At 40.2% G+C, this 72,089-nt stretch overlaps 2 protein-coding genes and 1 pseudogene across 2 annotated transcripts in view; 2 read left to right on the top strand and 1 right to left on the bottom strand.

The window, feature by feature from the left end:
* The first annotated feature begins 228 nt into the window (after positions 1 to 228).
* Positions 229 to 24,193, top strand: LOC139744658 (lactase/phlorizin hydrolase-like). The gene is made up of 8 exons (XM_071655085.1): positions 229 to 524; positions 15,190 to 15,664; positions 16,007 to 16,577; positions 17,086 to 17,280; positions 20,857 to 21,082; positions 21,975 to 22,449; positions 22,993 to 23,557; positions 23,874 to 24,193. Exons 1-8 carry the CDS (start codon positions 229 to 231, stop codon positions 24,191 to 24,193), a joined length of 3,123 nt encoding a protein of 1,040 aa, XP_071511186.1.
* A 21,716-nt stretch (positions 24,194 to 45,909) lies between these two features.
* Positions 45,910 to 64,321, top strand: LOC139744659 (cytosolic beta-glucosidase-like; annotated as a pseudogene).
* Positions 64,322 to 68,167: 3,846 nt separating this feature from the next.
* Positions 68,168 to 72,089, bottom strand: part of LOC139744669 (cytosolic beta-glucosidase-like) — a 6,293-nt gene continuing 2,371 nt past the window's right edge. Inside the window, exons 2-4 of the mRNA XM_071655094.1 lie at positions 71,057 to 71,531; positions 69,905 to 70,472; positions 68,168 to 69,274 (exon numbers count right to left, since the gene is read on the bottom strand). Coding sequence (XP_071511195.1) covers positions 69,075 to 69,274; positions 69,905 to 70,472; positions 71,057 to 71,531 — 1,243 coding nt within the window. The 3' untranslated portion in view covers positions 68,168 to 69,074. The remainder of the gene's footprint in view (positions 69,275 to 69,904; positions 70,473 to 71,056; positions 71,532 to 72,089) is intronic.

Raw genomic sequence — 72,089 nt, forward strand, 5'->3', positions numbered from 1 at the left:
TAAGTTTGAGGATTAACGCAGCTTAACTCGATCGCAACCTTTATCATGTCAACCTGAGTGATATTTGCTCTCAGAATTATCAGTCTCTTCCACACCCAAAAATAAGGTACTCTAATGCATGTATCGTCAAAGAAGACGCCCCGAGCAAAGTGCCGCAAATCTAAACAGACTCTACGAGAATGTTTTAACTATCGTCAACATCAGAAAGGGATGTTTGCATGTATCAGCATGAGGACTTCGGCATTGCTATTGGCTCCTGTTCTCCTGGTCGTCATTGGCACAACGACGGCAGCCGAACCGGAGTTCGTCTACCCAGACGTCTTCAACGACACGGAGCGAGACGCATTCCTGTACGGCACCTTCCCCGATGACTTCTTGTGGAGCACGTCGACGGCCGCCTACCAGATCGAAGGCGGCTGGGACGCCGACGGGAAGGGGCCGAGTATCTGGGACACCTTCACACACGAACCGGGAAACATCGCCAACAACGGCACGGGTGATGTTACCTGCGACAGTTACCACAAGTAGGCCCATGAATTGATTTGAATTAGTTTGATTGTCATCTTCAATCAAAACAAAGTAAATTTATCTAAATTTTATTGAACGCAGTATAATATGACATCATTTTCTAAACACAGGGCGTAATTTAGATGTTGGCCTGTTGATTTATATCATCAATGCGTAAATGGAAATTGATGTAGAACTGCCCTTTCTATTATTCGTATGTTTTGTGTGTGTGTGTGTGTGTGTGTGTGTGTGTGTGTGTGTGTGTGTGTGTGTTTGTGCGTGTGTATGTTCATCTGTCCTGTTCCATGTTTTTTTTTTTGACAACCACGTAAATTTCTGTTGCTTGCTTTGCTGTGTAGTTTGCTTAGCTATTTAGGTGATACGCTATCAGCGTATCACCTATTGTGATTGTCAAAATCTCTCTTTATTAGGTGATACGCTATCAGCGTATCACCTATTGTGATTGTCAAAATCTCTCTTTATTTCTTTTTATTCTTCTTTCTTTCTGGACAATTTTGTGTCATCAATATCTCAAGAATGACATTACGGAATAACATGACATTTTCAGGGAACATGTCTCATGACAATATCTAGCCACAATAAGGTTTTCATGACAGTAACATATCTATGACGTCGTCTAGGCGCCATTTTGTGATTTTTGGACCATGTTACATGATCGATCATAACTTCATAACTAAAGGTCATTTCTGTATCATTTTTTGTGGACATAAAGTTCAGGTCACGTTCTATCTTACTTCTTTTGATGCTAATTACCTAGGACATCATTAAGTGCGCGTAAGCGCGCGTCAAAATTTTAAAAGGCTCAAAACAACTTTCCAATGGGAAATCTCGAAGTTTCAGACAATTTTATGCGTTTCAAACAATTTTGCGCGTGCGCGTCCGTCCGCGCATTTTCGCGCGCACAGCGCGTCAGCAACATGAAAATACACTTTTTTTGACAGATTTGGATTCCTGATACTTTGAGCAACAATATCCATTGATTTCTAATCGATTCCTACAAATAACAAAGCAATGCACTTGCGTCAAAGTTCAAATTTCGCGTGCGCGTCTATGTGCAAATATAGTGAAAAAACATGTCTTTGTTTATTTCGCCATAGCTCTTTAAAACGTCAGGTGACCCTATGTTTTTATTGCATATTACAAAAGCATATAAATTGGACATGACGTTTCAAGTATCATTATTTCCATAATTACATTATGACGTCATCATATCGTCATCTGAAATCAAAAAAGTGGAATTAATTTTTTTGAGGTACTGTTTCTGACATTCATTTGCTCGTATCTCTGTTGTTTAAGCTCAATATTATCCCAAATTCAGATATGTTGTACTTTGAACATTTGCCTTTCAAGTCCATGTCATGGTTTTGAAATTTGATGACGTCATCATGCTTTAAATTGTGTTTAAAGGTAAAGACGCAAAATCGGACAAGTTTACGTGTTATGTCTATGGGAGGTGATTTTTTTAGAAACCATGCATTGACTTGACAACGTTTAAGCACCTTTATCTCAGCTGATTTTGCTTCATTTCCTCTGAAACTTATTTATGTTGTAGCTGTGACAATAAGCTGCAGTAATCATGCATTTTATTCTTTGAAATCTTTTCATGAGGTTGACAATTTTGCAATTTAAAACTGAAAATGAGAATGGAATGCGGACCAAACGATTCCTGATTCATCTTTCACGTACATAAGCTTACGTTCCTCTAATTTTCTCGTCGAGACGTATGGCCGAGTGGTTAGAGGCGTCGTCTTAGAAACGTGAGGTTGCACACGTACGGGTTCGATCCTCACAAGAGCACGAAAGAAAATTATTTTTTTTTTTAACTTTTTTTCTTCAATGGAGTACTACACCTTCGTCCATGTAGAAATCACGTTTGCAAGTAAACACACCTATACGCACACACTCACACAGTATACCTTTGTTTTGCGTTGGAGACTGCATTACTTCAACTGCTGCAAAATTATAGTTTTGCAGGTTGGGCTTTTCAAACTGATATAGTATACTGTAGCAAAATGAAATTTGTTCATATCAATTCAGTAACACAATGTAGTCGTGGTTACTTTGTGCTGATTTATACATGTAACAAGCTATACATTGTAAAAAAGGTATTCAGTCTTCTGTATTGATGATTATTTGTCAATTAGTGGTTTTTGTGGAGTTTCAGATAGTGATAAAAAGTATGGATGATAAGTGCAGCGATAATTCCTATAGTTAGTTCAAAGCTGTATTACAGATGTTTGATACATACATTTAGCATTGTGTGTGTGTATATACGTGTGTATACAGGTTGGCCATATGACACATTCTAGACAATTACTCTTAATTGATTAGCAAACGTGATCAGCTATGGAACTGAACATGGTACTAATGTATGATGTTAATGATTCTAATTAAACTGTGACGAGTTTAAAGGGATAGCGTAACTGTGTGTAAAAATAAGGCAATTATAAGGATATTTTAGGGCAATTTGATAACCATGCCTATAATAATTTCATACAGGTACTAATGCCTGCCTCATATTCATGTGGTAGATCGTCATGTCAATAGCAAACTGACAACGTACGATGAATGTGTTATATACTGAACAACTGTCTATCAAGTCCATAACGTTCCCCATATTTTCCCGTCGAGACGTGTCGCCGAGTGGTTAAAGGCGACGTCTCAGAGACTTGAGGTTGCGGGTTCGAACCCCACAAGATCACGAAACAAAATACTTAGCTACTTTACTGTTTTTTTTCTTCAATTTTGTATTACATATTCGTCCATGTAGAAATCACATTCGTATATAAACGCACCTATACACACACACAGACACACACACACGCCATATCCCTCTTTTTTGTGTGTTGGAGACCACATTGCTTCGACTGCAGCAAAATTTTGCAGGTTGACTTTGTCAAACCGATCATAGTATGTAATGACGACGACTGAGGTGTTGTACTTTGAACAATTTTCTTTCAAGACCATGTCATTGTTTTGTAATTTGATGACGTCATTACACTGAAAATTGTGATTAAAGGCAAGGTATCAAAACCAGCCGATTATAGGTTTTATGTCTGCGGGACGTATTTTTCCCAAGTTGCCAGAAATGGCATAGCGACCTCAGTCGTTACAAGGCCGCTTTTCCGTCTAGCAATGCAATAGATGTTCACACGGCCACGTTAGTTGAGTGGGCATTGACTTTCCCCCCGTTATATCAATACATTGTTGTTGTTTTTTTGTCTTACCATTTCCGTGGATGACCCGTGGCCGAGTGGTTACAGAAACGGTTTCGCATGCACGCTCAATATAACTTCAAGGTGCCTATATCACATTCTTTTCTTTGTCGATCACAGATGACTGTCATCTGATGACCACAAGCGTATCACCTAACTCGTCCTCAATGTGACGAGTTTTCATGTCTCGTTAGGTGATACGCTATCAGCGTATCACCTATTGTGATTGTCAAAATCTCTCTTTATTAGGTGATACGCTGTCAGCGTATCACCTATTGTGATTGTCAAAATCTCTCTTTATTAGGTGATACGCTTTTAGCGTATCACCTATTGTGTTTGTCAAAATCTTCCTTTCTTTCTTTTTATTCTTCTTTCTTTCTGGCACATTTTGTGTCGTGAATATCTCAACATTGACATGACGGAATAACATGACATTTTCAGTCAACATGTCTCATGTCAATATCTAGCCACAATAAGGTTTTCATGACAGTAACGTATCTATGACGTCATCTAGGCGCCATTTTGTGATTTTCGGACATGTTACATGATCGATCATAACTTCATAACTAAAGGACATTTCTGTATCATATTCGGTGGACATAAAGTTAAGGTCACGCTCTATCTTACTTTTTAATGCTAATTACCTAGGACATCATTACGCGCGCGTTAGCGCGCGTCAAAGTTTTTAAATGCTTAAAACGACTTCCCAATGGGAAATCTCGAAGTTTCAGACAATTTTAAGCGTTCCGCGCGTTCGCGTCCGTCCGCGCATTTCCGCGCGCAGTGCGCGTAAGCAACATGAAAATGCACATTTCTTGACAGATTTGGATTCCTGATACATTAAGTAACAATATCCATTGATTTCCGATCAATTTTGACTTATAACAAAGGAATGCGCTGGCATCAAAGTTGAAATTTCTTGTGCGCGTCTATGTGGAAATATAGCGAAAAACATGTCTTTGTTTATTTCGCCATAGCTCTTTAAAACGTCAGGTGACCCTATGTTTTTATTGCATACTACAAAAGCATATGAATTGAAAATAACGTTTCAAGTATCAATATTTCCCTAAATACATTATGACGTCATCATATCTTCATCTGAAATCAAAAAAGTGGAATTAATTTTTTTGAGGTACTGTTTCTGACATTCAGTTGCTCGTATCTCTGTTGTTTAAGCTCGATATTATCCCAAATTCAGATATGTCGTACTTTGAACATTTGCCTTTCAAGTCCAAGTTATGGTTTTGAAATTTGATGACGTCATCATACCTTAAATTGTGATTAAAGGTAAAGATGCAAAATCGGACAAGTTTACGTGTAATGTCTATGGGAGGTGATTTTTTTTTTAAACCATGCATTGACTTGACAACGTTTAAGCACATTTATCTCAGCTGATTTTGCTTCATTTCCTCTGAAACTTAAGTATGTTGTAGCTGAGACAATAAGCTTCAGTAATCATGCATTTTATATTTTGAAATCTCATCATCAGGTTGACAATTTTGCAGTTTAAAACTGAAAATGAGAATGGAATGTGGACAAAACGATTCCCGATTCAGCTTTCACATACATAAGTTTACGTTCCTCATATTTTCTCGCCAAGACGTATGGCCGAGTGGTTAAAGGCGACGTCTCAGAGACGTGAAGTTGCGGGTTCGAACCCCACAAGATCACGAAACAAAATACTTAGCTATTTTACTTTTTTTTTCAATTTTGTATTACATATTCGTCCATGTAGAAATCACGTTCGTATATAAACGCACCTATACACACACACAGACACACAGACACACACCATATCCCTCTTTTTTGTGTTGGAGACCACATTGCTTCGACTGCAGCAAAATTTTGCAGGCTGACTTTGTCAAACCGATCATAGTATGTAATGACGACGACGGAGGTGTTGTACTTTGAACAATTGTCTTTCAAGACCATGTCATTGTTTTGTACTTTGATGACGTCATCACATTGAAAATTGTGATTAAAGGCAAGGTATCAAAACCAGCCGATTATAGGCTTTATGTCTACGGCGCGTATTTTTCCCAAGTTGCCAGAAATGGCATAGCGACATCAGTCGTTACAAGGCCGCATTTCTGTCTAGCAATGCAATACATGTTCACGCGGCCACGATTGAGTGGGCATTGACTTTTTCCCCCTGTAATATCTATACATTTCTTTTTTCCCTTACCATTTCCGAGGATGTCCCGTGGCCGAGTGGTTAGAGAAACGGTTTTGCATGCACGCTCAATATAACTTCAAGGTGCCTATATCACATTCTTTTCTTTGTCGATCACAGATGACCGACACCTGATGACCCCAAGCGTATCACCTAACTCGTCAGCGTGACGAGTTTCATATCTCGTTTCTTTTTATTCTTCTTTCTTTCTGGACAATTTTGTGTCATCAATATCTCAAGAATGACATTACGGAATAACATGACATTTTCAGGGAACATGTCTCATGACAATATCTAGCCACAATAAGGTTTTCATGACAGTAACATATCTATGACGTCATCTAGGCGCCATTTTGTGATTTTCGGACCATGTTACATGATCGATCATAACTTCATAACTAAAGGTCATTTCTGTATCATTTTCGGTGGACATAAAGTTCAGGTCACGTTCTATCTTTCTTTCTCTGATCCTAATTACCTAGGACGTCATCTAGGACGCGTAAGCGCGCGTCAAACTTTTAAAAGGCTCAAAACAACTTTCCAATGGGAAATCTCGAAGTTTCAGACAAATTTAAGCGTTTCAAACGATTTTGCGCGTGCGCGTCCGTCCGCGCGTTTTCGCGTGCACAGCGCGTCAGTAACATGAAAATGCACTTTTTTTGACTGATTTGGATTCCTGATACTTTGAGTAACAATATCCATTGATTTCTGATCGTTTCTGACAAATAACAAAGCATTGCACTTGCGTCAAAGTTCAAATTTCGCCTGCGCGTCTATGTGCAAATATAGTGAAAAAACATGTCTTTGTTTATTTCGCCATAGCTCTTTAAAACGTCTGGTTACCCTATGTTTTTATTGCATATTACAAAAGCATATAAATTGGACATAACGTTTCAAGTATCATTATTTCCATAAAACATTATGACGTCATCACATCGTCATCTGAAATCAAAAAAGTGGAATTAATTTTTTTAAGGTACTGTTTCTGAGATTCATTTGCTCGTATCTCTGTTGTTTAAGCTAAATATTATCCCAAATTCAGATATGTTGTACTTTGAACATTTGCCTTTCAAGTCCATGTCATAGTTTTGAAATTTGATGACGTCATCATGCTTTAAATTGTGTTTAAAGGTAAAGATGCAAAATCGTACAAGTTTACGTGTTATGTCTATGGGAGGTGATTTTTTTAGAAACCATGCATTGACTTGACAACGTTTAAGCACCTTTATCTCAGCTGATTTTGCTTCATTTCCTTTGAAACTTAAGTATGTTGTAGATGTGACAATAAGCTGCAGTAATCATGCATTTTATTCTTTGAAATCTCCTCATGAGGTTGACAATTTTGCAATTTAAAACTGAAAATGAGAATGGAATGCGGACCAAACGATTCCTGATTCATCTTTCACGTACATAAGTTTACGTTCCTCTAATTTTCTCGTCGAGACGTATGGCCGAGTGGTTAGAGGCGTCGTCTTAGAAACGTGAGGTTGCACACGTACGGGTTCGATCCTCACAAGAGCACGAAAGAATATAATTTTTATTTTTACTTTTTTTCTTCAATGGAGTACCACACCTTCGTCCATGTAGAAATCACGTTTGCATGTAAACACACCTATACGCACACACTCACACAGTATACCTTTGTTTTGCGTTGGAGACTGCATTACTTCGACTGCTGCAAAACTTTGCAGGCTGGGCTTTCAAACTGATATAGTATATTGTAATAAAATGAAATTTGTTCATATCAATTCAGTAACACAATGTAGTCGTGGTTACTTTGTGCTGATTTATACATGTAACAAGCTATACATTGTAAAAAAGGTATTCAGTCTTCTGTATTGATGATTATTTGTCAATTAGTGGTTTTTGTGGAGTTTCAGATAGTGATAAAAAGTATGGATGATAAGTGCAGCGATACTTCCTACAGTTAGTTCAAAGTTGTGTTACAGATGTTTGATACATACATTTAGCATTGTGTGTGTATATATACGTGTGTATACAGGTTGGCCATATGACACATTCTAGACAATTAATCTTAATTGATTAGCAAACGTTATCAGCTATGGAATTGAATATGGTACTAATGTATGATGTTAATGATTCTAATTAAACTGTGACGAGTTTAAAGGGATAGCATAACTGTGTGTAAAAATAAGGCAACTATAAGGAAATTTTAGGGCAATTTGATAACCATGCCTATAATAATTTCATACAGGTACTAATGCCTGCCTCATATTCGTGTGATAGATTGTCATGTCAATAGCAAACTGACAACGTACGATGAATGTGTTATACATTGAACAACTGTCTTTCAAGTCCATAACGTTCCTCATATTTTCCCGTCGAGACGTGTGGCCGAGTAGTTAAAGGCGACGTCTCAGAGACGTGAGGTTGCGGGTTCGAACCCCACAAGATCACGAAACAAAATACTTAGCTACTTTACTGTTTTTTTTCTTCAATTTTGTATTACATATTCGTCCATGTAGAAATCACGTTCGTATATAAACGCACCTATACACACACACAGACACACACACACGCCATATCCCTCTTTTTTTGTGTGTTGGAGACCACATTGCTTCGACTGCAGCAAATTTTGCAGGTTGACTTTGTCAAACCGATCATAGTATGTAATGACGACGACTGAGGTGTTGTACTTTGAACAATTGTCTTTCAAGACGATGTCATTGTTTTGTAATTTGATGACGTCATTACACTGAAAATTGTGATTAAAGGCAAGGTATCAAAACCAGCCGATTATAGGTTTTATGTCTGCGGGACGTATTTTTCCCAAGTTGCCAGAAATGGCATAGCGACCTCAGTCGTTACAAGGCCGCTTTTCCGTCTAGCAATGCAATACATGTTCACGCGGCCACGATTGTTGAGTGGGCATTGACTTTTTCCCCCTGTAATATCTATACATTTCTTTTTTGCCTTACCATTTCCGGGGATGTCCCGTGGCCGAGTGGTTAGAGAAACGGTTTTGCATGCACGCTCAATATAACTTCAAGGTGCCTATATCACATTCTTTTCTTTGTCGATCACAGATGACCGACACCTGATGACCCCAAGCGTATCACCTAACTCGTCAGCGTGACGAGTTTCATATCTCGTTTCTTTTTATTCTTTCTTTCTGGACAATTTTGTGTCATCAATATCTCAAGAATGACATTACGGAATAACATGACATTTTCAGGGAACATGTCTCATGACAATATCTAGCCACAATAAGGTTTTCATGACAGTAACATATCTATGACGTCGTCTAGGCGCCATTTTGTGATTTTTGGACCATGTTACATGATCGATCATAACTTCATAACTAAAGGTCATTTCTGTATCATTTTTTGTGGACATAAAGTTCAGGTCACGTTCTATCTTACTTCTTTTGATGCTAATTACCTAGGACATCATTAAGTGCGCGTAAGCGCGCGTCAAAATTTTAAAAGGCTCAAAACAACTTTCCAATGGGAAATCTCGAAGTTTCAGACAATTTTATGCGTTTCAAACAATTTTGCGCGTGCGCGTCCGTCCGCGCATTTTCGCGCGCACAGCGCGTCAGCAACATGAAAATACACTTTTTTTTGACAGATTTGGATTCCTGATACTTTGAGCAACAATATCCATTGATTTCTAATCGATTCCTACAAATAACAAAGCAATGCACTTGCGTCAAAGTTCAAATTTCGCGTGCGCGTCTATGTGCAAATATAGTGAAAAAACATGTCTTTGTTTATTTCGCCATAGCTCTTTAAAACGTCAGGTGACCCTATGTTTTTATTGCATATTACAAAAGCATATAAATTGGACATGACGTTTCAAGTATCATTATTTCCATAATTACATTATGACGTCATCATATCGTCATCTGAAATCAAAAAAGTGGAATTAATTTTTTTGAGGTACTGTTTCTGACATTCATTTGCTCGTATCTCTGTTGTTTAAGCTCAATATTATCCCAAATTCAGATATGTTGTACTTTGAACATTTGCCTTTCAAGTCCATGTCATGGTTTTGAAATTTGATGACGTCATCATGCTTTAAATTGTGTTTAAAGGTAAAGACGCAAAATCGGACAAGTTTACGTGTTATGTCTATGGGAGGTGATTTTTTTAGAAACCATGCATTGACTTGACAACGTTTAAGCACCTTTATCTCAGCTGATTTTGCTTCATTTCCTCTGAAACTTATTTATGTTGTAGCTGTGACAATAAGCTGCAGTAATCATGCATTTTATTCTTTGAAATCTCCTCATGAGGTTGACAATTTTGCAATTTAAAACTGAAAATGAGAATGGAATGCGGACCAAACGATTCGTGATTCATCTTTCACGTACATAAGCTTACGTTCCTCTAATTTTCTCGTCGAGACGTATGGCCGAGTGGTTAGAGGCGTCGTCTTAGAAACGTGAGGTTGCACACGTACGGGTTCGATCCTCACAAGAGCACGAAAGAAAATTATTTTTTTTTTTTAACTTTTTTTCTTCAATGGAGTACTACACCTTCGTCCATGTAGAAATCACGTTTGCAAGTAAACACACCTATACGCACACACTCACACAGTATACCTTTGTTTTGCGTTGGAGACTGCATTACTTCAACTGCTGCAAAATTATAGTTTTGCAGGTTGGGCTTTTCAAACTGATATAGTATACTGTAACAAAATGAAATTTGTTCATATCAATTCAGTAACACAATGTAGTCGTGGTTACTTTGTGCTGATTTATACATGTAACAAGCTATACATTGTAAAAAAGGTATTCAGTCTTCTGTATTGATGATTATTTGTCAATTAGTGGTTTTTGTGGAGTTTCAGATAGTGATAAAAAGTATGGATGATAAGTGCAGCGATAATTCCTATAGTTAGTTCAAAGCTGTATTACAGATGTTTGATACATACATTTAGCATTGTGTGTGTGTATATACGTGTGTATACAGGTTGGCCATATGACACATTCTAGACAATTACTCTTAATTGATTAGCAAACGTGATCAGCTATGGAACTGAACATGGTACTAATGTATGATGTTAATGATTCTAATTAAACTGTGACGAGTTTAAAGGGATAGCGTAACTGTGTGTAAAAATAAGGCAATTATAAGGATATTTTAGGGCAATTTGATAACCATGCCTATAATAATTTCATACAGGTACTAATGCCTGCCTCATATTCATGTGGTAGATCGTCATGTCAATAGCAAACTGACAACGTACGATGAATGTGTTATATACTGAACAACTGTCTATCAAGTCCATAACGTTCCCCATATTTTCCCGTCGAGACGTGTCGCCGAGTGGTTAAAGGCGACGTCTCAGAGACTTGAGGTTGCGGGTTCGAACCCCACAAGATCACGAAATAAAATACTTAGCTACTTTACTGTTTTTTTTCTTCAATTTTGTATTACATATTCGTCCATGTAGAAATCACATTCGTATATAAACGCACCTATACACACACACAGACACACACACACGCCATATCCCTCTTTTTTGTGTGTTGGAGACCACATTGCTTCGACTGCAGCAAAATTTTGCAGGTTGACTTTGTCAAACCGATCATAGTATGTAATGACGACGACTGAGGTGTTGTACTTTGAACAATTTTCTTTCAAGACCATGTCATTGTTTTGTAATTTGATGACGTCATTACACTGAAAATTGTGATTAAAGGCAAGGTATCAAAACCAGCCGATTATAGGTTTTATGTCTGCGGGACGTATTTTTCCCAAGTTGCCAGAAATGGCATAGCGACCTCAGTCGTTACAAGGCCGCTTTTCCGTCTAGCAATGCAATAGATGTTCACACGGCCACGTTAGTTGAGTGGGCATTGACTTTCCCCCCGTTATATCAATACATTGTTGTTGTTTTTTTGTCTTACCATTTCCGTGGATGACCCGTGGCCGAGTGGTTACAGAAACGGTTTCGCATGCACGCTCAATATAACTTCAAGGTGCCTATATCACATTCTTTTCTTTGTCGATCACAGATGACTGTCATCTGATGACCACAAGCGTATCACCTAACTCGTCCTCAATGTGACGAGTTTTCATGTCTCGTTTCTTTTTATTCTTCTTTCTTTCTGGACAATTTTGTGTCATCAATATCTCAAGAATGACATTACGGAATAACATGACATTTTCAGGGAACATGTCTCATGACAATATCTAGCCACAATAAGGTTTTCATGACAGTAACATATCTATGACGTCGTCTAGGCGCCATTTTGTGATTTTTGGACCATGTTACATGATCGATCATAACTTCATAACTAAAGGTCATTTCTGTATCATTTTTTGTGGACATAAAGTTCAGGTCACGTTCTATCTTACTTCTTTTGATGCTAATTACCTAGGACATCATTAAGTGCGCGTAAGCGCGCGTCAAAATTTTAAAAGGCTCAAAACAACTTTCCAATGGGAAATCTCGAAGTTTCAGACAATTTTATGCGTTTCAAACAATTTTGCGCGTGCGCGTCCGTCCGCGCATTTTCGCGCGCACAGCGCGTCAGCAACATGAAAATACACTTTTTTTGACAGATTTGGATTCCTGATACTTTGAGCAACAATATCCATTGATTTCTAATCGATTCCTACAAATAACAAAGCAATGCACTTGCGTCAAAGTTCAAATTTCGCGTGCGCGTCTATGTGCAAATATAGTGAAAAAACATGTCTTTGTTTATTTCGCCATAGCTCTTTAAAACGTCAGGTGACCCTATGTTTTTATTGCATATTACAAAAGCATATAAATTGGACTTGACGTTTCAAGTATCATTATTTCCATAATTACATTATGACGTCATCATATCGTCATCTGAAATCAAAAAAGTGGAATTAATTTTTTTGAGGTACTGTTTCTGACATTCATTTGCTCGTATCTCTGTTGTTTAAGCTCAATATTATCCCAAATTCAGATATGTTGTACTTTGAACATTTGCCTTTCAAGTCCATGTCATGGTTTTGAAATTTGATGACGTCATCATGCTTTAAATTGTGTTTAAAGGTAAAGACGCAAAATCGGACAAGTTTACGTGTATTGTCTATGGGAGGTGATTTTTTTAGAAACCATGCATTGACTTGACAACGTTTAAGCACCTTTATCTCAGCTGATTTTGCTTCATTTCCTCTGAAACTTATTTATGTTGTAGATGTGACAATAAGCTGCAGTAATCATGCATTTTATTCTTTGAAATCTCCTCATGAGGTTGACAATTTTGCAATTTAAAACTGAAAATGAGAATGGAATGCGGACCAAACGATTCGTGATTCATCTTTCACGTACATAAGCTTACGTTCCTCTAATTTTCTCGTCGAGACGTATGGCCGAGTGGTTAGAGGCGTCGTCTTAGAAACGTGAGGTTGCACACGTACGGGTTCGATCCTCACAAGAGCACGAAAGAAAATAATAATTTTTTTTTAACTTTTTTTCTTCAATGGAGTACTACACCTTCGTCCATGTAGAAATCACCTTTGCATGTAAACACACCTATACGCACACACTCACACAGTATACCTTTGTTTTGCGTTGGAGACTGCATTACTTCGTCTGCTGCAAAATTATAGTTTTGCAGGTTGGGCTTTTCAAACTGATACAGTATACTGTAACAAAATGAAATTTGTTCATATCAATTCAGTAACACAATGTAGTCGTGGTTACTTTGTGCTGATTTATACATGTAACAAGCTATACATTGTAAAAAAGGTATTCAGTCTTCTGTATTGATGATTATTTGTCAATTAGTGGTTTTTGTGGAGTTTCAGATAGTGATAAAAAGTATGGATGATAAGTGCAGCGATAATTCCTATAGTTAGTTCAAAGCTGTGTTACAGATGTTTGATACATACATTTAGCATTGTGTGTGTGTATATACGTGTGTATACAGGTTGGCCATATGACACATTCTAGACAATTACTCTTAATTGATTAGCAAACGTGATCAGCTATGGAACTGAATATGGTACTAATGTATGATGTTAATGATTCTAATTAAACTGTGACGAGTTTAAAGGGATAGCGTAACTGTGTGTAAAAATAAGGCAATTATAAGGATATTTTAGGGCAATTTGATAACCATGCCTATAATAATTTCATACAGGTACTAATGCCTCCCTCATATTCATGTGATAGATCGTCATGTCAATAGCAAACTGACAACGTATGATGAATGTGTTATATATTGAACAACTGTCTTTCAAGTCCATAACGTTCCCCATATTTTCCCGTCGAGACGTGTCGCCGAGTGGTTAAAGGCGACGTCTCAGAGACGTGAGGTTGCGGGTTCGAACCTCACAAGATCACGAAACAAAATACTTAGCTACTTTACTGTTTTTTTTTTCTTCAATTTTGTATTACATATTCGTCCATGTAGAAATCACGTTCGTATATAAACGCACCTATACACACACACAGACACACACACACGCCATATCCCTCTTTTTTGTGTGTTGGAGACCACATTGCTTCGACTGCAGCAAAATTTTGCAGGTTGACTTTGTCAAACCGATCATAGTATGTAATGACGACGACTGAGGTGTTGTACTTTGAACAATTTTCTTTCAAGACCATGTCATTGTTTTGTAATTTGATGACGTCATTACACTGAAAATTGTGATTAAAGGCAAGGTATCAAAACCAGCCGATTATAGGTTTTATGTCTGCGGGACGTATTTTTCCCAAGTTGCCAGAAATGGTATAGCGACCTCAGTCGTTACAAGGCCGCTTTTCCGTCTAGCAATGCAATAGATGTTCACACGGCCGCGTTAGTTGAGTGGGCATTGACTTTCCCCCCGTTATATCTATACATTGTTGTTGTTTTTCTGTCTTACCATTTCCGTGGATGACCCGTGGCCGAGTGGTTACAGAAACGGTTTCGCATGCACGCTCAATATAACTTCAAGGTGCCTATATCACATTCTTTTCTTTGTCGATCACAGATGACTGTCATCTGATGACCACAAGCGTATCACCTAACTCGTCCTCAATGTGACGAGTTTTCATGTCTCGTGTATTTATTGTATTTCTCGATCTTGAAGTAGACATCCTTAAGGTTGAAACTCACTGTTGCTCTTCAACACTACCTTGTCATCACGAATGCCATGATAATGACACCTAAAGTACTGCTCACGTTACACAATACTTTTTACCAGATTTCCATGGAGAATAGTATGATATAATACTGTTCATGCAAAGATTAAAGTTTTAATCATCACTGTCAATGCGATAGGGTGCAAGTTGATACCTCATTCCCATGTCGATCTGTTGTAATTTGTTAAGGTACATGGACGATGTCGCCATCATGACGGCGATGGGTCTCAAGTACTACCGCTTCTCCATCTCCTGGTCTCGCATCCTACCGGACGGCACCACCAACTACATCAACGAAGCCGGCATCGCCTACTACAACAACCTCATCAATGCCATGAGGGATGCCGGCATCGCCCCGATGGTCACGCTTTATCACTGGGATCTCCCCCAGGCCCTTCAGGACGTCGGCGGGTGGACCAACGAGTCCGTGATCGAGCACTACAATCGCTACGCCGACCTGTGTTTTCAGAGATTTGGAGATCGGGTGAAGCTCTGGATCACTTTCAACGAGCCTTGGGTGGTGACTATGCTGGGCCATGGAAACGGAGATTTTGCGCCTGGGATTGAGGGCGACGGTACAATAACGTACGTCGTCGCTCATACGATCATCAAAGCTCACGCCCGTGCCTATCACACGTACAATGACACTTACCGTAGGATACAGGTACGCAATTATTAACCTTGGTCGAATATTTCACCACACCTTCTTGTAGTTCAATCGCTAAGATCAATATCGAATAAGATGACAACATATCAATTCTAACAAAAATATATAATAAAACATCTTCTCCGGGGTCAAAGAATCCTCTTGCACTTTTGTGTAATACTGTACAAACTTCAGCACACTGAAAATTGTGCCCACTGCAAGAACGCCCTATTAATCTATCATAAATGTGCTAAGAACCTCTAAAAAATAATCCATAAATGTACACATTTTTAAAACTTCTCTTAATAAAGCATAAAAATGATTGACTCTTTGATGAATTTTCATCGAATTGTGTTTCAGGGAGGAGAAATAGGAATCACTCTAAACTCCGACTTTTACGAGCCCTTTAATCGTAGCGTCCCATCTCATGTCGAAGCTGCCGATCGCGCCTTCCAGTTCTACCTCGGCTGGTTCGCTCACCCGATCTTCCTCAACGGTGACTACCCGGAGGTCATGAAGTACAAGGTGGCCCAGAAGAGCGCCTTCCAATCGCAGTTCAACGAGTCCCGACTGCCCGTGTTTACCGAGGAGGAAAAAGCGTACATCGTCCACACGGCCGACTTTTTCGGTTTGAACACGTACACCAGCAGCCTCGTCCTTCCCGTGCCCGAACTCAACGTCTCCTTGCCCGTCAGCTACTGGCTGGACCAGGACGTTCTCCCTTTCAAGGACCAGAGTTGGCCTTACACCGCCCACCAGGGCTTCAGGATCGTCCCCTGGGGCATCCGCAGGCTCCTGGCCTGGATTTACAATGAGTACAATGTCCCCGTCTACGTCACTGAGAATGGAATGGCAACGACCGACACTGATGACCTCGATGATGAGGAAAGGGTCAAATACCTTCGCTCCTACACAAACGAAGTTCTCAAAGGTAACTTCTCGATACTGATCGATCCAGCTTTGTCACAACGATATCTCAAAATAAGACCAGCGAGATATGTTCACACCCAGTTAATTCAATCATTCATTCATTCATTCATTCGTTCGTTCATTCATTCCTCCATCCATTTATTTTCCATCTACAGCAATTAATGTTATGTGGGTTTGGATGTTTTTGTTGTTGTTTTTTCAACAGAAGATAAGTGCATATATTGACATAAGTGAATATTGACTGAACTATGATCTGTATAAAGTACTGCAGACAGGTAAAAATACATGACACATGACACTTCTCACTACATCTTTCGATGCTCAATAATCTGGTAGAAATTGACCTTCATTTGCAGAGAAGTGATTATACAATCTTTTTTTAAGGTATCATAGATGTGCTGTCCTCCGCAACGTCTTTGCTATAAAATTCCCCCGATTTATCAGGGTTTCGCCCTCATTTCTTCTGTTAAGAATAAATACATAATAAATACATTTCCGTTTTTTCACAGCCTACTTACTAGACGGCGTCGACGTCAGGGGTTACGTCGCCTGGACGCTCATGGACAACTTCGAGTGGGCAGTCGGTTTCACAGAACGATTCGGACTTCACTACATCGACTTCAATGACCCCGAGCGAACTCGCATCCCAAAGAAGTCGGCGAGTTTCTTCGCCGAAGTCATCAGGAACAATGGCTACCCGGAAACGACCTCGACACAAGCACCCACAGAAGCTTATCCGTCCACCACTGCGGACGGCTCGAGCGTCCACCGAGTCACGTGCTACGCTCTTTTGATGTCAGTTTTCGTCAGTCTTTTTTATCTGTAACTGAAGTTAAATATGTCGATGTAGATATCCGAGAAAGGGCCGTACAGTGTTTTTTTTCTAGTTCATTGCCCATTATATTGCCAGTTATCAACGAATAGTATGGCAATCATTATAAGATACCTTTAAAAAGACGTTTCTTCTTTATACTTTAAACAGATTACAGATTAGTAAGTATAGCTCTTTGTTTGTCATGACAATGCAAAAATAAAGAAGTACATTTTAGTAAATGCACAATATACTTCTTTCTCTGTTCTTCCGGTTCTTCTCTCCCTCTTTCACTACCTTCTCGATATTTTTTTTGTTTTGTTTGTTTTTTCATGAGATATAAAGAATTAAGTGGAAGAAATTTGTCTCTCGCGTCTATCCTTGCCTGAGGTTGGTTTGAAAAATCGAGGATAGTTCAAGATTGCACTGAGATTATGTTATCAATATACCGTTACACTGTTACTTTGAGTGGACGTGGGTTTGTGTGTATATATATATATATATATATATATATATGTGTGTGTGTGTGTGTGTGTGTGTGTGTGTGTGTTGTGCACATAATTAGTTACCTTACATGAATCAATTCTAATATTGCAATCGGATGTGTAGTGCACGGCCCCGTCTAAATCCGATAAAATCGATGAATCTAAAAAATGAACAAATCTATTATAAATACATTGTTCAAAAATTTTGCAAAAATTGTCAAAGCAGTAATTGGTCTATAGTTATTCAATTCTCTTTTATGTTTACGGGTTACGCAAGCAAGCGTGCCGGAACACTTTTTTTTTTTTTTTGGGGGGGGGGGGGGGGGCAAAATCTCGACGGGGGTACTGTGTTGGTGTGAAATCCTCGGCGAGAGAGCGAAGCGACCTAGCGGGGTACCACGGTAGGGACTTTTTGTAAAAACAGAGTACAAAAGTCGCATTTATAGAACATTTAAAAGCAAATTTCTAGGAAATTACATATAGTTGAAAAAATTTAGTGCGAAGGACTATGGTCATAACATACGGGGGTACATTTATGTGACGGTCCTCGGCGAGGGAGAGAAGCGACCGAGCAGGGAGAGGGTGTGGGAGGTGGGAGGGTGTGTAAGGTTTACTAAAGGTATGTTTCAGGGGCACACTCGAGGACGCGAGGCTACCATCTGTGCACTAATTTTACTCATAAGTAAATACTAGTGTATAGATATTATGATGTATCTTGATAATGAATTATGATTTTTGACATTACAATTTTGCATTTTCAGTTATGAAATTGACAAATTTTAGGAAAGAAAAGTGCCTTTATTGTTCATTTTGGTCTTTAAATTGTTGATTACTTGTTCGTTACAGGGGGCACTTTGGGGGGCAAAACCCCCAAAATTTTATTGGGGGGGTGGGGGGGGGGGCAAGTGCCACCCTGCCCCCGCTTCCGGCGCCATTGTACGCAAGCTGTTTTCACCTTATTAGGTACTGAAGAAGTAGAATTTTAATTACTAATATTAAATATTCTAGACAAAGACACAGAATAGAAATCATCGGTAAATGAATGACTTAAATGAATGTGTGTGTGTGTGTTTGTACCTGTCTGTCTGTGTGTCTGAGTGTATATACTTTGATGTTTGCACGTAGTTACAAAAACCAGTTAATCTGTCGGCCTACAAACATGTCTTATCATGAAGAAATGTTGACAAGCAATACCCTCTTGCTACGAATGGGTAAATCCAAGGAGCAACACCGATAAGTGACATCACAGACAGATACCACCCAATCACGATTGGCCGACTGGGATTTAAAGATACCACTGATTCAACAAAAGTCATCGGTTTTTCTATGTGTGTGTAAATTATGTGTGTGTTTGTGTGTTTAAAGATAGGTGGTGAGATGGAAGGGTCATTTTAATTCAGCACAATTTGCTCCTTACATAACAAACACATTTTGTAATTTGGATGCACTCTAATTTTCTGACAGCATCCATTAGAACACATATTATGAAACGAATTTATATGACTTCATACATTTTCAAGTAGGCCTTAGCCACAGAGAAGGTAATGCAATACTTAGTCTATTGTTGCTTATGCGAGGAGGGAAATTAGCGTCGTATCCCTGAGAAAAAAATTATCACATCATTCGTTGAAGTCTTGTTATCCCCCCCCCCCCACCCTTTAAGAATTCTATGTGGGAATATATCCCCTAAATCAGCTTCATAACGTGTTTATTGCTGTGAAAAAAAATGAACAAACAACAAAATTCAAAACTTGTAAAATGCATTCATTGGACAAATGGATATTCGATTAAATGCTAATATCTATATAATGTGTCGTTGTTGACCAACAGTTTCGATATATGGTCGTAGTTACTTGAGACGTTTAAGATTATGGACGGTGTAAAGATTGAAACCTTCAAAATACGCTGGTGTGGGTCCTGCCGAGGTAACCATTACGTACACATTCTTACAAATTTCTAACCATAGCTTTTTATACCGTCATGCATTATCACCCATGTTGTAATTTGTCCAGTGCAATCTCCGAAAAATGTACCGTTGTTTTAAAGAAGCGTTTTTAGATAAAAAGAAATAAATAACTGAATCGATTTACAGTCTTTTCTATAGGGAAAAGGTTGAAATAATTGACAAAGTTTAGTTTAAGAAAACACACACCAATCATTGAATATGAAAGAGAACAAATAACATACCTGCTTATATTTTCATTATAGGTAGAAGAAACAGTGATGATTTAAGTGCTTTAACGGTTAAGATGATAACAATTTGACAATATTACTTTCAGTGTTCAGTATCATGCGTTCAAATGAGGAGTTGATATACTCCACCACTGGCATTAGAATGTTACAGAGACACTCTCATGAAATATCCAGTAAGTCTACGAACACGTTTAAGATGAGAAGAGACTTTGGAGAGACAATTCAGGAAGGCAGCAAATTAGATATAGTAATGATGATATTTGTATCGTTCTCTTTTTACAAGTCCGTTTAGTTAGCAAGGGATTAAAAAAAAGCACGTGAGGCTCAATGCGACACAAATGTGCTCTATCTTTATTTTTTGTGGAACAATTGGCTGAAAGCTCTAAAGATCAGTTACGAAACTCCTTCTAATCCTTTAATGTGTACATGCATCAGGAGGTTAGTGATTGTACTCGAAAGCTCAGTGATGATCACTGCAATCTTTGTACCCTTAAAACTCCCTTGACTCAATAGAATCCATTACGGGAGTTACGCTTTAGTAGCACAGATTGAGGAAAGATAAGGAAATCATAAAGGATAGGCCACGACTGGATTCGCCTCCCAGTCCACTAGCCACCTCTTGCCGAAAAGTTGAGTGCTGGAGCAAGAGGTTTGATTGTAAGCTTTAGGCCTCATTTTCCCCCCACGGATAACCACAAAAAAGTAGGATAATAGCACGATGGCAACAACCCGGTTGCTTGTACTGGCGGCGGGACTTCTTGGTCTTGTGACTGCTGTTTCAGCAGCAGACCCTGAGTTTGTGTACCCCGATTACTGGAACGATCCGGAACGGGACGCCTTTATTTACGGAACGTTTCCCGATGGCTTCATCTGGAGTTCGGCTACTTCCGCCTACCAGATCGAAGGGGCTTGGAACGCAGACGGGAAGGGAGAGAGCATTTGGGACAATTTCACACATGAAGGGGGTCACGTTGCCTACAACCAAAATGGCGATGTCGCTTGCGACAGCTACAACAAGTAAGTCCTCATATACTTTCCTTTTCCTATTTTATCCATTTAATCTTGTTTGATAGCTCTAGATGAGAATCTATAGACGTATGCGTATTTTTGATGATGTGATTTCTGTTTGCAGCATTCTGGTGGCAGTGTTTTCGTCCATGATTGCAGCTCTTTCGTGTTATGATTATGCATCTACTCACTATTGTAAATTCTGAACTAGGCCAAGGAAATTATCTTAGAGACAAAAACATACGATCGATCTAAAAAAGAAGAAGAAAAGAAGTAGAAAAGGAAATTAGAATAACATTCAGCAGCTGAACGCAGAAATACCAGGCGAATGTCAATCTCTGCAAATTTACATTGACTTAATCGGCATAATCAGAATATTAAGTGGTCTGCCCAATATGACTAAAATGTTAGCAGCGAGAAAGAAATTCAGCACCGGTTTTACTGCTAAGTTACTGCTAATACTGCTAATTGCTATATCAAATCAGAGTGTCAGTAATCTTGTAAGGACTTTCGAGATGACATGACGATATTTCATGAAACATTTCAGAGATTATCTTTCAACGTAGACATGGATGAGGCTTAAGAAAAGGAAAGTAGCAACAAAGAGATCGTCTATGTCAGCCTAAAACGAATAATAACTAAAAAGGTCAGAAGTCTACCAAGTCAGTGGAAAAAAAGACAGTAATGAGTAGGCTCCGATTGCCTTACCATCACCAGAATGCTACGTGAGCACACATATACAGTGAGTACTCACTATCTTGTAATAAAGAGAGAGAGAGAGAGGGGGGGGGATATGGAGATATCCATTGCCTTTGTTACCCAAAGCATGGCGGATGATTAAGTTAAGAGGATACCTTTATATTTCACTCATGAGAAGAGACTGTCCGTCGGTTCATTGCAGGTACCGAACGGATGTTGCTCTGATGAAAGCCATGGGTCTCAAATACTACCGTTTCTCCATCGCCTGGTCTCGCGTCCTACCGGACGGCACCATCAACAACATCAACGAAGCTGGAGTCGCCTTCTACAACAACCTCATCGATGAAATGTTGGTGAACGGAATCTCGCCGATGGTGACGCTCTACCACTGGGATCTACCCCAGGCCCTGCAAGACAAAGGCGGGTGGGACAGCGAGGACATCATCGACTACTTCGCCGACTACGCCGAACTGTGCTTCCAGCGATTCGGAGATCGAGTGCCCCTCTGGATCACATTCAACGAACCGTGGATCGTGTCCGTTTTCGGCTACGGTACGGGCATCTTCGCCCCAGGGCTGGCCGAGATTGGGTCTGCCCCGTACAGGGTAACTCACAACATAATCAGATCTCACGCAGCCGCGTATCACCGCTACGACGACAGGTACAAGGCAAGCCAGGTAAGCACAGCTGCATTTATAATCACGTAACTTAATAATCTAAGTTACTACAGTGTACTAGGAGAGCATGAAATATCTGAGAAAATGTACCCTAGGCCCTGTTATAAGATTATTTTGTCTTATTCTTACCAAAAATATTGTGATGGTTGCAAGAAATAGGATCACCTCTATACCTGATGAAAATTACTAGCACTATCAGAGCCAATGGTAGCGATATTACAAACGGTCGCTACTTTGTGATTTTGGCGGACGAATCCAAGACAGAGCACACAACAGTTCGCCATGTACTTTCTGTGTCCATTATCAGTGCTTGCATACTGTTCCATAGTACTCAGTAGTACTAGTATATTACATTGTAATACATTATATGGCTCAATGGTCTTCTTCCCTATGGATAAGCGAAGATAGTCTGCAGGAAATTACATCATGCTCTTTACTCCTAGCCCCCCCCCCCCTCCCCCCCAAAAAAAAATCAAAACAAAGCTCACGACAAAGCTTGACATGGTCATTTACGTGTCTAATTTCAATCATACTTTAATTCAGAATGGCAAAGTTGGGATCACCCTAAACTCCGACTGGTCCGAACCGTACGACAGGACCAACCAGACGAGCCTCGACGCCTCCGACCGCGCCCTCAACTTCAACATCGGATGGTTCGCTCATCCCATTTTCATCAATGGCGACTACCCGGAGATCATGAAGACCAAAGTGGCTAGAAAGAGTGCCGCCCAGGGCTTCAACCAATCTCGACTGCCTGAATTCACCGAAGCTGAGAAGGCCTACATCAGGGGCACCGGAGACTTCTTTGGTCTGAACACCTACACCACCAATCTCTGCGTCGCCGTGCCGGAGAACCTTGGCGGCGACCCGAGCTACTGGGCGGACTCCGACATCGCCTCGTGGCAAGAAGGCAGCTGGCCGGGGTCCGGCTCTGGCTGGCTCAAGATCGTCCCGTGGGGCATTCGCCGTCTCGTCAACTGGATCTACAACGAGTACAACGTGCCCATTTACGTGACGGAGAATGGCGTCTCCACCAAGGATGTCTACGAAATAGATGACGTCATCCGGCAAGACTATTACCGCGCATACATCAACGAAGTCCTAAAAGGTATATCCTGAATATAAGTGCTACGAATAAAAGAAGAAGATTAGGATAGGGAAAAATTTGGTCACGAGGATGATACTAACACAAGGAGGGAGCCGAACATTTTTATAATCCAAACGCACATTGTTTATTCTTGTGAAAGTCAAACCATTTTTCTAATTTAGATTTGATTAAATTCTAAGTAAATTATTGCTAACAATAACGGCAGTTTTTATGAAAACTTCACGCTGATTTGGGCCTACTATATTCCTCTCTTAATCTTAGCAAGATATCACATGATAGATTAAACATTGAACCTTTCCCTCATTCTTGTCCGCAGCTATTACACTGGATGGTGTTGATGTGAAAGGATACACGGCATGGTCTCTTCTTGACAACTTCGAGTGGGGAGCCGGCTACACCGAGCGTTTCGGTCTCCACTACGTGGACTTCACCGACCCTGATCGACCACGAGAGGCTAAGAAGTCAACCACAGTGCTCTCCGAGATCATCGCCAACAACGGCTTCATTGCCGGGGCCGGGACTTCGTCACCCCAACCAACAACGGGTAAAGGGACGTCGATGAAATTTCAAGCCAGTGGCGTGGCGCTTACTTGTCTGATGAGTCTTTTATCATGGGCTCTGGCTCTTTCTTCGTGATGGGGGAAAAACGAAGTGTTTTTTTTTCGTAGCATATGACAAGCTGTCAACAAGTTAAACATATTTATTACAGCTGTATATAATATACCGTGGGCAGTAATACCGTCGTTACTCAAAAATACAATGGCACACCTTCATTCTGTGATAAAGATTAATTTGAATGGCTCAATGATTGAAATGCGTTTTGATTTCTTACTTAATTGGTACTTATCAACATATCCTCGCAAGAGGGGCAGCGGAACACTTGGCTCTTGTATAAAACTTACAACTAAACACATGACTCTAAGAAGGTTATACCCGGAGGTGTTTTTTTTTTTTTTGGGGGGGGGGGGGGGGATATCTCGCGAACCCTTGACTCTTACCCTCCCACACACACAAAAGCACACACACCACTAACGATCTGGCTGCTCCTCCATTATTATAATACTGTTGTTGAAGACCACTCAATTAGTAAAGGACCATATCTTATACGATGTCAAACGAAAAACTATGAAGAGAATTTTATTTCTTTGAGTTTTTTCAACGAACTTTGAAGTAAAGAGAATTTTGAATTGAGGAAACTTGATTTGCGCAACGTATATAGTTACAGGAGTAACATCAGCTTCCAGTAGAAGAAGGCACGATGAATTTGATACTTATTGGAGGAAAGAGGGTCGTGTGTGTGTGGGTATGTGAGGGTGTACTTGTGTGTGTGTGTGTGTGTGTGTGTGTGTGTGTGTGCGTGTGTGTGTGTGTGTACAAGTGCGTGCCTGTGCTTCTGAAACAAGAGCTTGGTATTTTTTCTTTTCTTTTTAGTACAGTGTAGTTATCAGTGGTGAAGGCAATATAATGATATTGTGTTATTGGCCGCGAGCGGGGAGGGGTAAGTTTTTGTTGGCATAAAGGTTATAGGATTTTATCAGCAGTTAGGATTCTGATGAGTTTTGTTTGATGGATTTGAATGTGAATTTGGAGCGGTGCTTGGGTGCGGGCGGATGATGCTTTTCTGCATACGGTCTATTACAAGCTTGTATGTTCTACGTATCAATCAACATTTGGAAATCGTTCATTAGGAAGGAAAGTGGTATCGCTTCGGGCGTGTTTGTGTGGGGGTGTATGTGTGTATGGGTGTTGGTGTTTGGTGTGTATGTGTGGGTGTATGTAGGTTGGTGGTTGTGGGTGTGGGTGTGGGGTAGGTTTTAGTGAATCGGGGTTGGTGGGGATGGGGATATGATTTGAAGAAGGATAGTTATAAATTGTATGAAAGATATTGGTAGAATAATTATTTAGGATAGATGTAGAGTTGTTTTGGTGGATAGGGGAAGGGTTGGTTGGTTTTTTTTTCTTCGATGAAATGATTTCATTCTAGTTTTGTATAACGTATTTTGTTGCCTTTTTTATGTATATACTCTTGTGAGTGTGAGTAACATGATTCAGTATATTCAAAGAATATGTTTTTGTATATGTCAATTGTCAGTATAGTTGTTATGTTGAAGAGAGATGATTGGCAGTATAAGTTGATAAATGGATTTGTTTGTGTTTTGGAGGGCATTTGTACTGTTCATGTTCATGTTACACCCAGAATGGGTAGAATGGGTTGATTTATGAATGATTTGAATGAAATCAATAAAATATCATGAAAAAAAAGTGTGTATGAGAAATATCTTACTTTTCCTTTGCCAAGGTCATGCAAGTGTAGAGTACACTTTATTAAAGGACAAGTTCACCTTCATAGACATGTGGGTTGAGTGAATGCAGCAATAGTAGTAGAACACATCAGTGAGAGTTTGAGCAAAATTGGACAATCCGTTAAAAAGTTATGAATTTTTTAAAGTTTCTGCTCAGTCACGGCTGGATGAAAAGACTACTATAGCTTGTGATGTCACATGAGTACAACGATATAAAGAAAGAATAAAGAAAATTCAACATATTTCCATTTTTCTCGCATAACAAAAGAACACTCGACTTCTCTCTTTCAGAAGGCAGGGGGAATAATATTACCCTTAACATACGTCAGTAGCAAGTCGAAGATATGTGCACATTATTCAAAAAGTAAAGTTTTGTGAAATTCTCTTTTTATTTTCCTTATATAGTTGTGCGCATGTGACATCATACACTCTAGTAGTCTTCTCTTCCAGCAGTGACTGCGTAGATACTTAAAATATTCGTAACTTTCGAACGGATTGTCCAATTTTCCTCAAACTTTCACTGATGTGTTCTACTAATACTGCTGCATTCTCTTAATCCTTATGTATATGAAGGTGAATTTGTCCTTTAAGCTTGCGATGCGAACGTATGACTCTTCTTAGTATGCATGCAGGTGGTGAGTAAATGTGTATAATAAAATTCAAAATCATCATTATCAAGCTTCAGATTCGTTTGTGTAACTTTGTCTGTGCGTCAATTGCCAAGAACGAAGACACTCTCAATTCCAGCCACTTATAAGAGTTGTCAGACTATGTCGAGACTATGTCGTATTGTATGCTGTCTGAATGCACGTACCAATTATTTTTATAATCAAGCAGAAATGCAAGAAATTATACGCTGGTAAAAAGATAAACAAATCGAAAGCAACACATTTTGAAATAGTCTTTTGGAGTCAACTTTCATTGATTTTAATTCTTTGATGTCATAATATGGCTGTAAGTAGGCCTACACAGAAAATATATGTCATAGAAATAACAGTGAAAGCGAACAGCTTAATGAATCTTCAAATTAATGAAATTGTTATCTTGAGTTGTTTTATTGCGACTGATTGACAAATTGCCCTACATCGACGTAAATAAGTGTTTTGGTAGTAGCCATAATAAGACATCAAGGGCATACAAAGTCCTGTTCGATTATGTATGCCCATGATTTTTCATGAATTCGGTAGGAAATGCGACGATATTTTAGCAGAGTGAAATTGAGCGTAAAAAGATACATTATATTACCTAGCATAACAAACAATGACTGACAAAAAAAAGTAAAAAGGAATATAAATTGAACAATATGGAATATCATTATTCATGCAGACTGGCATATTAGTGGAAGGAAACGTTGTTTGAATTTCTAGATAACTTGTCAAATTTGTATACTTTCTATATCAATTGCACTTCATTTCAAGGTTAAAAAATAAACTCCACAAAAAAAGGAAAAGTCATTATGTTGATTGCAAAAAGCACATGCAGCAACCAGGCGCAACGACAATTTCCATGCATGAGAATTGCTTGTTCATTGATTGAAAAACAAAACAAAACAAAACGTTTGACTTGCTAAATACATCTAGATATTCCTGAATGAAATATTTCCTTCCATCCATTGACCCTGTTGAACGGACATGAATCAGTAAATGTTCAGCTAAGCTATATCACACATGTCATATGCCTTAACATTATGACTTAAGAGACGCATTTTATAATAATTATGTCGTCACGACTTGGCATTCCGCAATGACATAAATTATGGTCTGCTATTAGTGCGACCTCTTACAGTTTTAGCTTTATTCTACAGAAGGGCGCTGACATGATGATAGCCCAGCATTTCCATGTAACCATCACACATTGGTCAAGATGAGCATAGGAAAAGACATCTTGTCCAAGAATTACTAGCACATAATCACAACACAGCTAACGTTCTTTGCTGGCGCCAGACCGTCATTCCCTATACCATGTCGTTTATACATTTTGGGAACGTATTGTGTGGAATTCTTTGGATACGCAAGTTGCTATTGACGCTCTTGTACAAGAATGTAACGTGCTTTCCGTTTTCCCGCTGTCTGTACACGTTTAGTAAACTCGCAATGAAACTGTAGAAAAAGGTGCGATATGGATGCTTGTAAACTATTTCTCTATACATGACAGCTCACGAGATATAGGCCTGATCATCATTCCTACGAATTCTAGAACCTCGAGTACACGAAATGTTTAAGACGGCCGTCTTGATGTATTTTCGATGTTATGGGTAGAATCACATCGACTTAGCTTTAGAATCCAGTCAGCAAGTTCATAGCAGCACAAGCAATACACATACATACACACACTGACACGCACGCACGCACACACGCAGCACATGTGCAGACACATGATTTGACCAAGGAGGTTCGAGAGATGGAGTTACAACTGACTATAATTATTCAATCAGCTGTCAGTTTTCTATGGACGGACAAAAGAATTCCACAGGTGCATTTGTGCCCTTGATGTTCGATGCTTAAAGCCGCCATCTTTCTGAGCAATCTGAAGATTCATTTTTAACGCTAACCATATGCTGCTCGTTTATATATCAAATGCAATGAAATTTCACCTAATGATAAAGCATATAAAGCAAAAGTCAATTCCGTTCGAAAATATGTGCAAAAATGTAAATCTGAGCTGTATTTTGTGAAAGTGTTTGAAATTTTACCCTCATGGAAAGCCGGCTTTATCACTTTTCTCCTTATTTCCGTCAAATGAAACTAATATGGGATCATCTGCAAGTATACATGTAGTTCTTTATAAATTAATATGTCAGATTAGCGTACAGACACGTGCAGTCGAGTAATTTTGATATCTATTTCAGCAATATTTGAGCAATTTCTATTCTCGCACCCCCGTGCCTTTACCATTGTCTACCGCCCATCGTTTGTAAAGTATGGATAGCGAAAAGTAATTACCATCACAAAGACATATCTTCCTTGGAAAGTGGCTGGCGATTATGCAATGAGACACGAGTCAATTGTCTTCGCGTCTGAGCGGCAGATCCAGTTTGACACATACTTCGAATATTTTTGAGTGGCGGCTTCGAGCATGGGATCAAAGCGAATAAGACTAGTATTTATTTAGTATTTATCGTAAGTATCTATTATACTAACCTCTTCAACTTCTAACTGTTTGCCTAAAACTAATTTCAGCGCATTGAACCCTAAGAAAGCAACTTACTGTGAAGAATGCAACATAACATTTAACAACCCGAAAGCGTAACGCCGGTTATACTAACCTCATCAACTTCTAACTGTTTGCCTAAAACTCATTGACTGCTTTGGAAGTTCACAGTAAGAAATTCTGTCCACACACAATAATATGCTACTGGAATATCCAGTCCATAATCTGCATTCTTTGGCTGATTTCAGTTATACTGCCTATATCCGTCGTTACTTAGATTTCCTGCACAAGATTACACTCCTTAAAAAAGTTTACCCGTATCTGTTTACACGCAACGATTATTCCATTATTTTCAGGAATTTGTGGTCAGACTTTTCGCAGCCCCATCCTGACCGAAATCCAGTCAAAAGATTAAACAACCTTACAGCGGGTTGCAGAGAAAATAAAATGTAGGCAGCTTGTCTTTTAGAAAGCCCATGTTTTTGTCGTATTTTCAGACATTATTAAACAACCACACCTTGACATTCGGTATCATCATCGCCACTGTCACCATTACCATTCTCTTTCTAAAGTTCTCCACCTAAAACATGTAATCTTGTGAGCTCAACGGCATAATATGACTTAATACGATATCAAATCACAATAGATATACCAATCAACTGATAGGCTCTCTGAATTACAAAATGCTGTCAAGATGAATAACTACTTTTCAGCATCTGATACAGTCGATGGGATCCAACTGCTAAACCAATGTCCGCCATAGATAGATCAATTTCTAACAAAGCCATTGTTGGCGACGATCGTCGCATAGACGCCGGCTGATTTCTTGGCTTCCCTTCGACGTGCGGGATCGCTGAAGTCAACGTAATGCTATACCGAAGCGTTCGTTGTACCCCGAGGCCCACTCGAAGTTATCTAGGAGAGACCAGGCGGTGTATCCCCGCACATCGACACCGTCGACCTTAATCGCTATCGGTAGGGAGGCGAGGTCATAGTTCAAAAGTAGAAGGGTTACAAAATAGTATGGTTTCATAGTCACCGATTCATGGGTGCAGCAGAAATGGATTGAAGGTTTATTGACCGGCGTTACGCTTTCGGGTTGTTAAATGTTATGTTGCATTCTTCACAGTAAGTTGCTTTCTTAGGGTTCAATGCGCTGAAATTAGTTTTAGGCAAACAGTTAGAAATTGAAGGGACATTACAACAACGAAATCTAAATTAAACAACAATTAACATTTGTGGGTGATGGGCATTTTGCGTCCTGTTGCCATGCCATGATAAACACTGGAATGATGCGATATAGCTGAGAAATATGATAAAATTTATGATCAAATATTGTAATACTATGCAGCATTTTTTTTTTCATAGAAGCGACATTACAAACTAGACGTCGTGACGAAGTGACGGTGATGTATCTATTAACACGCCAAATGTTTGACAACCTGTCAACCTACCCAAATCTTCATCAGCGTAGTGGAATGTATACTACATAGCAGCAAAGTCTAAAATGATACGTTATGGATAATAGTAGAGGAGATAAGCCGAAAAATTGTGCAAAATTTTACTAAAGTACATATATGAAACTTTCACCACTGTTAGTATATGCTATAATATTCATTTTAAGATCGGGCGGTAAGTCTGAATTGACCTCTGATGACCTCCAAAGGTCAATGACCTCAAAGTTTCAGAAAATCAATATTTTGCGTCATTGAGTAATGACGTCCAAAAAATCATTTATGTTGTAGTGGAATTGTCTTCATGTTCCACAGAGCCCTGACAAGTTTTTAGCTTTGACCTCTGATGACCTCCAGAGGTCAATGACCTCAAAATATCAGAATATTGATATTTTGCGTCATTGGTTAAAGGGGAAGGCTAGTAACTGATCAGTGGGAATCAGTGGAAATGCTGGGAGATGATTGTTCCAATCCTTATGGGATTCATTCAAGAGTTCATTGTATATCTATTGTTGTGTGAAAATGATTTGCTTCAGAATGGTCTCATATTCAAGTAATGTGCAGTTTAATGCTTCCAGGTTAGCGTCCCTGGTCAGTGACGGAGCATTAATCTGCACATTACTTGAATATGACACCGTTCTGAAGCAAATCATTTTCACACAACAATAGATATACAATGAACTCTTGAATGAATCCCATAAGGATTGGAACAATCATCTCCCAGCATTTCCACTGATTCCCACTGATCAGTTACTAGCCTTCCCCTTTAATGATAAACACGGCGATGTACTAAAACCATTTTTTTTAAATAGTGGATTTGCCTCAATGTTCCACAGATTCTTGACAGGTTTCTACCTTTGACCTCTGATGACCTCCAGAGGTCAATGACCTCAAAATATCAGAATATTGATATTTTGCGTCATTGGTTAATGATAAACACGGCGATGTACTAAAACCATTTTTTTTTTTAAATAGTGGATTTGCCTCAATGTTCCACAGATTCTTGACAGGTTTCTACCTTTGACCTCCGATGACGTCCAGAAGTCAATTACCTCAAATTATCAGAATATTGATATTTGCTGTAATTGGTTGATGATAAATATGATAACAATGTCCTACAAATTCTTGTGTTACAGCTGAATTGTTTTCCTATTCCTCAGATCAAAGGATATTATTTACATGTCTCTGCCTTTGGCCTCTGAGGACTGTGACATGTCAACGACCTCAAAATATCATAATATTGATATTTAATGTATATTCATTGGTTAACTGTATACCTGGGTCCCGTTTTATCAACAGGTATAATCGACTTTAAATTTCCTTAACACACAGGCTGCCATAGACTAATGATTGAAATCAACTATTAATCAATTATATCTCTTCATTATAAAACATGGCCCTGATGTGCAATCATGCATTATATTTATGGTACAATAGAAGTGTCTTCTCATTCCACAGAGCATTGGTCATTACCCCGTGTATATCCAACTTTGACCTCTAAGGACAATGTGAGGTCAGACTTTGAGAATATCGGAATTTGTGTAGGATTACAGATGTTTGGCTTCATTGGTTTAATCCTAAATGTTTAATCATGTACTGATTACGCCTTGACGTTATAATTAAAATATTATGCATATTCAACAGAGTATTGATTGATAGTAACAGGTTTCAAGAATGTGAGCGGTCAATTACTTCAGAAATGAAGCTTACGCGTCTTCAGTGATGTCAGTGACCTCAATATGATATTTATGTTTCGGCGGGGAAGCGGTCTAAGACCTTCTATACAATTTCTCCGTAGGAAAAGCACATCGGCAAACTCTATGGGATTTTTACACGTGTTCAGAAATTAAGAGCATGAGCCGCAGCATTTTAAAGGTACTCTATCGCATTTTCGCCACAACAGTTTGTGAACAGGCATATGGCAAAGTCCCTTGAACTGGATGAAAGGGTGAAAGATGCTAACAAGAAAACAGCAGGCCCACCTCATCGGGTGTCTGCACGTCACAAGTCAAACAACTTAGAGTCGTACAGCCCATGAGTTACGCAGCCCACGGGTCATACATCCCGTGACCTAAACACTAGATGAACAAGGTCCATGAGCTCCACACCAAATATGATAGGTCCACAAGCTGTGCGGTCCGCGAGCTCGACACTAGAGGAAAACAAGGCCCACGAGATTAATATTACATCAGAGAGATTGATCTATTCAGGGAAGGTCTGTTGGAACTCTCCCCCTCCCCCCCCCCCCCCCCCATATATATATTCTATACTCCTAAACGATTGGGCCTGGCCAAGAGTGGTGCCCACATGACCAAATATTGCTTGTTTCCAATATATGGCCGCCATCCGGTTTGCATCCAACGGTGAATCAGGGTACGCTGGCAGCGGGTAATATCGCCTGCATGATCCGGTTAAAACCCTCTGCCAGCAAGTGATGATTCAGTGTAACCTCCTGCTGAAATTGGTGTAGATCTATACCCTCGATCTCTTTCAAGACGTAGGGCAGCATATGCGTCTTCAGTGAAGTGATGGAGCTTACATTGCAGGTCTCACACAGATCTCCTCTGCACAACCACTGTCTGCGAACATCAGTCTTACAATGGCAATATACAGTTTAGGTGAAGACAAGTTTGTCGCTATGATGAGTGCATTGCATATATTAGCTTACATGATGCAAGAGATGATAAGAAAGCTTCTTTTCGACTCGCGGGGTAGGCTACAATCCTTTCTCTGTCAAGGGTTCTGAGTTATCGGGTCGTGCTCAGTCTGCACACAGTGAGCTGAACACTCAAGTATACGCGGTATGCCCAACTGTGCAGGACCTGTATGTCCTACAGCGTTAGCTCTACAGTCAAATATACGGGGCCATCACATAAAACAGAGACCGACACCCACGAGTCATAGAGAGCCCACGAGTTCGACATTGAAAAAAAAAAAGGTTCACGAGTCATACAGCCCATGAGTTCGACACTACAGTATAGTTCGACATTACAACAAGGGGCTTAACGTGTCTGTCTTGTGGGCCTTGTTTGCTTAGTGTCGAACTCATGGGCTGTACGACTTGAGGGCCGTATGATTCGTGGGTCGGTCTCGTGACGTGAACCCAAATATACTCCCCAACCATATCCAAGCACCTCAGAATGTTAATGGACCCTGAAGGTCGTCATGATACGAATGACGTATTACGGTATGCCCAATATGTACCGCCAAAAACAGTACACCCTTAATGGTATTCTAAATAACTATTTCTTACACTAGTTGGAAAATGTCAACAAAATGATACCGTCCTGATTTACAATAATGAAGTCACTTAAATGATTAAAGTCAGATTTAATTGTATTTAGTAGTAATCTCAATTAATTGTACTGAGGAACTTACATCCCTCAATTTTGAAAATCTATAACAAACTAGATAATTTGAAAGCACATAAATTCAACAACACGAAAACTCTACATCCAATTGATTTCCAAACTTTGTTCAATCCCAATATACTTCAAGAGACTGACAGTTTATATCAGGGTAATTAAAATTTTCCACATTTTGCACTGCTTGACAGGGATTTGTGTGGAATGACATGGGAAAATGCATGGAAAAATCAACATACATGTTAATGTATTTTACGTGGAATCAGTTCCCGCGGCAGAAATGCATCAATCTTGCAATGTTGTTGTTTCTTATTTTTCCCTCTCCATATGGAACGTAGTGATCAAAATTGTTGATCTAAACATCTCTCATGAGGCGACTTCTCTTTTCTTTTCGTTTCCCAACTGACAATGTGACACAAAGTATTGTTTCATTCTCTTCAAAAGATAGCGTGCCAATTATGCACTTACGGTTGGTGCTCTATACAAGACGTTCCAACCCACCTCCAGCTTAGGGTGCGTTTATCAACTCCTTTTCTCGGCAGAATCAGGTTATCCAAACAGCTTTCAAGGAATTTTTACGAGTTGATAAACGCAAAGCTGTTTTGATAGCCCTTTAGGAAAGCCTTTTACGAAAGGGTGCGTTTATCAACTCTCCTTTCTCGGCAGAAACAGGTTATCCAAACAGCTTTCAAGGAATTTTCACGAGTTGATAAACGCAAAGCTGTTTTGAAAGCCCTTTAGGAAAGCCTTTTCGAAAGCCCGAAATTTGTGACGATCCAAACAGGTTTCCTAAACAGGTTATCAGAAACCTGTTTGTAAAAGCCTTTCGAAGTTGATAAACGCAAAGCTGTTTTGAAAGCCCATTAGGTCGCCCCATACTGCGGTTGCGCAACCATGCGTTTCCAGTTTCTGAAAAGACGCGCGCCACGTAAAGTGCACACGAGTACGTGTACACAGGTGTATACATACAGCTGTGTGTAATGCACGCATAATTATTATGCTTGGAACAAGGAGATGTTTCTCTCACCAACAAGGTTTGAGAAATAAAGTAACAACAGTCTCATTCCCTTTGATCCCATGTCTCATGCCGCTACTCAGAAATATTTGAAGTATGTGCTAAACTGGAGCTGCCTCACAGATAGGAAGACAATTGATTCATGTGGCATTGTATCATGACTCCTCACTCTCAAAGGAAGATATGTCTTTATGATGGTAATAGCTTTTCGCCGTCCCTTCTTAGAAAACAAGCGGCACATTAATAGTACAGGCAGTCAGGGCTTTGGAAAGAGTTCTCGAAAGGGCTATGGAAAGGGCTATGGAAAGTTGATAAACGCAGCCGACGAAAACAAGCAGCACATTAATGGTACAGGGAGTGGACAGGGCTTTCGAAAGGGCTATGGAAAGGGCTTTCGAAAGGGCTATGGAAAGGGCTATCGAAAGGGCTATCGAAAGGGCTTTCGAAAGTCGTTTAAACTGGGGAAAGTTGATAAACGCAGCCTAAGATAGACACGTAGGCGTTGTGGTGTTAGAGCGGGATCTGAACATCTCTCATGAAGCGGGACTTTTCTTTTCTCTTCTTTTCTTTTCCCAACTAACAATGTGAAACAAAGATATCCGTAGGCGTTATGTAGACGTGGTAGAGCGAGACTTCACTTTTCTTTTCTTTTCCCCACTAAAAGATAAGTTTAGCAGGAAACATAGAAGCATTTGCACATACTAATTACATTTCCCATCACATGCTTTTATTTTAACATCGGAATTTTCATGTACACATTCTGCCTGCAAAAGAATTACCAAGAAGTTTTCAACACAATACATGTTCAAATGAAACCATTTTGTTCATACATAATCTACTCGACAGAGTGACTTATACTTATCACCGTTCACGTACTCGAACAGTTTTCGCCAAAGATACAAGTATGTTTACAAAACTGCACACATTGAGAATGATTCCCCCCTTAACAAATCAGACTACATCTCTTGAAATGTCTTCAAACCTAAATTAAAGTAATTCCTCTTAAATGATTACTCTCTTGTATATGTACATGTACTGTCCTACTTTTCATTTTTTTCAATTCAATTCAATTAATTTATTCTAATTCTTCTTTTTCCAACAAAACATAACACAAGATGAATCAGGAATTACATCACAAACACTTGCCTTTGCAATAGATAATGACACCGATAAACATAAGAGCGCATACTGGAAAAAAAAAGAATACAAAGTCATGCTTCAGTTGAAAAAAAAAGAATTGAGAGGTTCACTAAAAAGCAAAACTTGTACATTGTGAACCACTCATAAAACATATGAATTACTTATTTACAAACACTTGTCACAAATATGGTATACGACAGGACGGGAAAAAACAGGAGAAACACAACAACATGACACAACTTGCCAGAATAGATGAAAAGAATTGAAGGAAAGAAAGAAAAAGAGAGAATGAGAGAATACCTACACGCTGAACAAGGGAAATGGAACAGGGGATGATTGAGAATGTGCTTCATAGAGTTGGTGCTGCATGCAGCTGTGCAAGGATTGTGATGGCTATTTCATTACGTATTAATGAATTTAGTGATTGAATGATTGGTGGATGGATGATGAACCCTGAACTCTATAGCTAATGAAAAAAAGCATATCAGAGAGGATTTAACAGAAAAAATATTTTAGCGGGGGGGGGGGGAGGGAGGGTTCGACAAATTACTCAAATCCTATTTATTGATGTTTTCCTGGAAAAATATGACGTACAAATCAATCCTATTGAGATATGTCATTGGAATCGCCAGCGCAATATTTGTTCATTCATAAGAAATATATCACATTTGTCACTTGCTGCCTTTTGAAATTTGCGAGTGCATTATACAGTGTAATTAATATTTCTTTCCCGGGGACATGGTGACGTGCACTAAATCGCAATTCCATGTTCAATTTTCCTAAAGAGTACACGTAAACAGAGGCGGCGGAATTTGCGTGTGTGTGTGTGTTTTTTTTTTTTTTCTAAGCGTGGGGCGGGGGCCTCTGGGTCAGTATTTTTTGCAAGGGTGAATGGTCGATATCTTAATTATGTTTTTTTTTTTCGGTATGCACCAGACGAGATTAATAGATAGGGCCTACCAATTGCTCTCTAGAACATCATCATGTTTACCATTAATCAATGATGCCAAACATCAATATTCTGATAATTTGAGGTCATTAACCTGTCAAGGTCATTAGAGGTCAAAGGCAGAAACCTGTCTGTGCTCTTTGGAATATTATGAAGACAACGTCATTATTGTGTAGGTTCCCTAAAACTCCTTACGACTTTCTCCAAGACGGCGACCAATTATTGTACAGAGGCGAATAAATATTGGATGGGTCTGTCAGCTTCTCTCTATACTGGTTGGAGGTTAGGTACTCACATAGACACCGTTTGGTAGACCATCGAGTCGATGATGTCATTCAGGGTTGTGCTACCGTCTCTCATGGACCCGGATGTGGCTGACAAGTCCAATTCTTGAGGCACACATTCGGGGGCAGTGTGGGCACTGGAATGATGCTGGTGGGGGTGCTGCGGAGATAGAGGCCTTCCTGCGTTTTCTGGCACTGTTGATTCGCTCCCGGCGTTCGTTTTCGCAGGTAGACAGGGCCTCTCTTGTCAGGTCACGCCAGTGCTGCCTATCTCCAGCAAACACCTCAAGTTTTTGTGGAGGGATGTCGCTCCGTTTGAGAGTGTCCTTGATACAGTCCTTATATCTCTTCTTTGGTCGTCCGATTCGTCTTTGTCCACAGGAGAGCACCCCATACAAAATTTGATAAGGAAGGCGACTGGTATCCTTTCGGATCACATGTCCAGTCCAGCGGAGTTGGGCTTTCATAATCATGGACTCAATGCTACAGAGTCCTGTTCTATCGGGGACTTCTAGGTTTGTTACTCTGTCCTGCCACTTGATCCCGAGGATTGACCGCAGTGCTCTAGTGCGAAACATTCTAGGTGTCTGAGGTGCTCTCTGTAGGGGTTCCAAGTTTCCCATCCATACAGTAGGGTTGATAGGACGACTGCCCTGTATACTTTGATCTTCGTTTTCAACTTGATGTTCCTGTGGCTCAACACTCGTGAGCGAAGGCGGTCGAGTGACTGACTTGCTTTGTTGATGCGCGTGGATATTTCTTTGTCCAGACTACCATCACAGCTGATGGTGCTACCAAGATACCTGAACTGATCAAGGCTTCAACTTAGTACCTTCAATGGAGATGGTTGGTGGGGTAGATGTGGTTCCTGGTGATGGCTGGTGGAGGACTTCCGTCTTGCCCAGGCTAATCTCCAGACCAAATAATAGGGCAGCCTCTGCGAATCTGTTGACAATTGCTTGGAGGTCAGTCTCTGAATGCGCCATAAGGGCACAGTTATCAGCATAAAGTACTTCTTGCAGGTGTCGCTCAATAGTCCTTGTCCTTACATTCAGTCTCCGCAAATCAAAGAGTGATCCATCCAATCTGTATTTCAGGTACACCCCTTTCTCCAGATTTCGCAAAGCGTGGTTTAGTACACAGGTGAAGAAAAGGTTAAAGAGGACAGGCGCCAGCACACATCCCTGTTTTACTCCATTGGCAATTTCAAAGGGCTTTGATGTTTCACCATTGGAGAGGATGAGACCTTCCATTCCATCATGAAAAAGACGAATGAGATTCACAAACTTAGGTGGGCAGCCAAGCTTTGCGAGGACCGTCCAGAGGGCCTCTCTGTTCACTGTGTCAAAAGCTTTGGTAAAGTCGATGAAGGCGATATACATAATGATAATAAATTTATATAGAGCATTTTCCATAAACATACATGTTCAAATGCGCTTTACCAGTGGACTATTGATATTAACGGAACAAGTGTGTTTTTAGATGTTTTTTAGATGTTTTAAAATGCTTTATCACCAAGTGTGGCCAGCATCTTGGAAGTTGGGTGCTTCAGTGTGATACCTTGTGAGGAGCGGAGGGTGTACCGGGATGGTGGCGGATGGTTATGAGATCAGATAAGTAAGGAGGGGCAAGACCATGGATACATTTGAAAGTGAGCAGAAGTATCTTGTAGTGGATCCTGGACCTGATGGGAAGCCAGTTCAGTTGACGGAGGACAGGTTGCATGTGGGAAAATTTGGATGTGCCTGTGGCAAGTCTGGCAGCTGCATTCTGAACCACACTGAGCTTCTGGCAGGAAAGATTCAGAGATAGTGGTGATCAGGCGATTCAAGATGACGCGTGCAAGTATCTTACCGGCAATAGACAGGAGCGATATGCCCCGGTAATTGGCACAATCTGATTTGTTTCCTTTTCCTTTTGAATAAAGAAACAACTGTGGCATCCCTGAATTCGTGAGGCATGGACTCCTCAGCCCATATACTGACAAGGATGCTGTGAAATATGTTGAGAGATGCAGGGGAAGCAGCTTTAAACAGTTCAGCAGGGATGCCGTCCAACCCAGGGGCTTTCCGATGTCTTGTCTGCTTTGATGGCCTCTAGGACCTCATCAAGGATGGATGAAGATTGAGGTCTTCCACTGGGGATCTTTGATCAATGTGTTCTATTACTGAGGTGTCAACACTGGAGGGCCTATTCAGCAGAGTGGAGAAATATCCCCTCCAACGATCATTAATGCTATCTTTGTCTTTGAGCAATGTGGTTCCGTCAGCTGCAAGGAGTGGAGTAGGGCCTAGTACTAAGCCTTTGTGGGCCAAACACAGTCTTTAGAGATCTGAAGAACTCCTTTGGGTTGTTTGGGCTGTCTGACCTCGTCAGCTTCTCTGTCCCACCAGCTATCCTGCATGGCGCGAAGCTCTCGTTGGGCTTTGCGTTGCAAGTGTTTCAAAAGGTCTTTCCTTGACGTGGAATTAATGTTGCTCTGCCATCTGATGTATGCAGCACGCTTTTTCTCCAGGAGTCTCCCAATCTCAGCACTATTCTCATCGAGCAGGTCTTGGTGGGCTCGTTTCTTGGGTCCAAGAACCTCCTTAGCCGCTCCAGTAAGCATCAGTTTCTACTGGTTCCATTTGTCAGTAAGATCACCGGTCAGGGGACCATGGGCAGCCAGTAGATCATCCAGGTGAGCTTGGTACTGCTCTTTCTAAGTTGACACACACAGCTTTCCTATGTTAAATGATGGACGAACCTGTTTTGGTCTCCTGCGATGTGACGGTACTATGTGTAGACTGAGGATAGCTCTGATCATTCGGTGGTCAGTCCAGCATTCGGTTCCCCTCATAGCTCTTGTGATCCGGACAGCTTGAATATCACGCCGTCGTATATATATTTGACCGTCAGACCGTGCGACTGTTCGACCGTCAGAGTTTATCACTTGCCGGGGTGGACTTAATGATGGAGTCAAGGTTCTCATAGAATTCTTCTTTTGCCTCCTCGCTGTATTGGTAAGAGTTAGGGCATAGGCACTGATAATTGTGATGTGTCGAGACGGAGAGAGCTATGTGGGAAGCGGAGCTTCATCAAACGCTCATTGATGCCAGTGGGTAAGCAGGTAGGTGGCGAAGGAGTCCGTTTCTGATGGCGAATCCCACTCCGTGTATTTTGTCCTCACTTTCTGCAGCTCCTTTCTAAAAGAAAGTATATCCTCCTTCGAACTCGGAGATTGATCCTTCATTTGCTAATCGTATTTCACTAAGGGCTACAATGTCCAACTTGTACCGAGCTGGCGGGCCTGGAGGTTCCCTCTCTGGCCATAAGGGTGCTAATAATTATGCCATGCACCGTGAAGATTTTTTTTTTTTTGGTTTGTGTCTGGTTCTGTTGATGTTGAACGCTTTGTGGGTTACACTGTCAGCTGCGGCAGGCTGACCAGTTGCTAAATAGGGCAGGCTTTGTGTAGGACACCTTTTCTAGTCCCCTCCCTAATACTAGGCTAAGCAGTGCTGTCCCTAAACAGGGCTGCTTAGTCGCCTTGGATGCTGCCGAAGTTCTTTGCTGCTCTAGGTTCAAAGAAGAGCGACCCCTTGTCCACAGACCGCCTACGTGCAGGTTCAAAACTGCGACTTCCAGTGGTAACCTCCACCTATCGGTTCACCAATTCCCAATCGCCGTAGGGCTTTTGGGAAAGTCAGATAGGTAGCACAAGAAACCTGCACGTGAAGGAGATTTAGATGGAGAAGCTGTTGCGCGGGAGCAACCCCATCCTCTCGGTCGCAGAAATCATAATCCATTGGCACGATGAATCGTTACAACTGGTAACTTCGTTGACTGCCGTGGAAGGCCAGGTCATCTTCCGTGCTCTTACCTGCCCTAAGCACTCCACAATGCCTGCTGAACCGCTTCCGGCCGTTGGATCTACTTGTTGATTTCATTCGCCCAGTCCACCGAAACAGTCTTCACATGCTAGGATGCGCAAGTCACATACTTTACCGGATGGCGATGAGCCCCCCAGCTACACTCACCTGGTTTGGCCCGCCAGTCGAGACGGTTTTCCGGGGTGTGGCCGCTGTCGCACGTAAACAGCTGCTTGGAGCCACAGATGAGAGCTGAGCGTCAGGTGGGAACCAAAGCGGACGGAACCACCTCACTGAGAGGTGTTACACAAGAGGTGCGACTGTTCGACCGTCAGAGGTACTAACCCTCCCTGGCACCCCATCCACCCCTACACACATAGACACCAATCATCACCGAATTCCCAAAGTAGAAGAAACTAAATATTGTTCCACAACACCAAATGCAAAATGCAGGAGAATTATAAAATTTACATAGATAACGGCATTTTCATTCAACGACCTGCCTTCCTGTAGGTCTGAAATAGAGACTTAATCACAAACAATTCTTTTTCCTCACAACTTAGTTGAGCATTCCACTCATCACTTAAGTAAGTGTTTGCGGCTTTTGAGACCATTTCATATGCCGTCTTATTCTGTGGGAAAGGGAGGGATTTGGTTTGTGGGGAGAAATGATGTTAGTAGGTGTGGCCACTTATCTCGACATCGGTACGGTCGAGGAATGAGGTCCTCGTCTTTATGTCATTGTCAATCTCGTCAGTGTGGCTGGGCCGTCCGTTGAGCGGTCTGATGTCACGCCCTCATTAAACCTCAAAATATTTTGAGGTAATTGACCTCTATAAAAGGTCAAACAAGGTCAAAGGTAGAAACCTGTCTGTGCTCTTTGGAATATGAAGACATTTTCATTGTAAAACAGATATGCTTGTTTTGTACATCTTACCCATGTTTATCATTACCAATGACACCACAAATCAATATCATGATATTTTGAGGTCATTGACCACTAACGATCACCAGAGGTCAAAGGTAGGAACATGTTTGTGCTCTTTGGACTACGAAGACAGTTTCATTGTAAAACAGATATGCTTGTTTGCACATCTTAACCATGTTTATCATTAACTAATAACATCACAGATAAATATCATATTTTGAGGTCATTGACCTCTAAAGGTCGCCAGGTAGAAACCTGTCAATGCCCTGTGGAATCGGAAGATTTCTTTGTAGTACAAATGCATGTTTCGTGCATCGTAACCATGGCATATCCAGGCCTATCATTCACAAATGCCTCCAAAATCAATATTCCGATATTTAAAGTTCATTGACCTATGGAGGTCATCAGAGTTCAAATCAGACTTACCTCCCGATCTTACAAATGAATCTTATGGTATGTACTAACACTGGTGAAAGTTTCATGCTTTAGTCAAATTTTGCACAATTGTCATGATTTTGAGAGCTTAACCGCTCTATTCATGGCCGGCGCAGCCGTGGGGGCCGTGGGGGCTCGGGCTCCCACACTTATTGTGCACAATACAAAGGAATACATAAGGTGTCATCACTTTGGGCCCCACACTTTTTTAAACCCGGAAGTACGGAAGTGGCACTAAAATAGAAATAGATAGAGATCTTGAAGTATGGCGGCAGCAAGGTTATGTTTTTTCTCTAAAGACCTTTTTTTTTTTTTTTTTTTTGCTTGTCAGGTGAAAACACCCGGAAATGGAAGGGGAGAGAATGAGCTGAGGACCTTTTTTTTTTTTGCTTGTCAGCTGAAAAACCCCGGAAGAGGACGGGGAGAGATTAGCTGAGGACCTTTCTTTTCTTTTCTGTTCTTTTTTTTTTGCTTGTTAGCTCATGAAACCCGGATGTGGGCCCCCACAATTTTGAAAATACTGCGCCGGCCCTGTTACTAGTATAAAGACTATTGTACTCAAAAGTACACTGTATACTGGAAATCCAGCTTGAACGGTTGTCACAAGAGATCTGAATTCAGTGGAAGGTTTTATGTCGTTCTATGGGTCTTACTATACACAATCGCCTGGTACATTTCTAGGTCCAAGAACATTCGCAAAATTGTCGCAAAGGATTTGCAAACAGTTGCTAATATTTGCAAAACCAAAAACTGTCGTTAACATTTGCAAAATTGTCGCTAACATTTGCAAAATTGTCGCTAACATTTGCTAACATTCGCTAATAGTCGCCACCTGTGTTCGCAAACACTTTCGCAAACATTCGCTAAAGTGTTGCTAATTGTCGCTAAACATCGCTAAAAGTCGCTAACTGTCGCTAATGGCAGAAGCGAACTTTGATTTTTCGCAAACATTCGTCAGAAAAGTTGGCGAATCTCAAATTCGCTACGTTCGCAAACGTTCGCCGCTCAGTGAGATACCAGCTTAAGCGAAGGATAAATATGACATGCGAATGATAACGATTTTTTGGTTCACTTCTTTGAGTAAATTGCGGCCGAAGGCGAGCGAAGGGTTGATATGACCCGATAAGACGAACGAACAATGAGCAATGGTTTGATATGGCGTGCGATTGGAAACGAAGACGAAAGAATAGATCAGGCGTTCTCGTTCATGTGTGTGCGCTCCTCGGGGAGTATAAAAGCGACCAGGTCCGTCCAGATTTCAGTGCGGCCAGAGAAATCATCCACGCAACATTTACATTTAAAGGACGACAAAGATAAACAGTAAAATCAGCCAGAAGATTCCAGTATTTTTGGCACTGTAAATATTAATGTTTTTTTCGCAAAATTGTGCGAGTACGTGGAAGGTGATAGTCATCACAATGACGAGTTGGGTAAGTATGAAGAGAGTTATTTCTTATGAACATAATATGTGCAAAAATATCAGGAAGCTCAACAATTGAAAATTCATACATAAAAATACTAACATTATAATGAAACAAATCAATCAATTTCAGATTTTTGCTTCTACACAAAATATCATTTGTGTGAAATAAATATCCAATATTATTAATTACTCTTAAGGCACGTTTTTGAAGAAGAAAAAGGGTATCAAGCAAAAACTGAGATGAATTGCCCCAATTGCTATCATTTTAGCAACAAAAAAAAATATTGAAACAGTAACAATGGAGGTGAGGTGGTAACAAATCTGACGTACCCCTAAATTGACTCGACCTACCCCTTTCCCCTATTGTATCATACCTACCACCAACATCGCACCAGATAAATTTGTAGTCCCTGTTCACTATAGCCAACAGGATTATACTAAAAAGACCCTTGTAGTTGCAGCATAGCGAGCGCCGGATAGAGGAGGCTTTCTGATGACCACTCATGTTTGCCATCAATAGCTGCCACACAGTGGGGAAAATTCCACCGCTTGTAGGATCCACTAGCAAGTTGTTTCCATCCATCAGGGGTTGAAGGGGCTGTCATGACTTCATCTGCATACTCGTCACATATGGCCTGACACACTTCCCTGGCCACTACAGATAGGGTGTTGTCACGCACCCTCCACCCATACTGCATGTCGGAGTACTTGGTGCCATCAGACACAAGATGACGGAGAGTAGCTGCCAACTTGAGACCTTCCAGCGGCTCCCTGTACCAGGTGTACTGCCTCCTGATTCTTCCTCTGACCCTCTCCAGGATTTCATCGTAGAGTTCAGGGGCATGCAGAGAAATTTCTTGAAAGTCGGAGGGTCTTCTTCGGAGCTCAACCAACAGCTGGTCGTAGATTCTAAAAGCCCTTCTTGTGACAGGGTTCAGCCACGTCCTTCTCCAGATACGACGTCGTCTGAAGCCTCGTCTCCATCTGAATCGGCCTCTGATGAAGTGGTGTAGGTTAAGCTGCTGATGTATATCATTCTGAGCCATTGCCAGTAAATACTGGACTCTGAGGTGGGCTACATCTGCCATTTTTCTGAAGAAATTTTGAAACTTTCAGGTGGAATGTTTATATATGAGTAGCGTGGTGAGTGGCTGGTCACAGGGAGCAGCTCAGCATTCGCCAATTTTTTCGTCAGGTCATTCGCTCGTATTCGTATCACTTCGCAATCTATAGTTTGTCATAGTATCTCATAGACTTGCCTTCGTGTATGCATCGCCTTTCAAATTTAGTAAAAGTTAATCTTAGTTTCCCTTCGCATAGAAGATGGCAAGCGAAAATACGTTTGTCATAGTATCTTCGTTTCTATGCGCAAGTCATATTTAGTCATCGTGTTGCTTCGTTTAGGGTTCTTTCGAGATCGGTCCACCTTGGCAAAAGCGCGATGAGGGACCATGCGTGACAATAGCACACGAACGATAAACGAACGATTATCGCAGACTAAATAAGAGATGCAAATGACAGACGATTTTTCAATTCGTCGGGAAATTTTAAACATGTTAAAAAATCCCGTGCGAATTTGAATAATCGCAACTGTTAGTTCAGAAGGTGTACGAACCCAAACACGAAGGGTAAATATGACTTACTATCAATTACTATTGAAAACGATTTTTCCAAAAATGCCTTTCGCCAGCCATCGCAAGTCATATTTCAGGCAATTCGCTCAGGTGTGAGGGGGCCTTTAAGACGACGCAGCTGGAAACAGCTGCCTCGCGCATGCGCAGAACATCCTTATTAGCCTAAAAGTGTAGTGATTAGCGTTCGCCGCAAATCTACAGTTCGCTATTGTTCCTCAATACTTTCTCAGTGACAGTGTTGTATCAAAAAAAGTAAAGTGCTAAACAGAACATTATCAACATCACAGATATTCTAGACCGTATCGTATCGTAAGAACTGCATGTGTGCATCACTCTCTAGGGACAGTGGAATTTGGGTTTAGTGTGGAGAAAACTAGGTTTGCCATCACTCAACCCCCTTTTCATCTCCATCAATCACAACATGATTGAAGGGTAAAGGATAGAATTGATAATATTCCTCCAACTCTTGTGCATGCCTAATTGCTTCTGCAGTATCACAATGCAAACACTCACACTGAAACTCTGAAAAAAAAGCAGCCGTTTATACCATGTGTCCAAGCTGTAATATCAGTATTTATAATATTTTCACATCCAGTTGTTCAAGCTGAGACGTGTCTCTTCTTCCTTATACGCCCAAGTGAGAGACATGTTTGTTATGTTTGGGGTTTTTTTCGGGGAAGAGGGGTAATTATAGTAAAACAGTTTTCGCCTTGAAACGAAAAAAAAAACATTTTAGTGTTCCAGCTCCTAACCTGATACTGAAAATTAAATTACCTCGATGTCTTTATAAGACGCAAGTACGGGTAGTAGAACACAGGGTACATGAATCAAGTACACCTTGATAGGAGTTTTCGGCCAAAATTGCATTTAAAGGGGGAGGAATTGATTAAGGCTATACTTCTCTCAGTGCATGTCCGGGACAAATAATTCACGGTTATTCTAAATGATGACTGTACGTCAGGTTAGGTGCACATCAGTATCAAAGTTACGAGGGTTTACATGCACGTGACGAGATGACGTACTATTATCTATAAGTCGTTATTGCTCCTTTTCTAAAAGTGGAGCATCGCGCCAACCAGCTTAATGTTTGCATTACTGTCATGTTCTTTCCTGCCACCACCAAAAAAACGTATTCTAATGTATGACCTTTTTTTCAAAGATTTGCATGCTTTTGTATCTTTTCAATGCACGGGTTTCTGCGAAGGGGCGTTCTAGCTGCTTAATACTAACGAATTCAAATATTGCCAAAAATAAACTGCAATTATACTAATCAATGATAGTCACAGAAAACGAAGAAATAATAGTGATGGCAACGAATTCCGTCCTATAAGAAGTCAGATAAGAATTATAGGGCATTATACGTGAACTTATAAAATTAACACTAAACAACAAAAGCAAGACTCACTTGTGGTAGCTATCGCACGCCACATTGCCAGTGTCATTGTTGTAGACATTGCCTCCTTCGTGGGTTAAGGTGTCCCAAATGCTGTCACCTTTACCGTCCTCGTTCCACGCCCCTTCGATTTGATAAGAAGACGTCGCCGAGCTTCACACGAAGCCGTCGGGGAACGTTCCGTGAAGGCTGGTTCGCTCACCCAATCTTCCTCAACGGCGACTACCCGGAAGTCATGAAGTACAAGGTGGCCCAGAAGCCAGAAGTGCGCCTTCAAATCGCAGTTCGACGAGTCCCAACTGCCCGTGTTTACTGAGGAGGAAAAACATACATCATCCACTTCTTCGGTCTGAACACTTACACCAATAGCCTCGTCCTTCCCGTGTCCGAGCTCAATGTCTCCTTGCCCGTCAGCTACTGGCTGGACCAGGACGTTCTCCCTTCCAAGGACCAGAGTTGGCCCTATATTTATTCTGCACCGCCCACCAGGGCTTCAGGATCGTACCTTGGGGCATCCGCAGGCTCCTGGCCTGGATTTACGAGGAGTACAATGTCCCCGGCTATGTCACTGAGAATGGCATGGCAACAACCGACACTGATGTCCTTGACGATGGAAAAGGGTCAAATAAGTTCGCTCCTACACAAACGAAGTTCTCAAAGGTATCTTATTGTTACCCTATACTAATCGACATGTCCTTGTCACATCGATATCTCAAAATAAGACAGACCAGATACAGATATGTTCACATCCATCGAATTCTCATGAACAATATCGGTAAATCTAGTCAACTGGACTTACTTGTAATTTGGAGTAGCGACGTTTCGCGTCCGCTCCGGGACGCTTCATCATATCCGAACGTCAGAGCAAAATTGATATCCGACATCTATTTTAGCATCTTCCGGAACTGAATGTTGTTGCTATATACATTGGAACATAAAAGCAAACATGAGACATTATTCTTATCATTCACCTGAACGTGAACATTGGGTATTTATTTTACTATCTATGTGGAGTTGAATATCATGTTTATTCATTTCCGAACGTCAAAGGAATCATTTGACCATTACTTTAGCATCTTCTGGAGCTGAATGTTGTTGCTATTTACTTTCCAAAGTAAAAGCAAACATCCGGCATTTATTTTCTCATCGTACGGAGTTGAATATTATTAGTATTCATATCCGAACGTCAAAGCTAACATTCCACATTTATTTCATCATCTTCTGGAGCCGAATGTTATCCTTATTTATTTCCGAACGCAAAATCAAACATCCGACACTTATTTTAGTATCATACGGAGTCGAATATTACCGTTATTCATTTCCAAAATAAAAAGCAAACATCTGACATTTATTTTAGCATCTTACGGAGCCGATTGTTACCGCTGTCCATCTACAAAAGTGAAGGCAATTATCCGACTTTTTGGTGGCCCGATTGGGCCACCAAAATCTTCCTTTCTGAAATTTTGGTGGTCCAACGCGCGTTTTTGGTGGCCCCGGGCCACCGGGCCACCGTTAGTGTCGAGCCCTGTATAATAATGATAATAATAATAATAATAATAATAATAATAATATATATATATATATATATATATATATATATTAATTATAAGAAGAAAGAGTCTAAAGAGTTTTCGGTCTGCCTCAGACCTTCGTCATTGTCTTTACACTGACGAAGGTCTGAAGCAGACCGAAAATTTTGTAATAAAAAACATCTCGTTGGATATGCATGGCGTACTTGAGACTCTTTCTTCTTATATATATATATATATATATGTATATATATATATATTATATATGTATATATATATATATATATTATATATGTATATATATATATATATATATATATATATATATATATTATTCTCTGTCGTCTCTGCCTCTTTCACTGTCGTTATTATTTTCGCTATTGTTTTGATCATCATTATCTTTTGTATATGATATCCATGTTTTGTATTTTGTCCGATTTGTCCTCAGTCTTGACAAAGGGCAGAAAGCCCGAAAGCTTGAAGTAAAATCACTTGTGAGGATTCAATTAAGCAACGTTTACCGCCTCCTTACTCTCGTTATATATATATATATATATATATATATATATATAACTTTGTAATACTGGTGTTGTGGAAGGTATATCAGATCATTCAGCAATAATGTGTGAATTGAACCTTCCTAAACGTTGTATTAAAAAAAAATTGTTGTAACACGGAATTTGAAATCTGTAAACCCACAAGAGTTTGTTGCTGATACTCATGTTAAGTCTCTTGTATCAGCTGAATCTCATGTTAATAATGTTGATGATGAAGTGAATTTGTATGACACCTTACTCACTGCTACCCTTGATAAGTTGGCACCTGAGAAACGAATCAAGGTCACAATACACCCTAATACTGAATGGTATACCCAAGAAATAGCTCAAGCAAAACTTCTTCGCAGACAATTAGAAAGAAAGTCAAGGTCCACAAAACTGGAGATTCACAAGCAGATGTATCATGCACAAAGGCGATGTGTAAATGCCTTGATTAAGGATGCTAAGTTACAATATCATTCAAAAAAAGGTTACGGATTGTGGGAAAAATACAAAAGTTGTACAAAGTTGCTAATGCTTTACTTTACCGAAAACAGCGATCTCCTTTACCAGAACACCTCACTCATGGTGATCAAGTTGAGTTAGCAAATTGTTTTAATCAATATGACAAAATGGTGGCAATCCAACAGAGTTTCCCAACTCGTTGTGAACAGCCAAAAGACATTGTATGTGAAGTCAAGTCAGAATTGAGTGAGTTTCAGTCTGTCACTGTTAATGAGATAGAAAAGCTAATTAAGAACTCACCTAACAAATCATGTGAACTTGATCCAATCCCTACAGATTTGGTTAAGAAGTGTGGCAGAGTTTTAGCACCCGTTATCACAAGAATCATAAATGCTAGCCTGAGATTAGGTGTAGTTCCACAGGTGTGTAAAAACGCAGTTATTCATCTAACTTTGAAAAAAGCAGGCTTACATCAGGAGTGTCTAAAAAATTACCGTCCAATTTCAAATTTACTCTATTTGAGTAAATTGCTTGAGAAGGTTGTTTTCTCGCAACTGGCAACATAATATCTGCAAGATAATGAATTGTTTGATTCACTTCAATCTGCGTACAAGCCTGGTCATAGTGTAGAAACACTGTTAGTCAACTTATCAGATATTGTGTTCAGAGATTTAGATAGTGGCAACATCACTGCTCTTATCATGCTTGATATGAGCTCAGCTTTTGACACAGTCGATCATGCTATTCTGATTCAAAGATTGAGATATTTGGGCATCAAAGGAACTGTTCTTGATTGGTTTATATCCTACTTATGTGATCGATCTCATTATGTCAAAATTGGTGATTCTTAACCTCTTGTAAAACTATGACAAAGTTTGGTGTACCTCAAGGTTCTGTTATTGGGTTCAAAGCATGTTAAGCAAACTTGATTATCAATCATGTCATGTCAACATCGGTATCACTTGCATTACTCCGTCGAAAACTGCCCGTGATTTAGGTGTCATATTTGATCAGGAAATGTCATTTCGAAGTCATGTAACTCATATTCAGCGGAATGTTCGATATCAGTTGCGTAATTTAGGTTTCATAAGGAAATATTTGTCTAAATCTGCAGCTGAGATACTTATTCATGCTTTGATTTCTTCGCGGTTGGATTTTTCGAATTCATTGTTGTGTAATCTTCCAAAGAAACTTCAACGGTTGCAAAATTCTGCTGCCCGTTTGTTAACTTTTACTAATAAGTTTGATTCCATATCACCAGTTCTCCGTTCCTTATATCTGTATATTGGTTACCTGTAGAAAAAAGGATTATTTTCAAGATTCTGTTATTAGTACATCATTCAGTTCATTCTCCCCCCCCCCCTATACATAAGGAATTCTGTTCAAAAATACAATCCGACACGAAGGCTACGTTCATCATCAGATACATCAAACACCTAGAGTAAAACATGGGTATGGTGATCGTGCTTTTTCCGTTATGGGACCAGAATTGTGGAATCAGTTGCCTCTTCAGTTAAGGGAACTGTCATCTACAGAGTCATTCAAATCCAAACTTAATACTTATCTGTTCCTTTCATACTGAGGACTGTAATTGCTGTATGTCATTAGTGTTGGATCAATATTGTATTCTTAATCTTTTGTTGTATTCTTTATTTGGTATACATTTGTTTTTGTTTACCATTTTCTTTTGTTGAAATGTTTGAATATTAGTATGTATATGCATGTAAATATCTTTTCATTTTTGAAGCGCCATGAGCACTGAAAAGTGGACCTGCGCGCTATACAAGTAGCCACTATTATTATTATTATTATTACTATTATATATATATACATATATATATATATATATATACTTATGATACATGCCGGCAGCGGCGGCAGTGCATGACAAAAGTTATAGTTCACGCAAAATGTAACGATTGCAAAAATAACCCACTATCGATATGACTATCGGTTTTTGCTCCCTATATAACTTCAATCATCGAGTGCCTGAATTCCGCATCTAATCTACGCGATTGCGCCACAACCGCGATATGCTTTGCTCGATATTATCCTCTATTCTCGCTGGCCATGCCAGCAACTCAGCTGTGTGGGACTAGACTTTCAGCGGTAGGTACATGGAAGCTGACAGAAACTGAACCATAGTGGCCCAGAAAGAACGATACACCTAAGATCTTTAATTTCAGCAATATTGTTGCAAATGTGTCATTATTTTGCATACTATTGGAAAGGCCATTTCTTTTTCAATAGAATGACACCAAGTTCTTTAATTTGGGTTGATGCGTTATGATTTTAGGACCATTTTTGTCAACCCTTGCAATTTCAAAATGTTATCAGTTTGCACTCTCAGAGATACCGAAACCAGCAAGAATTCGGCTTGCCATAGAACCAGGAGCGTTCACAATGTGTGGAATATGGGGGGGGGGGGGGGGGGGGGGGCGGGGACGGTGTGATTGTCATTATCCGTTATCATTGTGAATAATATGAATGTCACTGTGAATATCAATTCTCCGTATATTCTACGCCGAAGTGCGCCGTGGAAATGGGCAGCGTATTATGTACTAGTACGGTATAATACGCTGAGCGCTCTTTGATCACGCTATATCTATACGCTACGGACTTTTACAACGACATTTTCACGACACTCTTGGCATCTACATTTGCAGCGATGGTGACTTCAATGATGGTGACTTGCTACACAAAGTGAAAGTCATCGCCTTCAATGCCTGGCACGAGCTTGTGTTTAAATCCGATTGCACCGAGACCAGTGATCCTACAATACACCATCTAGATACTATTCCTGGTCCTGGACCCAGTGCAGTAAGTAGGGCGTCTAACTTTTGCTAGATCCACTACTTCCACTATACCGAAGTGTTAACTAGCTCTGTCGCTCGTAGATCTAACGTTAGTCCTAACCTACTGTTACTTGCACTGTTAAATCTAGATATAGATATAGACTCGAGTTGAATCTAGATCTTCAGGATTTTGTCTCCTAAAGTTAAAAGAAACTGGTAAACTAGTGATCAAGGCTTTCGTATTTTTTTCCATTTATCTGCCGTGGGTATACCTATACTATTTTATATAACACATAGTGCATGACTTCTTATTGCACTATAACAATTAAGTACCAATCACCTCCAAATTCTGAATTTGCTCTCAGGCAGTTATGTATAACTGACCTTCGGGGCAAAGTCAGAATCATTCGGTGCTTATATTGTTACAGTGCATTCAGCCTCATGCACTATATAAAAGAAATATATATATATATATATATATATATATATATATATATATATTGAAACAAGAAAGGGAAAACTGATCAGAAACAAATAATAAATAGTGAAAACTTTGAGCAAAGTTTTCACTATTTATTATTTGTTTCTGGTGAATTTCCCCTTTCTTGTTTCAATATTACAAAGAGCTGCATCGCTTCGGCGATCCCTCGCATTTATTCCAAATTTGATTTACGTCCTTTGGGTTAATGTGTGTGTGTGTGTGTGTGGCACACATACAGAGAGTTGAAAGTTTGGGACGAACACCGATCTAGGGCTTTCAGCTCAGTCGGTAGACCACCGGTCTAGCAATCCGGAGGTCTCGGGTTCGAATCCCGATGGAAATATATAAAAAAAATATATATATATATCATATACATACATAAAAAGAACAGAGCACATAAGTAGCGTTCTTTTTTTTGTGTGCGTATGTTCCGTTTATTTATACATACACTCCTTGATTTTATTAATTGCCGTTATGCTTGCCTGCTTTGACATATGCGAGGAGATTCACAAATGTGTTTGTGCGTACATATCCGTATCTATATATGTACATGTGTGTGCGCAGATGTTTAGTCATACGTATTTGTAAGTGCTTATAATATATGTATGCTTGTTTGTGATTGTATATGCATGTTATATTATGTAAGATTGATGCATATTAAACACTCCCATTTGTGTATTTATTCTCTGCCGTTTCTGCCTCTATCACTGTCGTTATTTTCACTATTGTCTTAATCATCATTATTTTTTTTTTGTATATGATATCCATGTTCTGTATTTTGTCCGATTTGTCCTCAGTCTTGACAAAGGGCAGAAAGCCCGAAAGCTCGAAGTAAAATTAGATAGTGAGGATTCAAAAGCAACGTCTGCCGCCTCTTCTTTACTCTCGTTATACACACTACTAAAAGATGCGACTGCCCAGGGGCTTAGCAGCTGAAGATACACGACTCACACTATGCAAATATCGTCATGCGCATGGTAGATTGTTGTTAGCGCACTTCCGTGCGCATGGCAGATTTATTTAGCATACTGTTGGAAAGGCCATTGTTTTTCCAATAGAATGACACCAAATTCTTTAATTTTGGTTAATGCGTTATGATTTTAGGACCATTTTTGCCAACCCTGGCAATTTTCAAAATGTAATCATTTTGCACTCTCAGAAATGCCGAAACTAGCCACAATTCGGCTTGCCATAGAACCAGTAGCCTTCACAATGTGTGGAATGTGGGGTGGATAGTGCAATTGTTATTGTCCGTTATCATTGTGAATAACGTGAATGTCATTGTGAATATCAGTGTGAATTCCGAGTTGCAGCAAGCTGAGTAAGGGCGCATACATAGTGATAGAGACGCCCGAACCGTTTTTTTTTTCCCCTCCGGCGTTGCAGTCACTGGTTATGGGCCAGCGGGCTTCTACACATACACAAGCTGCAATAGAGAAATAATAAAGACGAAATAAAAACGGCTAGAAACTAGACTAGGGTAACACTTGTCGCTATGAAATGACAAAATATTTTTTTTTTTTTTTTGCATTTACTTCATGAAGAATTCATCAAAACTCCATTAAACCATATATGTACATGTTGCTAGGGATGTCAGCAATACAGTGGGATACATTGTAAGGTAATATTGAGCATGGTTATCATGGTAACCAGATGCCTACAGGTGATTGGTAACCCTAAAATGCCTACTGCTGGAAACTTTGGTATTTTTGTTCATATTTTTAGATAGATGCAATGAACAAAAGCAGACATTTTTATTGATTATTGTTTAAAAAGAATTCTCCTGTTGCCATGGCAACCAGTATCATCCAATCAGGATTCAGCTGTTAATAACTTAAAAACTAAAGCCCATAATATCAGAAAGCTCGATAAGCATGTCCTTCTGCATAAGTTTACCTGGGAAGAAAATATTGAAGCATTTTCAAGTTACAGTAGAATTTGTAAACAAAGGCATATAAAAACACATTTTGAGTAAACGGCCATTGGAAGGAAGATATCATTTTCGAATAGTAAAATGCATGAAAAAGTTGCATCCGTCGTACTTTCGGTACGAATTTGACTTCAAAGTACACGCAAATGTAGTTTTTAGCAATGTATGGACACAAATTTCCCTTAAAAATATATATGAATACAGAGAGCAACTAAGCCAATGATATTAATGTTAGCTCTTTTTTGAGTATTTACAGAGAGATGGTTATTCGAAACAACGTGGAAAAGAGCAGAGGAAAGGTGCCCGCAGATAACCCGCACCTGACAGTACCTAGTATGAATCTCGCCCGTATAGTTAACCGGAGTTGCGCACGCAAGTCCCATTTACCCGCAGTCAAGTTAAGGCCCTGTCACCTTTCCGGGCAAGCTACGCGGGCTTGTTACGTGTGGGGATTTTCCTGCACGCATGACAAATTTTGCGGGCGGACTCACGTTCGTCTTAAGTGCATGCCATGTGACCTGGGTGTGAGGCGCATGGGTGGCGAATGAGGGCTGACAACTTGGTGTACTAGAGCAGATAAGCCGAAAAATTGTGCAAAATTTGACTAAAGCATGAAACTTTCACCAGTGTTAGTACATGTTATAAGATTCATTTTAAGATCGGGAGGTAAGTCTAAATTGACCTCTGATGACCTCCAAAGGTCAATGACCTCAAAATTTGATAAAAATTGATATTTTGCGTCATTGATTAATGTTAAATATGGTAACGATGTACTAAAGACTCATTTTTCTTACAGTGGAATTGTCTTCATGTTCCATAGAACCCTGACAGGTTTACCTTTGACCTCTGATGACCTGCAGAGGTCAATGACCTCAAAATATCAGAATATTGATATTTTGTCATTGATTAATTATAAACACGGCAATGATGTACTAAAACCATTTTTTTTAAACAGTGGAATTGCCTCAATATTCCGCAGATCCTTGACAGGTTTTTAGCTTTGACCTCTAATGACCTCCAGAGGTCAATGACCTCAAATTATCAGAATTTTGATATTTGGTGCAATTGGTTGATGATAAACATGATAACGATGTCCTAAACATTCATTTGTGTCACAACTGAATCGTTTTCCTATTCCTCAGATCAAGGGAAATTATTTGCACGTCTCTGCCTTTGACCGCTGAGGACTGTGACAGGTCAATGACCTCAAAATATCAAAATATTGATATTTGATGTATATTCAATGGTTAACTGTATACCTGGTGTCCAATTATGCATCATGCTATTAGCATTCATGCTACAAGAAGTGTCTTCTCATCCCACAGAACATTGGTCATTACGGTACCCTATGTATATCCAACTTTGACCTCCAAGGACAATGTGAGGTCAGACTTTTAGAATATCAAAATTTGTGTAGGGTTGCAAATATTGATGTTTGGCTTCATTGGTTTAATCCTGAATGTTTAATCATGTACTAATCACGCCTTGACGTTATAATCAAAGTATATGTATGCATATTCCACGAAGCATTGGTTCATAGTAACAGGTCTCAGGAATGTGAGCGGTCATTTCTTCAGAAATGAAGCTTACGTGTCTTCATCAGTGATGGCAGTGACCTCAAATATAGTATTTATGTTTGGGTTAGTTATGCAGACTAGCTTGCATGAAATTATGTGCAACATTATCCAATTTGCACTGGACAAAATTTGTACGCTTAAACATGGAAGGTGGGGAGAGGAGTACCATATTTTGGGTTGATGCTTAATAGTTTGTGAACAGGCATATGGCAAACTAAGTCCCTTGAACTGGATGAAAGGGTGACAGATGCTAACTAGAAAACAACAGGCCAACCTCATCAGGTGTACGTCACAAGTCAAACAACCCGAGTCGTACAGCCCATGAGTTACGCAGAACACGATCTGCACTTACTGTTGGTGCTCTATAGGCCCTATAAGACAATCAAACCCACCTTCAGCCTAGACATTTGTAGGTGTTGTGGTGTAGAGCGGGATCTGAACATCTCTCATGAAGCGAGACTTCTCTTTTCTTTTCTTTTCCCCACTAACAATGTGAAACAAAGATATCCGTAGGCGTTGTGGTATGTAGACGTGGTAGAGCGAGACTTCTCTTTTCTTTTCTTTTCGTTTCCCCACTAACAAATAAGTTTAGCAGGAAACATAGAAGCATTCGCACATACTGTTTACATTTCCCAACACATGCTTTTAAATCGGAATTTTCATGTAATTTACACATTTTGCCTGAAAAAGAATTACCAAGAACTTTTCAATACAACACATGTTCAAAAGAAACCATTTTGTTCATATATAATTTACTCTACAGAGTGATTCATAGGGGCCTACTTATCACCGTCCACGTACTCGAACAGTTTTCGCTAAAGATACAAGTATGTTTACAAGACTGCAAACATTAGAATGATTTGTCCCTTAACAAATCAAACTACATCTCTTGAAATGTCTTCAAACGTAAATTAAAGTAATTCCTCTTAAATGATTACTCTCTTATCTATCTCTCTCTCTCTCTCTCTCTCTCTCTCTCTCTCTCTATATATATATATATATATATATATATATATATATAATATACACGTACTGTCCTACTTTAGCGGGGGGGGGGGGAGGGTTCGACAAATTGCTCAGATCCGATTTATTGATATTTTCCTGGAAAAAAAATATGGCTTAGAAATCAATCCTGTGAGATATGTCATTGGAATCGCCAGCGCAATATTATTTTGTTCATTTATAAGAAATAGATCGCATTTGTCACTTGCTGCCTTTTGCCAGGGTGGGGCGGTACAGGTTTGACAGATCTGCGAGAGCATTATACAGTGTAATTAATATTTCTTCACCGGGGACATGGTGATGTGCACTTTACAATTTCATGTTCAGTTTTCCTAAAGAGTACACCTTAACTGGGGCGGCGGAATGCGCGCGTGTGTGTGTGTGTGTGTGTTTTCTAAGTGTGGGGTGGGGTAGGGCTCTGGGGCAGCGTTTTTAGCAAGGGTCAATGGTCGATTTTTTAATTATGCTTTTTCCGTTTTCAGTATGCACCAGACCAGATTAATGAATAGGACCATCCAATGCTCTCTATAAAACATCATCATGTTTACCATTAATCATGATGTCAAACATCAATATTCTGATAATTTGAGGTCATTTTAACTGTCGAGGTCATCAGAGGTCAAAGGTGGAAACCTGCCTGTGCTCTTTGGAATATATGAAGACAACGTCATTATTGTGTAAGTTCCCTAAAACTCCTTACTACTTTCTCCAAGCCGGCGACCAATTATTGTACAGAGGCGGATAGATATTGGATTGGTCTGTCAGCTTCTCTCTGTACTGGTCGGGGGTTAGGTACTCACATAGACACCAATCATCACCAAAATACCAAAAGTAGAAGAAACTAAATATTGTTCCACAACACCAAATGCAAAATGCGTTAGAATGATAACATTTACATGGATAACACCAATGCTACTAACGGCATATTTATTCCAACGACCTGCCTTCCTGTAGGTCTGAAACAAAAAACTTCTTCACAAACAAGTTTCTTTCCTCACAAGTTAGTTTAGCATTGCACTCATCACTTAGGAACGTCTTTACGGCTTTTGAGACCATTTCATATACCGTCTTATTCTATGGGAAATGGAGGGATTTAGTTAGTAGGGAGAAATGATGATATGCTTGTTTTGTACATCTTAACCATGTTTATCATTAACTAATAACATCACAGATCAATATTATGGTATTTTGAGGTCATTGACCTCTAAAGGTCATCAGAGGTCAAAGGTAGAAACCTGTCAATGCCCTGTGGAATCCGAGAAGAATTGTAGTACAAATGCATATTTAGTGCAGCGTAACCAACGTCTAGACCTATCTTTCACAAATGCCTTCAAACATCAATATTCTGATATTTGAAGTTCATTGACCTCTGGAGGTCATCAGAGGTCAAATCAGACTTACCTCCCGATCTTAAAATGAATCTCATGGTATGTACTAACACTGGTGAAAGTTTCATGCTTTAGTCAAATTTTGCACAATTCTCATGATTTTGAAGGCTTAACCGCTCTACTAGTGAAGGAATCCTTCTCAATGAATTCGATTTGCATAGATTCACGGGCAACTTACGTACTTCAAGCGGATCAACTGCTTGCGACTTGCGGCAGCTACGGGCCTCCTACTGCGCAGGTCACACGGAATACACTCAAGTAACAGGTAAGTGGCAAGCGTCCAGCAGGTAAGACGCAAGTACAGAACTCGCCAACACCCTTGTCCGCCCGCAGAAATATCTCCTACTTGCTGGAAAATCCCTACTCGTTACAAACCGGCGTAGCTTACCCGGAAGGGTGTGACGGCTCCGTTAGTTTGCAGGCACAAAACCCTTTTTTGGTCGAAAAAAGCCTGCGTCAAGACTACTATACACGCGCCACTGGCACTGTGCGTCCCATAGAGCTTCCTGCCAGACAAGTGCCCGTGGTGCGTGTAGTAGTCTTGTCGCACGCAGACCTTTTTACGTTTGTTTCAACACATTAATAATGATGAAAAGTGACCTGTAAAATGTCATTGATACCACAATTTTGGAATCACATGCTACCTGGGGGTGTTCATGGAGGTCCCATCTACCACCCCGTGTGGTCAAACCTTTTCTGTGGGGTGGGTTGAACGTAACAGGAATTAGCGCCTTGACTATTCAATGTGTACATGCATCAGGAGGTTACTAATTATACTCGAAAGCGCAGTGATGATCACTGCAATCTTTGTATCCTTAAAGGAGACCTCCGGATGATTTTCAGATTTCTACATTTGAACAACTATACATTAGTGATACTAAGGAAAGCGTTTCAGAATTTGTAATAATTGGGATGAAGAATAAGAATATTTTCAAAATTTAGAACAAAATTAATTGCAATGAACAAGGATGATGACATGGCAGAGTCACCGTAAGAATGCATGAGTTGGGTCTCAAGGAAGCAGAACAAAAGAAGAAGGCATGCATAGATTATACACAGGTGAATTCGCAAGCAAGCGGTATTGTAATGGAAAATCACACAGCTACATTTCTGAAATATGTGAACCTCCTATGTCATCATCCTTGTTCAGTGTAATTTGCTTGAGGTTTTTCAAACCATTGTTTCTCTGCTCAAGAACCACAATAAATTCCACAAATCTATACATGGAGTTGTCGATTTATCTACCACATGATGTGAAATTATGAAAATCGTTTGGAATGCCCCTTTAAGGGGGTATCTCACTTGCTGGGCGGCGAACGTTTCCGAACGTGGCGAATTGGGGATTTCGCCAGGGCTCGTAAAGGGTTGCAAAAGGTTCGTTAAAAGTTACAAGAAAGTTCGCAAACGGTTTTTATTATCGCAAGCGGTTTTTCTGGTCGCAATTAAATATTGAACATGTTCAAAATTTCTTTGCGAATTTGTATTTTCGCTAACAGTTGCAAACGTTCACAAAACACTCGTAAGAATTCGCAAACGGTCGTAATACGGTGTCGCTTACATTTCTATCTGATTCAACATTGCTAGCGAACAAGTAACCTATATGGTTCCTGTATAAAAGCTCTAAGAAAGTTCTTGAAGCTCTTGACATTTCCAATTGCTGCAAAAGCTTTTCATATTGACCAAAGTCTGTCCTCTGCAACAACTACTCTCTGACACAAACAGTCTTTCTATTCTTCTTCCTTTTTTTGTTTTTCTTCATCTTCTTTCTCTTAATCCGCACGATAACTGTAGCAGCAGCCGTGCAGACAAAGCAGTTCTTCAAGGATAGCAGCACGTTGAACCTCTTCTTGGCAAAAATTCATTTCTATATTCCGGAAATCCATCTTTAACGTTGGTCACAAGAGATCTGAATGCAGTGGAGGGTTTTACGTTCGTTTCATGGGTCTGACTATACATAATCGCCTGGTACTTTTCCAGGTCCCAAAACATTCGCAAATTGTCGCAAGGGATTTGCAAACAGTTGCTAATATTAATTGCAAAACTGTCGCTAACATTTGCTAACAGTCGCCAATAGTCGCCGCCTGTTTTTCGCAAACACTTTCACAAACATTCGCTCAAATGTTGCTAATTGTCGCTAAGCATAGCTAAAAGTCGCTAACTGTCGCTAACGGCAGAAGCGAAGCTTGATTTTTTGCAAACATTCGTCAGAAAAGTTGGCGAATCTCAAATTCGCTAGTTCGCAAACGTTCGCTGCTCAGTGAGATACCAGCTTTAGGATACACTTCCGACTGGATTCAGCTTCCAGTCCACTAGCCACCTCTTGCTGAAAAGTTGAGTGCTGAAGCAAAAGGCTTGATTGTAAGCTTTACGCCTCATTTTCCTCATTAAAACCACAGAAAGCAGCATAGGATAATAGCACGATGGCAACAATCCGGTTGCTACTGGCAGTGGGACTTCTTGGTCTTATGGTTGCTGTTTCAGCAGCAGATCCCGAGTTCGTGTACCCCGATTACTGGAACGATCCGGAACGGGACGCCTTTATTTACGGAACGTTTCCCGATGGCTTCATCTGGAGTTCGGCTACTTCTGCCTACCAGATCGAAGGAGCTTGGAACGCAGACGGAAAGGGAGAGAGCATTTGGGACAATTTCACCCACGAAGGGGGCCACGTTGCCTACAACCAAAATGGGGATATCGCTTGTGACAGCTTCAACAAGTACAGTCACCATGTACTTTCTTTTCTTATCTTATTCATTTAATCTTGTTTGATAGCTTAACATCCACATGAGACAGTCAGTCCGCAGCACCCGATAATTCGCTCGTATTTATTCAACTCGTATGCAAGCCCGCTCGAGGCTTGCATATATGAGCTGCGGTTTTCGGCAACAAAAAAATCCACCTTATATTCACAAATTTGGTATCAAATTCAAGGAAAATATGTAGGGCCTAAGCTATCGTCACATGTTACTCAAATTATTGTAAATGAAAAATATCATAGCGTAAATTGAGCTTGAAAAATGATGAAAAAAGCAATTCGTGTAGTTCACGTTCAATACGTCAAAAGAATACTAAATTCACCTTGCGTCTCAATGAAAATGCATTATTTGGCAGACCATCTCTTAATTTTTGTATCTTTGTAAATATCTTGACAATTTGTTGTTTAATCCGGTCAGGAACCAGTAAAATATACATCGATGTCAGTGCTGGTCAGCTTGAAACCGTGCAATCTCAAGAGTAAGCTCTCTCATTGGACAGCGCTAGCATTCAGCGCGTGCTTATGAGCATTACCATCACCAGAATACTACGTGGGCACACACATACAGGCGTATATACACACTATCTTGTATAAAGAGAGAGAGAGAGAGAGGGGGGGGGGGAGATGGAGATATCCATTGTCTTTGTTACCCAAAGCATGGCGGATGATTAAGTTAAGAATACCTTTATATTTCACTCATGAGAAGAAACTGTCGGTCGGTTCATTGCAGGTACGAAACGGATATTGCTGTGATGAAAGCCATGGGTCTCAAATACTACCGTTTCTCCATCGCCTGGTCTCGCGTCCTACCGGACGGCACCATCAACAACATCAACGAAGCTGGAGTCGCCTTCTACAACAACCTCATCGATGAAATGCTGTTGAACGGAATCTCGCCGATGGTGACGCTCTACCACTGGGATCTACCCCAGGCCCTACAAGACAAAGGCGGGTGGGACAGCGAGGACATCATCGACTACTTCGCCGACTACGCCGAACTGTGCTTCCAGCGATTCGGAGATCGAGTCTCCTTCTGGATCACATTCAACGAACCGTGGATCGTGTCCGTCTTCGGCTACGGTACGGGCGTCTACGCCCCAGGGCTGGCCGAGATTGGCTCTGCCCCGTACAGGGTCACTCACAACATAATCAGATCTCACGCAGCCGCGTATCACCGCTACGACGACAGGTACAAGGCACGCCAGGTAAGCACAGTTGCATTTATAATCACGTAACTTGATAATTTGAGTTACTACATTATATCAGGAGAGCATAAAATTCCTAGACAATTTATCCTAGGCTCTGTTATGAGATTATTTTGTTTTATTTTTACCCAAATTATTGTGATGGTTATTGCAAGAGAGAGGATCACCTCTTTACCTGAAAAATACGAGTACTATCGGAGCCAACTGTAACAATACACCTATTACAAACGGTTGCTACTATATCATTTTGGCGAACGTATCCGAGACAGAGCACACAACAGTTCGCCATGTATACTCTCTGTGTCCATTTATCAGTGCCTGCATACTGTTCCCTAGTGCTCAGTTTCTAGTACTAGTATATTATAGTGTAATACCCTAACTTAATGGTCCTCTTCCCTATGGATTGGCAAAGATAGTCTGCAAGAAATTACACCATGCAATTTACTCTTAGCCTGCCCCCCTAAAAAAATCAAAACAAAGCTCACGATATACAGCTTAACACTGTCATTTACGTGTCTAATTTCAATCATACTATAATTCAGAATGGCAAAGTTGGGATCTCCCTGAACTTCGACTGGGCTGAACCGTACGACAGGACCAACCAGACGAGCCTCGAAGCCTCTGACCGCGCCCTCAACTTCCACATCGGATGGTTCGCTCATCCCATCTTCATCAACGGAGACTACCCTGAGATCATGAAGACCAAAGTGGCTAGAAAGAGTGCCGCCCAGGGCTTCACCCAATCTCGACTGCCTGAATTCACCGAAGCTGAGAAGGCCTACATCAGGGGCACCGGAGACTTCTTTGGTCTGAACACCTACACCACCAATTTCTACGCCGCAGTGCCGGAGAACCTTGACGAGGACCCAAGCTACTCGACGGACTCCGACATCGCCTTGTGGCAAGACCCCAGCTGGCCGGGATCCGGCACTAGCTGGCTCAAGATCGTCCCGTGGGGCATTCGCCGTATCGTCAACTGGATCTACAACGAGTACAACGTGCCGATTTACGTGACGGAGAATGGCGTCTCCACCAAGGATGTCTACGAAATAGATGACGTCATCCGGCAAGACTTTTACCGCGCATACATCAACGAAGTCCTCAAAGGTAAATACTGAATATTAGTGCTGGGAATAAAAGAAGAAAATGATAATAGGGAAAGGTTTGGTTACGAGAGTGATCAGGTAACTAACACGCGAAGGGAGCCGAACATTACTTTTATTTCTTTGTAAGCAAAGGCAAAAGCAAAACACTATGATGGTGTAGGCCTACTCTTGTAAAAGTCGAACCATTTCTCTCATCTAGATTTGACTAAATTCTAAGTAAATTATTCTTGGAGATCAATACAGCAATGTTAAAGAAAGCTTCAATCTAATTTCGGGCTACTTTTCCTCTCTTAATCTTACCAATATCAAATACTACTAAACATTGCACCGTTCCATCATCGTTGTCCGCAGCTATTACACTGGATGGTGTTGATGTGAAAGGATACACGGCATGGTCTCTTCTTGACAACTTCGAGTGGGGAGCCGGCTACACCGAGCGTTTCGGTCTCCACTACGTGGACTTCACCGACCCTGAACGACCACGAGAGGCTAAGAAGTCAACCACAGTGCTCTCCGAGATCATCGCGAACAACGGCTTCATTGCTGGGGCCGGGACTTCGTCACCCCAACCAACAACGGGTAAAGGGACGTCGATGAAATTTCAAGCCAGTGACGTGGCGCTTACTTGTCTGATGAGTCTCTTATCATGGGCTCTGGCTCTTTTTTCGTGATAGGGGAAAAACGAGGTATTCTTTTTTCATAGCATATGCTAAGCTGTCAACAAGTTAAACACATTTATTACAGCTGTATATAATATACTGTGGACAGTAATGCCGTCGTTAATCAGAAATACAATGGCACATCTTTCATTCTGTGATAAAGATTAATTTGAATGGCTCAATGATTGAAATGCGTTTTGATTTGTTACTTAATTGGTACTATTTAACATATTCGTCGCAAGAGGGGCAGCGGAACACTTTTGGCTCTTGTATAAAACTTACAACTAAACACATGACTCTAAGAAGGTTATACCCGGAGTTTTTTTTTTTTTTTTTTTTGGGGGGGGGGGGATATCTCGCGAACCCTTGACTCTTACCCTCCCACACACACAAAAGCACACACACCACTAAAGATCTGGCTGCTCCTCCATTATTATAATACTGTTGTTGAAGACCACTCAATTAGTAAAGCACCATATCTTATACGATGTCAAACGAAAAACTATGAAGATAATTTTATTTCTTTGAGTTTTTTCAACGAACTTTGAAATAAAGAGAATTTTGAATTGTGGAAATTTGATTTGCGCAACGTATATAGTTACAGGAGTAAAAGCAGCTTCCAGTAGAAAAAGGCGCGATGAATTTGATACTTATTGGAGGAAAGAGGGTCGTATGTGTGTGTGTGGGGGGGGGGGGTATGTGAGGGTGTGCTTGTGTGTGTGTGTGTGTGTGTTTGTGGGTATGTGAGGGTGTGCTTGTGTGTGTGTGTGTGTGTACAAGTGCGTGCCTGTGTTTCTGAAACAAGAGCTTAAATTTTTGTTCTTTTCTTTTTAGTACAGTGTAGTTTTCAGTGGTGAAGGCAATATAATGTGTTATTGGCCGCGCGCGGGGAGGGGTAAGTTTTTGTTGGCATAAAGGTTATAGGATTTTATCAGCAATTAGGATTTTGATGAGTTTTGTTTGATGGATTTGAATGTGAATTTGGAGCGGTGCTTGGGTGCGGGCGGATGATGCTTTTCTGCATACGGTCCATTACAAGCTTGTATGTTCTTCGTATCAATCAACATTTGGAAGTCGTTCATTAGGAAGGAAGGTGGTATCGCTTCGGGTGTGTTTGTGTGGGGGTGTATGTGTGTACTAGTATGTGTGTTGGTGTTTGGTGTGTATGTGTGGGTGTATGTGGGTTAGTGGTTGTGGGTGTGGGTGTGGGGTAGGTTTTGGTGAATCGGGGTTGGTGGGGATGGGGATATGATTTGAAGAAGGATAGTTATAAATTGTATGAAAGATATTGGTAGAATAATTATGTAGGATAGATGTCAGAGTTGTTTTGGTGGATAGGGGAAGGGTTGGTTGGTTGTTTTTTTTTTCAATTAAATGATTTCATTCTAGTTTTGTACAACGTATTTTTGTTGCTTTTTTATGTATATACCCTTGTGAGTGTGAGTAACATGATTCAGTATATTCAAAGAATATCTGTTTTTGTATTTGTCAATTGTCAGTCAAGGATTGATTTATAATCGAGTTGTTATGTTGAAGAGAGATGATTGGCAGTATAAGTTGATAAATGGATTTGTTTGTGTTTTGGAGGGCATTTTTACTGTTTATGTTCATGTTACACCCAGAATGGGTAGAATGGGTTGATTTATGAATGATTTGAATGAAATCAATAAAATATCATAGAAAAAAAAGTGTGTATGAGAAATATCTTACTTTTCCTCTGCCAAGGTCATGCAAGTGTAGAGTACACTTTATTAAGCTTGCGATGCGAACGTATTACTCTTCTTAGTATGCATGCAGGTGGTGAATAAATGTGTATAATAAAATTCAAAATCATCATTATCAAGCTTCAGATTCGTTTGTGTAACTTTGTCTGTGCGTCAATTGCCAAGAACAGAAGACACTCTCAATTCCAGCCACTTATACGAGTTTTCAGACTATGGTGTCGAGACTGTGTCGTATTGTATGCTGTCTGAATGTACGTACCAATTATTTTATAATCAAGCAGAAATGCAAGAAATTATACGCTGGTAAAAAGATAAACAAATCGAAAGCAACACATTTTGAAATAGTCTTTTGGAGTCAACTTTCATTGATTTTAATTCATTGATGTCATAATATGGCTGTAAGTAGGCCTACACAGAAAATATATGTCATAGAAATAACAGTGAAAGCGAACAGCTTCATGAATCTTGAAATTAATGAAATTGTTGCCTTGAATTGTTTTATTGCGACTGATTGACAATTGCCCTACATCGACGTAAATAAGTGTTTTGGTAGTAGCCATAATAAGACATCATGGGCATACATACTCCTGTTCGATTATGTATGCCCATGATTTTTCATGAATTCGGTAGGAAATACGACGATAGTTTAGCAGAGCGAAATTGAGCGTAAAGAGATACATCACATTACCTAGCATAACAAACTATGACTGACAAAAAAAAAGTAAAAAGGAATATAAATCAAACAATACGGAATATCATTATTCATGCGGACTTGTATATTAGTGGAAGGAAACGTTGTTTGAATTTGTGGATAACTTGTCAAATTTGTATACACTATATCAATTGCACTTCATTTCAAGGTTAAAAAATAGACTCCGCCAAAAAAAAAGGAAAAGTCATTATGTTGATTGCAAAAAAGCACATGCAGCAATAAATATTGAATACCAGGCGCAACGACAATTTCCATGCATTAGAATTGCTTGTTCATTGATTGAAAAAACAAAACAAAACAAAAACAAAACGTTTTGACTTGCTGAATACATCTAGATATTCCAGAATGAAATATTTTCCTTCCATCCACTGACCCTGCTGAACGGCCATGAAAGCAGTAGATGTTCAGCTAAGCTATATCACACATGTCAGATGCCTTAACATTATGACTAAAGAGGACGCATATTATAATAATATGTCGTCACGACTTGGCATTCCGCAATGACATAAAATTATGGTCTGCTACTTAGTGCGACCTCTTACAGTGTTAGCCTTATTCTTCAGAAGGGCACTGACATGATGATAGCCCAGCATTTCCATGTAACCATACCACACATTGGTCAAGATGAGCATAAGAAAAAGACATCTTGTCCAAGAAATTACTAGCACATAATCACAACACAGCTAAACGTTCTTTGCTGGTGCCAGACCGTTATTCCCTATACCATGTCGTTTTATAAATTTTTGGGAGCGTATTGTGTGGTTTTTCTTTGTATACGCAAGTTGATATTGACGCTCTTGTACAAGAATGTATACGTGCTTTTCCGTTTTTCCCGCTGTCCTGTTACACGTTTTAGTAAACTCGCAATGAAACTGTAGAAAAAAGGTGCGATATGGATGCTGTAAAACTATTTCTCCCGATCATCATTCCTACGAATTCTAGAACCTCGAGTACACGAAATGTTTTCTTTTGTAAACCAACACAATGTCACAATGCTCATCACTTGTAAGACGGCCGTCTTGATGTATTTTCGATGTTTTGGGTAGAATCACGTCGACGTAGCTTTAGAATCCAGTCAGCAAGTTCCTAGCAGCACAAGCAATACACATACATACACACACTGACACGCACGCACGCACACACGCAGCACATGTGCAGACACAATTTGATCAAGGAGGTTCGAGAGATGGAGTTACAACTGACTGTAATTATTCAATCAGCTGTCAGTTTTCTATGGATGGACAAAAGAATTCCACAGGTGCATTTGTGCCTTTGATGTTCGATAATAGAAGCCGCCATCTTTCTGAGCAATCTGAAGATTCATTTTTAACGCTAACATAATATCGGGTATATGCTGCTCGTTTATATATCAAATGCAATGAAATTTCACCTAATGATAAAGCATATAAAACAAAAGTCAATTCCGTTCAAAAAATATGTGCAAAAGTGTAAATCTGAGCTGTATTTTGTGAAAGTGTTTGAAATTTTACCCTCATGGAAAGCCGGCTTTATCACTTTTCTCCTTATTTCCGTCAAATGAAACTAATATGGGATCATCTGCAAGTATACATGTAGTTCTTTATAAATTGATATGTCAGATTAGCGTACAGACACGTGCAGTCGAGTAATTTTGATATCTATTTCAGCAATATTTGAGCAATTTCTATTCTCGCACCCCCGTGCCTTTACCATTGTCTACCGCCCATCGTTTGTAAAGTATGGATAGCGAAAAGTAATTACCATCACAAATACATATCTTCCTTGGAAAGTGGTTGGTGATTATGCAATGAGACACGAGTCAATTGTCTTCGCGTCTGAGCGGCAGATCCAGTTTGACACATACTTCGAATATTTTTGAATGGCGGCTTCGAGCATGGGATCAAAGCGAATAAGACTAGTATTTATTATACGTATCTATTATATTAACCCCATTGACTGCTTTGGAAGTTCACAGTAAGAAATTCTGTCCACACACAATAATATGCTACTGGAATACCCTGTCCATAATCTGCATTCTTTGGCTGATTTTAGTTATACTGCCTATATCCGTCGTTACTTAGGTTTTCCTGCCCTTATCTGTTTGCATGCAACGATTACTCCATTATTTTCAGGAATTTGTGGTCTTTCTCAAGTCTTCCACTTAAAACATGTAATCTTGTGAGCTCAACGGCATAATATGACTTAATACGATATCAAATCACAATGGATATACCAATCAACCGATAGGCTCTCTGAATTACAAAATGCTGTCAAGATGAATAACCACTTTTTCTGCATCTGATACAGTCGATGGGATCCAACTGCTAAACCAATGTCCGCCATAGATAGATCAATTTCTAACAAAGCCATTGTTGGCGACGATCGTCGCATAGACGTCGGCTGATTTCTTGGCTTCCCTTCGACGTGCGGGATCGTTGAAGTCAACGTAATGCAGACCGAAGCGTTCGGTGTACCCCGAGGCCCACTCGAAGTTATCCAGGAGAGACCAGGCGGTGTATCCCCGCACATCGACACCGTCGACCTTTATCGCTGTCGGTAGGGAGGCGAGGTCATAGTTCAAAAGTAGAAGGGTTACAAAATAGTATGGTTTCATAGTTACAATTCATGGACGCAGCAGAAAATAGATTGAAGGGTTATTGACCGGTGCTACGCTTTTGAGTTGATAACTTGTTGCATTCTTGACAGCAAGTTGCTTTCTTAATGTGCTGAATGCACTGAAATTAGTTTAAGAAAAACAGTTAGAAGTTGAAGGGACATCAGCAGCAAAGAAATCTAGTGGGCAAAACCTTGATAACGACGATGCCTTAATATAAAGGTTAAATCTACTTTAAAACGTTATCAAAACATCTATTTCTTGTTATTTCCAGATTCAATTTCAAATGTTTCAAATGTTTCGTGAAAAATTTACTTGTTATTGGGATGTCGTGTAGGAAAAACCGAACATGACAGCTTGTGTGGATATTAAGTGAAAATATTTGTCCTCTTACTTATAAACCCGAACTCATGATCGAGTAAACGCCAAGTTTGCATTCAGCCTTCCCCTCCTCCCCCCGCAAGATGGCAATAGAATTTGCTATCATTAATACTTTGACCAACATGAAAAACGACAAAGATTCTTTCAATTGTGGATAAGAGATCCATAGACACAGAGAGACTAACCTTTCAAAACTTCGTTGATGTATGCCCTGTAGTACTTCTGTCTGAGAACGTCGTTGAGGTCGTAGACGTCTGGAGTGGAGACGCCGTTCTCTGTGATATAAATGGGCGCCTTATACTGCCCGTGAATCCATTTCAGGAGTCGTCGTAAGCCCCACGGAACCACCCGTAACCATACGGAACCGGATTTGGGCCACGTCTCGTCATGCCAATTCTTGACGTCAGAATCTGCAAAGTAGCTCGGCTCGCTGGAATCACCACCATCCTTGCTCGCCACGGCATACTGTGTCGTGTACGCATTCAGTCCGAAGAAATCGCTGGTACCCTTGATGAATGCTTTCTCTGCCTCGGTGAACTGAGGAAGCCGCGACGTTTTGAAGCCCTGCGCACTGCTCTTCTCGGCTATCTTCATCTTCATGACGTTCGGGTAGTCACCGTCGACAAAGATCGGATGGGCGAACCAACCGAAATGGAAGTGGAGATACCTGTCGGCAGCTTCGACGCTGGTGGGATCGTTGCGGTCGAACGGTTCGGCGAAATCACCATTGAGAGTGATTCCGATAATACCATTCTGCAGATAAACGGAGAGAAACAGTTAATCGAGCTTTGATTGTGAACAATCTCTCAGTTTTCGTAAGGCAGTTTAATGTTTAGGTTGCTTCGTATATTTTTTAACGTAATGACTGATTGATGATGCACAACTTTTATCTCATGGCTGTTCAATATTCACTAATTGACTCTTCTACTAACACGCTCTCAAACGTTGAATCATCTCTGGACAGAGAATAGAGTGTCACACTTGCAGTGTCACAGTTATGGACGAAAGGGCATAGCACGATATAACTCCAAAAAAATGATGTAAAACTTTTACGTAATAAGTAAGTTACTGCTAAAACACGACTGTCAAAGTTATTTGCTATTCTAAACAGCAGTCTGCTTGTAGTGTCATTTTTCTGAGGCTCGTGTTTCAGTATACCCACCAAACCTACCGTGAAACGGAACACCCTGGCAGAATTCCTGCAGTATGTACCTCCTTTTGTAGCAAATAAAAATTCGCCAGTAATTTACGGAAAAATCACAATCTATACAGTCCTTTCCTTCACTAGGAAGTAGATTTACATGAATCCATCATGCGTCCTTGGGCAAATAAATTACCTGGTATTTCCGATACTTCTCATCGTATGTGTGCCACGCCTGCGCATGTGCCTTGAGCATGTTGTGCGACACCTTGTATACCGTGGTTCCGATCTCCTTGACCCCAGGAGCGAAGATACCTAAGCCGTAACCCAGAACCGACACGACCCATGGTTCGTTGAATGTGATCCAGAGAGGGACACGATCGCCGAAGCGCTGAAAGCAAAGCTCGGCGTAGTCTTTGAAGTGCTCGATGACAGTCTCGTTGGCCCAGCCACCGACATCCTGGAGAGCCTGAGGGAGATCCCAATGGAAGAGGGTCACCATTGGGGAGATACCGTTGTCTCGGAGTTCGTTGATGAGATTGTTGTAGTAGGCGATGCCCGCCTCGTTGACGTTACTCAGCGTGCCGTTCGGAAGGATGCGAGGCCACGAGATGGAGAAGCGGTAGTGTTTCATCCCCATCGCCTTCATGAGAGCGACGTCCTCTTTGTACCTTCAATAAAATCATTGTAGAATGACATGAACTGAAATATTTAGTGGCCCATGATTGATGTTGCTCCATGTTTTAATGTAAATCATCAAATCTGTCATTGAACGTTTGACAGGGAAAGCTTTAAAATACAATTCCATGTCATGTTAATTTTGTTTTTGAGAAATTGTGAAAGCAAACAAAAATCTAGGTGAAAGTTTCATCGAAATCAAACCTTGATTTCTTTTATTATCCAAGTTAAGTTTCATGTGTTCATGAAACATTGACAAACATCGTTTAGGACTACTAATAACCCTTGTCACTATTATATGAAAGGATTGCATTAAGCAATCAATACCAAATAGATGGATCATCATCAAGCACGTGTAAGAGATGCTGTGATGTTGCCTAACATTATGTAAATATACAACGACGAATCAATGTAGACTCTCTTAGATTATGCAATTCTCACCCATCTTGAAAATGGCGCAATCTTATTATAATTTTCCACATCAGTATGCCGTTTGCGATGATGAACAGGAAGGGTTATGCCCGGTTTTTTGTTGTGGGTCATTCGCAATC

This window comes from Diadema antillarum, unplaced genomic scaffold (assembly GCF_040938485.1).
Source record: "Diadema antillarum isolate AM-2024a unplaced genomic scaffold, OU_Dant_1.0 seq00001200_RagTag, whole genome shotgun sequence".
NCBI lineage: Eukaryota > Metazoa > Echinodermata > Echinoidea > Diadematoida > Diadematidae > Diadema > Diadema antillarum.

Excerpts from the sequence above, each read along its gene's own strand:
- LOC139744658 (XM_071655085.1), top strand. The coding sequence starts at position 229 with ATGAGGACTTCGGCATTGCTATTGGCTCCTGTTCTCCTGGTCGTCATT. Across the intron at positions 15,665-16,006 it reads ACACTTACCGTAGGATACAG|GGAGGAGAAATAGGAATCAC; the intron begins GTACGCAATTAT and ends ATTGTGTTTCAG. Across the intron at positions 21,083-21,974 it reads GCTTGCGACAGCTACAACAA|GTACCGAACGGATGTTGCTC; the intron begins GTAAGTCCTCAT and ends GGTTCATTGCAG.